At 49.9% G+C, this 71,632-nt stretch overlaps 2 protein-coding genes across 2 annotated transcripts; one reads left to right on the top strand and one right to left on the bottom strand.

Moving 5' to 3' along the window:
* The first annotated feature begins 27,680 nt into the window (after nt 1-27,680).
* On the top strand, nt 27,681-39,214 carry LOC140192291 (izumo sperm-egg fusion protein 1-like). Its single transcript, XM_072249952.1, has 6 exons — nt 27,681-27,694; nt 29,811-29,891; nt 35,537-35,646; nt 37,316-37,472; nt 38,668-38,851; nt 39,128-39,214. Exons 2-6 carry the CDS (start codon nt 29,873-29,875, stop codon nt 39,198-39,200), a joined length of 543 nt encoding a protein of 180 aa, XP_072106053.1. The 5' UTR covers nt 27,681-27,694; nt 29,811-29,872; the 3' UTR covers nt 39,201-39,214.
* A 1,489-nt stretch (nt 39,215-40,703) lies between these two features.
* On the bottom strand, nt 40,704-69,646 carry LOC140192290 (uncharacterized; the record flags this gene model as incomplete). The annotated part of the gene is made up of 7 exons (XM_072249950.1): nt 40,704-41,898; nt 46,482-46,536; nt 52,271-52,387; nt 57,681-57,824; nt 58,656-59,054; nt 68,236-68,389; nt 69,414-69,646. Coding segments are annotated over 7 exons (1,461 nt in total), but the record flags the coding sequence as incomplete, so codon positions are not given.
* Between the last annotated feature and the right edge of the window lie 1,986 nt (nt 69,647-71,632).

Here is a 71,632-nt window from a genome sequence, read left to right as displayed (position 1 = left end):
TGTGAGTGAGAGTGTTAATGAGGAACGGTATGAGAGTGTTAATGGGGAACGCTGTGTGACAGTGTTAATGAGGAACGGTGTGTGAGAGTATTAATGGGGAACAGTGTGTGAGAGTGTTTATGGGGAACTGTGTGTGAGAGTATTAATGAGGAACGGTGTGAGAGTGTTAATGGGGAACGGTGTGTGACAGTGTTAATGGGGAACAGTGTGTGAGAGTGTTAACGGGGAACGGTGTGTGACAGTGTTAATGGGGAACAGTGTGTGACAGTGTTAACGGGGAACGGTGTGAGAGTGTTAATGAGGAACGGTGTGTGAGAGTGTTAATGAGGAACGGTGTGTGAGAGTGTTAATGGGGAACAGTATGTGAGAGTGTAAATGAGGAACTGTGTGTGAGAGTGTTAATGGGGAAGGGTGTGTGAGAGTGTTAATGAGGAACGGTGTGTGAGAGTGTTAATTAGAAACAGTGTGTGAGAGTGTTAATGGGGAACGGTGTGTGATAGTGTTAATGGGGAACGGTGTGTGAGAGTGTTAATGGGGAACGGTGTGTGAGAGTGTTAATGGAGAACGGTGTGTGAGAGTGTTAATGGGGAACGGTGTGTGAGAGTGTTAATGGGGAACGGTGTGTGAGAGTGTAAATGGGGAACAGTGTTTGATAGTGTTAATGGGGAACGGTGTGTGAGAGTGTTACCGGGGAAAGGTGTGTGAGAGTGTTAATGGGGAACGGTGTGTAAGTGTATTGATGGGGAACGGTGTGTGAGAGTGTTAATGGGGAACGGTGTGTGACAGTGTTAATGAGGAACGGTGTGTGAGAGTGTTAATGGAGAACGGTGGGTGAGAGTGTTAATGGGGAACGGTGTGTGAGAGTGTTAATGGGGAACAGTGTGTGAGAGTGATAATGGGGAACGGTGTGTGAGAGTATTAATGGGGAATTGTGTGTGAGAGTGTTAACGGGGAACGGTGTGTGAGAGTGTTAATGAGGAACGGTGTGAGAGTGTATTCATGGGTAACGGTGTGTGAGAGTGTTAATGGGGAACGGTGTGTGAGAGTGTTAATGAGGAACGGTGTGTGAGAGTGTTAACGGGGAACGGCGTGTGAGCATGTTAATGAGGAACGGTGTGTGAGAGTGTTAATGAGGAACGGTGTGAGAGTGTTAATGGGGAACGGTGTGTGACAGTGTTAATGAGGAACGGTGTGTGAGAGTGTTAATGGGGAACGGTGTGTGAGAGTGTTAATGGGGAACTCTGTGTGAGAGTGTTAATGAGGAACGGTGTGAGAGTGTTAATGGGGAACGCTGTGTGACAGTGTTAATGAGGAACGGTGTGTGAGAGTATTAATGGGGAACAGTGTGTGAGAGTGTTAACGGGGAACGGTGTGTGACAGTGTTAATGAGGAACGGTGTGTGAGAGTGTTAATGGGGAACGGTGTGTGAGAGTGTTAAAGGAGAACGGTGTGTGAGAGTGTTAATGGGGAACGGTGTGTGAGAGTGTTAATGGGGAACGGTGTGTGAGAGTATTAATGTGGAATGCTGTGTGTCAGTGTTAATGAGGAACGGTGTGTGAGAGTGTTAATGGGGAACGGTGTGTGAGAGTGTTAACCGGGAACGGTTTGTGACAGTGTTAATGAGGAACGGTGTGTGAGAGTGTTAAAGGGGAACGGTGTGTGAGTGTATTCATGGGGAACGGTGCCTGAGAGTGTTAACGGGGAACGGTGTGTGATAGTGTTAACGGGCAACGGTGTGTGAGAGTGTTAATGAGGAACGGTGTGTGAGAGTGGTAATGGGGAACGGTGTGTGACAGTGTTAATGGGGAACGGTGTGTGACAGTGTTAATGAGGAACGGTGTGTGAGAGTGTTAACGTGGAACGGTGTGTGAGCATGTTAATGAGGATCGGTGTGTGAGAGTGTTAATGGGGAACGGTGTGTCAGAGTGTTAATGGGGAACGTTGTGTGACAGTGTTAATGAGGAACGGTGTGTGAGAGTGTTAAAGGGGAACGGTGTGTGAGTGCATTCATGGGTAACGGTGTGTGAGAGTGTTAATGGGGAGCTGTGAGTGAGAGTGTTAATGGGGAACGGTGTGTGAGAGTGTTAATGGGGAGCTGTGTGTGAGTGTATTTATGGGGAACGGTGTGTGAGAGTGTTAATGAGGAACGGTGTGTGAGAGTGTTAATGGAGAACGGTGGGTGAGAGTGTTAATGGGGAACAGTGTGTGAGAGTGATAATGGGGAACGGTGTGTGAGAGTATTAATGGGGAATTGTGTGTGAGAGTGTTAACGGGGAACGGTGTGTGACAGTGTTAATGAGGAACGGTGTGAGAGTGTATTCATGGGTAACGGTGTGTGAGAGTGTTAATGAGGAACGGTGTGTGAGAGTGTTAATGAGGAACGGTGTGTGAGAGTGTTAACGGGGAACGGTGTGTGAGCATGTTAATGAGGAATGGTGTGTGAGAGTGTTAATGAGGAACGGTGTGAGAGTGTTAATGGGGAACGGTGTGTGACAGTGTTAATGAGGAACGGTGTGTGAGAGTGTTAATGGGGAACGGTGTGTGAGAGTGTTAATGGGGAACTGTGTGTGAGAGTGTTAATGAGGAACGGTGTGAGAGTGTTAATGGGGAACGCTGTGTGACAGTGTTAATGAGGAACGGTGTGTGAGAGTATTAATGGGGAACAGTGTGTGAGAGTGTTAATGGGGAACTGTGTGTGAGAGTGTTAATGAGGAACGGTGTGAGAGTGTTAATGGGGAACGGTGTGTGTCAGTGTTAATGCGGAACAGTGTGTGAGAGTGTTAACGGGGAACGGTGTGTGACAGTGTTAATGGGGAACAGTGTGTGACAGTGCTAACGGGGAACGGTGTGTGAGAGTGTTAATGAGGAACGGTGTGTGAGAGTGTTAATGAGGAACGGTGTGTGAGAGTGTTAATGGGGAACAGTATGTGAGAGTGTAAATGAGGAACTGTGTGTGAGAGTGTTAACGGGGAACAGTATGTGAGAGTGTAAATGAGGAACGGTGTGTGAGAGTGTTAATGAGAAACAGTGTGTGAGAGTGTTAATGGGGAACGGTGTGTGACAGTGTTAATGGGGAACGGTGTGTGACAGTGTTAATGAGGAACGGTGTGTGACAGTGTTAATGGGGAACGCTGTGTGAGAGTGTAAATGGAGAACGGTGTGTGAGAGTGTTAATGGGGAACGGTGTGTGAGAGTGTTAATGGGGAACGGTGTGTGAGAGTATTAATGGGGAATGCTGTGTGACAGTGTTAATGAGGAACGGTGTGTGAGAGTGTTAATGGGGAACGGTGTGTGACAGTGTTAATGAAGAATGGTGTGACAGTGTATTCATGGGTAACGGTGTGTGACAGTGTTAATGAGGAACGGTGTGTGAGAGAGTTAATGCGGAACGGTGTGTGAGTGTATTCATGGGGAACGGTGCGTGAGAGAGTTAACGGGGAACGGTGTGTGATAGTGTTAACGAGTAACGGTGTGTGAGAGTGTTAATGAGGAACGGTGTGTGAGAGTGTTAATGGGGAACGGTGTGTGAGAGTGTTAATGGGGAACGTTGTGTGACAGTGTTAATGGTGAACGGTGTGTGAGAGTGTTAATGGGGAACGGTGTGTGAGTGCATTTATGGGTAACGGTGTGTGAGAGTGTTAATGGAGAACGGTGTGTGAGTGTGTTACCGGGGAAAGGTGTGTGAGAGTGTTAATGGGGAACGGTGTGTAAGTGTATTGATGGGGAACGGTGTGTGAGAGTGTCAATGGGGAATGGTGTGTGACAGTGTTAATGAGGAACGGTGTGTGAGAGTGTTAATGGAGAACGGTGGGTGAGAGTGTTAATGGGGAACGGTGTGTGACAGTGTTAATGAGGAACGGTGTGTGAGAGTGTTAACGTGGAACGGTGTGTGAGCATGTTAATGAGGATCGGTGTGTGAGAGTGTTAATGGGGAACGGTGTGTCAGAGTGTTAATGGGGAACGTTGTGTGACAGTGTTAATGATGAACGGTGTGTGAGAGTGTTAATGAGGAACGGTGTGTGAGTGCATTCATGGGTAACGGTGTGTGAGAGTGTTAATGGGGAGCTGTGTGTGAGAGTGTTAACGGGGAACGGTGTGTGAGAGTGTTAATGGGGAGCTGTGTGTGAGTGTATTTATGGGGAATGGTGTGTGAGAGTTTTAATGAGGAACGGTGTGTGAGAGTGTTAATGGAGAACGGTGGGTGAGAGTGTTAATGGGGAACGGTGTGTGAGAGTGTTAACGGGGAACAGTGTGTGAGAGTGATAATGGGGAACGGTGTGTGAGAATATTAATGGGGAATTGTGTGTGAGAGTGTTAACGGGGAACGGTGTGTGACAGTGTTAATGAGGAACGGTGTGAGAGTGTATTCATGGGTAACGGTGTGTGAGAGTGTTAATGGGGAACGGTGTGTGAGAGTGTTAATGAGGAACGGTGTGTGACAGTGTTAATGAGGAACGGTGTGTGAGAGTGTTAATGGAGAACGGTGGGTGAGAGTGTTAATGGGGAACGGTGTGTGAGAGTGTTCGCGGGGAACAGTGTGTGAGAGTGATAATGGGGAACGGTGTGTGAGAGTATTAATGGGGAATTGTGTGTGAGAGTGTTAACGGGGAACGGTGTGTGAGCATGTTAATGAGGAACGGTGTGTGAGAGTGTTAATGAGGAACGGTGTGAGAGTGTTAATGGGGAACGGTGTGTGACAGTGTTAATGAGGAACGGTGTGTGAGAGTATTAATGGGGAACTGTGTGTGAGAGTGTTAATGGGGAACTGTGTGTGAGAGTGTTAATGAGGAACGGTGTGAGAGTGTTAATGGGGAACGGTGTGTGACAGTGTTAATGGGGAACAGTGTGTGAGAGTGTTAACGGGGAACGGTGTGTGACAGTGTTAATGGGGAACAGTGTGTGACAGTGTTAATGGGGAACGGTGTGTGAGAGTGTTAATTGGGAACGGTGTGTGAGAGTGTTAATGGGGAACAGTATGTGAGAGTGTAAATGAGGAACTGTGTGTGAGAGTGTTAATGGGGAAGGGTGTGTAAGAGTGTTAATGAGGAACGGTGTGTGAGAGTGTTAATGAGAAACAGTGTGTGAGAGTGTTAATGGGGAACGGTGTGTGACAGTGTTAATGGGGAACGGTGTGTGAGAGTGTTAATGGGGAACGGTGTGTGAGAGTGTTAACGGGGAACAGTGTGTGAGAGTGATAATGGGGAACGGTGTGTGAGAGTATTAATAGGGAATTGTGTGTGAGAGTGTTAACGGGGAACGGTGTGTGACAGTGTTAATGAGGAACGGTGTGAGAGTGTATTCATGGGTAACGGTGTGTGAGAGTGTTAATGGGGAACTGTGTGTGAGAGTGTTAATGAGGAACGGTGTGTGAGAGTGTTAACGGGGAACGGTGTGTGAGCATGTTAATGAGGAACGGTGTGTGAGAGTGTTAATGAGGAACGGTGTGAGAGTGTTAATGGGGAACGGTGTGTGACAGTGTTAATGAGGAACGGTGTGTGAGAGTGTTAATGGGGAACGGTGTGTGAGAGTGTTAATGGGGAACTGTGTGTGAGAGTGTTAATGAGGAACGGTGTGAGAGTGTTAATGGGGAACGCTGTGTGACAGTGTTAATGAGGAACGGTGTGTGAGAGTATTAATGGGGAACAGTGTGTGAGAGTGTTAATGGGGAACTGTGTGTGAGAGTGTTAATGAGGAACGGTGTGAGAGTGTTAATGGGGAACGGTGTGTGACAGTGTTAATGGGGAACAGTGTGTGAAAGTGTTAACGGGGAACGGTGTGTGACAGTGTTAATGGGGAACAGTGTGTGACAGTGTTAATGGGGAACGGTGTGTGAGAGTGTTAATGGGGAAAGGTGTGTGAGAGTGTTAATGGGGAACGGTGTATAAGTGTATTGATGGGGAACGGTGTGTGAGAGTGTTAATGGGGAACGGTGTGTGACAGTGTTAATGAGGAACGGTGTGTGAGAGTGTTAATGGGGAACGGTGTGTGAGAGTGTTAATGGGGAACAGTGTGTGAGAGTGATAATGGGGAACGGTGTGTGAGAGTATTAATGGGGAATTGTGTGTGATAGTGTTAACGGGGAACGGTGTGTGAGAGTGTTAATGAGGAACGGTGTGAGAGTGTATTCATGGGTAACGGTGTGTGAGAGTGTTAATGGGTAACGGTGTGTGAGAGTGTTAATGAGGAACGGTGTGTGAGAGTGTTAACGGGGAACGGTGTGTGAGCATGTTAATGAGGAACGGTGTGTGAGAGTGTTAATGAGGAACGGTGTGTGAGAGTGTTAATGGGGAACGGTGTGTGAGAGTGTTAATGGGGAACTCTGTGTGAGAGTGTTAATGAGGAACGGTGTGAGAGTGTTAATGGGGAACGCTGTGTGACAGTGTTAATGAGGAACGGTGTGTGAGAGTATTAATGGGGAACAGTGTGTGAGAGTGTTAACGGGGAACGGTGTGTGACAGTGTTAATGGGGAACAGTGTGTGACAGTGTTAACGGGGAACGGTGTATGAGCGTGTTAACGAGGAACGGTGTGTCAGAGTGTTAATGGGGAACGCTGTGTGACAGTGTTAATGGGGAACGGTGTGTGAGAGTGTTAATGGGGAACGGTGTGTGAGACTGTTAATGAGGAACGGTGTGTGACAGTGTTAATGAGGAACGGTGTGTGAGAGTGTTAATGGGGAACGGTGTGTGAGAGTGTTAATGGGGAACGGTGTGTGAGAGTGTTAATGGGGAACGGTGTGTGAGAGTATTAATGTGGAATGCTGTGTGTCAGTGTTAATGAGGAACGGTGTGTGAGAGTGTTAATGGGGAACGGTGTGTGAGAGTGTTAACGGGGAACGGTGTGTGACAGTGTTAATGAGGAACGGTGTGTGAGAGTGTTAAAGGGGAACGGTGTGTGAGTGTATTCATGGGGAACGGTGCCTGAGAGTGTTAACGGGGAACGGTGTGTGATAGTGTTAACGGGCAACGGTGTGTGAGAGTGTTAATGAGGAACGGTGTGTGACAGTGGTAATGGGGAACGGTGTGTGACAATGTTAATGGGGAACGGTGTGTGACAGTGTTAATGAGGAACGGTGTGTGAGAGTGTTAACGTGGAACGGTGTGTGAGCATGTTAATGAGGATCGGTGTGTGAGAGTGTTAATGGGGAACGGTGTGTCAGAGTGTTAATGGGGAACGTTGTGTGACAGTGTTAATGATGAATGGTGTGTGAGAGTGTTAATGAGGAACGGTGTGTGAGTGCATTCATGGGTAACGGTGTGTGAGAGTGTTAATGGGGAGCTGTGTGTGAGAGTGTTAACGGGGAACGGTGTGTGAGAGTGTTAATGGGGAGCTGTGTGTGAGTGTATTTATGGGGAATGGTGTGTGAGAGTTTTAATGAGGAACGGTGTGTGAGAGTGTTAATGGAGAACGGTGGGTGAGAGTGTTAATGGAGAACGGTGTGTGAGAGTGTTAACGGGGAACAGTGTGTGAGAGTGATAATGGGGAACGGTGTGTGAGAATATTAATGGGGAATTGTGTGTGAGAGTGTTAACGGGGAACGGTGTGTGACAGTGTTAATGAGGAACGGTGTGAGAGTGTATTCATGGGTAACGGTGTGTGAGAGTGTTAATGGGGAACGGTGTGTGAGAGTGTTAATGAGGAACGGTGTGTGACAGTGTTAATGAGGAACGGTGTGTGAGAGTGTTAATGGAGAACGGTGGGTGAGAGTGTTAATGGGGAACGGTGTGTGAGAGTGTTAGCGGGGAACAGTGTGTGAGAGTGATAATGGGGAACGGTGTGTGAGAGTATTAATGGGGAATTGTGTGTGAGAGTGTTAACGGGGAACGGTGTGTGAGCATGTTAATGAGGAACGGTGTGTGAGAGTGTTAATGAGGAACGGTGTGAGAGTGTTAATGGGGAACGGTGTGTGACAGTGTTAATGAGGAACGGTGTGTGAGAGTGTTAATGGGGAACGGTGTGTGAGAGTGTTAATGGGGAACTGTGTGTGAGAGTGTTAATGGGGAACTGTGTGTGAGAGTGTTAATGAGGAACGGTGTGAGAGTGTTAATGGGGAACGGTGTGTGACAGTGTTAATGGTGAACAGTGTGTGAGAGTGCTAACGGGGAACGGTGTGTGACAGTGTTAATGGGGAACAGTGTGTGACAGTGTTAATGGGGAACGGTGTGTGAGAGTGTTAATGGGGAACGGTGTGTGAGAGTGTTAATGGGGAACAGTATGTGAGAGTGTAAATGAGGAACTGTGTGTGAGAGTGTTAATGGGGAAGGGTGTGTGAGAGTGTTAATGAGGAACGGTGTGTGAGAGTGTTAATGAGAAACAGTGTGTGAGAGTGTTAATGGGGAACGGTGTGTGACAGTGTTAATGGGGAACGGTGTGTGAGAGTGTTAATGGGGAACGGTGTGTGAGAGTGTTAATGGAGAACGGTGTGTGAGAGTGTTAATGGGGAACGGTGTGTGAGAGTGTTAATGGGGAACGGTGTGTGAGAGTATTAATGGGGAATGCTGTGTGACAGTGTTAATGAGGAACGGTGTGTGAGAGTGTTAATGGGGAACGGTGTGTGACAGTGTTAATGAAGAATTGTGTGACACTGTATTCATGGGTAACGGTGTGTGACAGTGTTAATGAGGAACGGTGTGTGAGAGTGTTAATGGGGAACGGTGTGTGAGTGTATTCATGGGGAACGGTGCGTGAGAGTGTTAACGGGGAACGGTGTGTGATAGTGTTAACGAGTAACGGTGTGTGAGAGTGTTAATGAGGAACGGTGTGTGACAGTGATAATGGGGAACGGTGTGTGACAGTGTTAATGAGGAACGGTGTGTGAGAGTGTTAACGTGGAACGGTGTGTGAGCATTTTAATGAGGAACGATGTATGAGAGAGTTAATGGCGAACGGTGTGTGAGAGTGTTAATGGGGAACGTTGTGTGACAGTGTTAATGGTGAACGGTGTGTGAGAGTGTTAATGGAGAACGGTGTGTGAGAGTGTTAATGAGGAACAGTGTGTGACAGTGTTAATGGGGAACGGTGTGTGAGTGTATTCATGGGGAACGGTGTGTGACACTGTTAATGAGGAACGGTGTGTGAGAGTGTTAATGGGGAACGGTGTGTAAGAGTGTTAATGAGGAACGGTGTGTGAGAGTGTAAATGGGGAACAGTGTTTGATAGTGTTAATGGGGAACGGTGTGTGAGAGTGTTACCGGGGAAAGGTGTGTGAGAGTGTTAATGGGGAACGGTGTATAAGTGTATTGATGGGGAACGGTGTGTGAGAGTGTTAATGGGGAACGGTGTGTGACAGTGTTAATGAGGAACGGTGTGTGAGAGTGTTAATGGAGAACGGTGGGTGAGAGTGTTAATGGGGAACGGTGTGTGAGAGTGTTAATGGGGAACAGTGTGTGAGAGTGATAATGGGGAACGGTGTGTGAGAGTATTAATGGGGAATTGTGTGTGAGAGTGTTAACGGGGAACGGTGTGTGAGAGTGTTAATGAGGAACGGTGTGAGAGTGTATTCATGGGTAACGGTGTGTGAGAGTGTTAATGGGGAGTTGTGTGTGAGAGTGTTAACGGGGAACGGTGTGTGAGAGTGTTAATGGGGAGCTGTGTGTGAGTGTATTTATGGGGAATGGTGTGTGAGAGTTTTAATGAGGAACGGTGTGTGAGAGTGTTAGTGGAGAACGGTGGGTGAGAGTGTTAATGGGGAACGGTGTGTGAGAGTGTTAACGGGGAACAGTGTGTGAGAGTGATAATGGGGAACGGTGTGTGAGAATATTAATGGGGAATTGTGTGTGAGAGTGTTAACGGGGAACGGTGTGTGACAGTGTTAATGAGGAACGGTGTGAGAGTGTATTCATGGGTAACGGTGTGTGAGAGTGTTAATGGGGAACGGTGTGTGAGAGTGTTAATGAGGAACGGTGTGTGACAGTGTTAATGAGGAACGGTGTGTGAGAGTGTTAATGGAGAACGGTGGGTGAGAGTGTTAATGGGGAACGGTGTGTGAGAGTGTTAGCGGGGAACAGTGTGTGAGAGTGATAATGGGGAACGGTGTGTGAGAGTATTAATGGGGAATTGTGTGTGAGAGTGTTAACGGGGAACGGTGTGTGACAGTGTTAATGAGGAACGGTGTGAGAGTGTATTCATGGGTAACGGTGTGTGAGAGTGTTAATGGGGAACGGTGTGTGAGAGTGTTAAGGAGGAACGGTGTGTGAGAGTGTTAACGGGGAACGGTGTGTGAGCATGTTAATGAGGAACGGTGTGTGAGAGTGTTAATGTGGAACGGTGTGAGAGTGTTAATGGGGAACGGTGTGTGACAGTGTTAATGAGGAACGGTGTGTGAGAGTGTTAATGGGGAACGGTGTGTGAGAGTGTTAATGGGGAACTGTGTGTGAGAGTGTTAATGAGGAACGGTGTGAGAGTGTTAATGGGGAACGCTGTGTGACAGTGTTTATGAGGAACGGTGTGTGAGAGTATTAATGGGGAACAGTGTGTGAGAGTGTTAATGGGGAACTGTGTGTGAGACTGTTAATGAGGAACGGTGTGAGAGTGTTAATGGGGAACGGTGTGTGACAGTGTTAATGGGGAACAGTGTGTGAGAGTGTTAACGGGGAACGGTGTGTGACAGTGTTAATGGGGAACAGTGTGTGACAGTGTTAACGGGGAACGGTGTGTGAGAGTGTTAATGAGGAACGGTGTGTGAGAGTGTTAATGAGGAATGGTGTGTGAGAGTGTTAATGGGGAACAGTATGTGAGAGTGTAAATGAGGAACTGTGTGTGAGAGTGTTAATGGGGAACGGTGTGTGAGAGTGTTAATGAGGAACGGTGTGTGAGAGTGTTAATGAGAAACAGTGTGTGAGAGTGTTAATGGGGAATGGTGTGTGACAGTGTTAATGGGGAACGGTGTGTGAGAGTGTTAATGGGGAACGGTGTGTGAGAGTGTTAATGGAGAACGGTGTGTGAGAGTGTTAATGGGGAACGGTGTGTGAGAGTGTTAATGGGGAACGGTGTGTGAGAGTGTAAATGGGGAACAGTGTTTGATAGTGTTAATGGGGAACGGTGTGTGAGAGTGTTACCGGGGAAAGGTGTGTGAGAGTGTTAATGGGGAACGGTGTGTGAGAGTGTTAATGAGGAACGGTGTGTGACAGTGTTAATGAGGAACGGTGTGTGAGAGTGTTAATGGGGAACGGTGTGTGAGAGTGTTAATGGAGAACGGTGTGTGAGAGTGTTAATGGGGAACGGTGTGTGAGAGTGTTAATGGGGAACGGTGTGTGAGAGTATTAATGTGGAATGCTGTGTGTCAGTGTTAATGAGGAACGGTGTGTGAGAGTGTTAATGGGGAACGGTGTGTGAGAGTGTTAACGGGGAACGCTGTGTGACAGTGTTAATGAGGAACGGTGTGTGAGAGTGTTAAAGGGGAACGGTGTGTGAGTGTATTCATGGGGAACGGTGCCTGAGAGTGTTAACGGGGAACGGTGTGTGATAGTGTTAACGGGCAACGGTGTGTGAGAGTGTTAATGAGGAACGGTGTGTGACAGTGGTAATGGGGAACGGTGTGTGACAGTGTTAATGGGGAACGGTGTGTGACAGTGTTAATGAGGAACGGTGTGTGAGAGTGTTAACGTGGAACGGTGTGTGAGCATGTTAATGACGATCGGTGTGTGAGAGTGTTAATGGGGAACGGTGTGTCAGAGTGTTAATGGGGAACGTTGTGTGACAGTGTTAATGGTGAACGGTGTGTGAGAGTGTTAAAGGGGAACGGTGTGTGAGTGCATTCATGGGTAACGGTGTGTGAGAGTGTTAATGGGGAGCTGTGTGTGAGAGTGTTAACGGGGAACGGTGTGTGAGAGTGTTAATGGGGAGCTGTGTGTGAGTGTATTTATGGGGAACGGTGTGTGAGAGTGTTAATGAGGAACGGTGTGTGAGAGTGTTAATGGAGAACGGTGGGTGAGAGTGTTAATGGGGAACGGTGTGTGAGAGTATTAATGGGGAATTGTGTGTGAGAGTGTTAATGGGGAACGGTGTGTGAGAGTGTTAATGGGGAACTGTGTGTGAGAGTGTTAATGAGGAACGGTGTGAGAGTGTTAATGGGGAACGCTGTGTGACAGTGTTAATGAGGAACGGTGTGTGAGAGTATTAATGGGGAACAGTGTGTGAGAGTGTTAACGGGGAACGGTGTGTGACAGTGTTAATGGGAAACAGTGTGTGAGAGTGTTAACGGGGAACGGTGTGTGAGCGTGTTAATGAGGAACGGTGTGTGAGAGTGTTAATGAGGAACGCTGTGTGACAGTGTTAATGGGGAACGGTGTGTGAGAGTGTTAATGGGGAACGTTGTGTGAGAGTGTTAATGAGGAACGGTGTGTGACAGTGTTAATGAGGAACGGTGTGTGAGAGTGTTAATGGGGAACGGTGTGTCAGAGTGTTAATGGAGAACGGTGTGTGAGAGTGTTAATGGGGAACGGTGTGTGAGAGTGTTAATGGGGAACGGTGTGTGAGAGTATTAATGTGGAATGCTGTGTGTCAGTGTTAATGAGGAACGGTGTGTGAGAGTGTTAATGGGGAACGGTGTGTGAGAGTGTTAACGGGGAACGGTGTGTGACAGTGTTAATGAGGAACGGTGTGTGAGAGTGTTAAAGGGGAACGGTGTGTGAGTGTATTCATGGGGAACGGTGCCTGAGAGTGTTAACGGGGAACGGTGTGTGATTGTGTTAACGGGCAACGGTGTGTGAGAGTGTTAATGAGGAACTGTGTGTGAGAGTGTTAATGGGGAACGGTGTGTGAGTGCTTTCATGGGTAACGGTGTGTGAGAGTGTTAATGGAGAACGGTGTGTGAGAGTGTTAATGAGGAACGGTGTGTGACAGTGTTAATGGGGAACGGTGTGTGAGTGTATTCATGGGGAACGGTGTGTGGCAGTGTTAATGAGGAACGGTGTGTGACAGTGTTAATGAGGAACGGTGTGTGACAGTGTTAATGGGGAACGGTGTGTGAGTGTATTCATGGGGAACGGTGTGTGACAGTGTTAATGGGGAACGGTGTGTGACAGTGTTAATGGGGAACGCTGTGTGAGAGTGTAAATGGAGAACGGTGTGTGAGAGTGTTAATGGGGAACGGTGTGTGAGAGTGTTAATGGGGAACGGTGTGTGAGAGTATTAATGTGGAATGCTGTGTGTCAGTGTTAATGAGGAACGGTGTGTGAGAGTGTTAATGGGGAACGGTGTGTGAGAGAGTTAATGGGGAACGGTGTGTGACAGTGTTAATGAGGAACGGTGTGTGAGAGTGTTAAAGGGGAACGGTGTGTGAGTGTATTCATGGGGAACGGTGCCTGAGAGTGTTAACGGGGAACGGTGTGTGATAGTGTTAACGGGCAACGGTGTGTGAGAGTGTTAATGAGGAACGGTGTGTGAGAGTGTTAATGGGGAACGGTGTGTGAGTGCATTCATGGGTAACTGTGTGTGAGAGTGTTAATGGGGAGCTGTGTGTGAGAGTGTTAACGGGGAACGGTGTGTGAGAGTGTTAATGGGGAGCTGTGTGTGAGTGTATTTATGGGGAACGGTGTGTGAGAGTGTTAATGGAGAACGGTGTGTGAGAGTGTTAATGAGGAACGGTGTGTGACAGTGTTAATGGGGAACGGTGTGTGAGTGTATTCATGGGGAACTGTGTGTGACAGTGTTAATGAGGAACGGTGTGTGACAGTGTTAATGAGGAACGGTGTGTGACAGTGTTAATGGGGAACGCTGTGTGAGAGTGTAAATGGGGAACAGTGTTTGATAGTGTTAATGGGGAACGGTGTTTGAGAGTGTTACCGGGGAACGGTGTGTGAGAGTGTTAATGGGGAACGGTGTGTAAGTGTATTGATGGGGAACGGTGTGTGAGAGTGTTAATGGGCAACGGTGTGTGACAGTGTTAATGAGGAACGGTGTGTGAGAGTGTCAATGGGGAACAGTCTGTGAGAGTGTTATTGTGGAACGGTGTGAGAGTGTATTCATGGGTAACGGTGTGTGAGAGTGTTAATGGGGAACGGTGTGTGAGAGTGTTAATGAGGAACGGTGTGTGAGAGTGTTAACGGGGAACGGTGTGTGAGAGTGTTAATGGGGAACGGTGTGTGAGAGTCTTAATGGGGAACGGTGTGTGAGAGTATTAATGTGGAATGCTGTGTGACAGTGTTAATGAGGAACGGTGTGTGAGAGTGTTAATGGGGAACGGCGTGTGAGAGTGTTAACGGGGAACGGTGTGTGAGAGTGTTAATGGGGAACGGTGTGTGACAGTGTTAATGAAGAACGGTGTGAGAGTGTATTCATGGGTAACGGTGTGTGAGAGTGTTAATGGGGAACGGTGTGTGAGAGTGTTAATGAGGAACGGTGTGTGACAGTGGTAATGGGGAACGGTGTGTGACAGTGTTAATGGGGAACGGTGTGTGACAGTGTTAATGAGGAACGGTGTGTGAGAGTGTTAACGTGGAACGGTGTGTGAGCATGTTAATGAGGAACGGTGTGTGAGAGTGTTAATGGGGAACGGTGTGTGAGAGTGTTAATGGGGAACGTTGTGTGACAGTGTTAATATTGAACGGTGTGTGAGAGTGTTAATGGGGAACGGTGTGTGAGTGCATTCATGGGTAACGGTGGGTGAGAGTGTTAATGGGGAGCTGTGTGTGAGAGTGTTAACGGGGAACGGTGTGTGAGAGTGTTAATGGGGAGCTGTGTGTGAGTGTATTTATGGGTAACGGTGTGTGAGAGTGTTAATGAGGAACAGTGTGCGACAGTGTTAATGAGGAACGGTGTGTGAGAGTGTTAATGGGGAACGGTGTGTAAGAGTGTTAATGGAGAACGGTGTGTGAGAGTGTTAATGGGGAACGGTGTGTGAGTGTATTCATGGGGAACGGTGTGTGACAGTGTTAATGAGGAACGGTGTGTGACAGTGTTAATGGGGAACGGTGTGTGACAGTGTTAATGGGGAACTGTGTGTGAGAGTGTTAATGAGGAACGGTGTGAGAGTGTTAATGGGGAACGGTGTGTGACAGTGTTAATGAGGAACGGTGTGTGAGAGTATTAATGGGGAACTGTGTGTGAGAGTGTTAACGGGGAACGGTGTGTGACAGTGTTAATGGGGAACAGTGTGTGAGAGTGTTAACGGGGAACAGTGTGTGACAGTGTTAATGGGGAAGGGTGTGTGAGAGTGTTAATGGGGAACGGTATGTGAGAGTGTAAATGAGGAACTGTGTGTGAGAGTGTTAATGGGGAACGGTGTGTGACAGTGTTAATGGGGAATGGTGTGTGAGAGTGTTAATGGGGAACGGTGTGTGAGAGTGTTAATGGAGAATGGTGTGTGAGAGTGTTAATGGGGAACGGTGTGTGAGAGTGTTAATGGGGAACGGTGTGTGACAGTGTTAATGAAGAACGGTGTGAGAGTGTATTCATGGGTAACGGTGTGTGACAGTGTTAATGAGGAACGGTGCGTGACAGTGTTAACGGGGAACGGTGTGTGATAGTGTTAACGGGCAACGGTGTGTGAGAGTGTTAATGAGGAACGGTGTGTGACAGTGGTAATGGGGAACGGTGTGTGACAGTGTTAATGGTGAACGGTGTGTGAGAGTGTTAATGGGGAACGGTGTGTGAGTGCATTCATGGGTAACGGTGTGTGAGAGTGTTAATGGGGAGCTGTGTGTGAGAGTGTTAACGGGGAACGGTGTGTGAGAGTGTTAATGAGGAACGGTGTGTGACAGTGTTATTGGGGAACGGTGTGTGAGAGTGTTAATGGGGAACGGTGTGTGAGAGTGTTAATGGGGAACGGTGTGTGAGAGTGTTAATGAGGAACGGTGTGTGAGAGTGTTAATGGGGAGCTGTGTGTGAGAGTGTTAACGGGGAACGGTGTGTGAGAGTGTTAATGAGGAACGGTGTGTGACAGTGTTATTGGGGAACGGTGTGTGAGAGTGTTAATGGGGAACGGTGTGTGAGAGTGTTAATGGGTAACGGTGTGTGACAGTGTTAATGGGGAACGGTGTGTGAGAGTGTAAATGGGGAACAGTGTTTGATAGTGTTAATGGGGAACGGTGTGTGAGAGTGTTACCGGGGAACGGTGTGTGACAGTGTTAATGGGGAACGGTGTGTGAGTGTATTCATGGGGAACGGTGTGTGACAGTGTTAATGAGGAACGGTGTGTGACAGTGTTAATGGGGAACGGTGTGTGAGTGTATTCATGGGGAACGGTGTGTGACAGTGTTAATGGGGAACAGTGTTTGATAGTGTTAATGGGGAACGGTGTTTGAGAGTGTTACCGGGGAACGGTGTGTGAGAGTGTTAATGGGGAACGGTGTGTAAGTGTATTGATGGGGAACGGTGTGTGACAGTGTTAATGAGGAACGGTGTGTGAGAGTGTTAATGGAGAACGGTGTGTTAGAGTGTTAATGGGGAACGGTGTGTGAGAGTGTTAATGGGGAACGGTGTGTGAGAGTGTTAATGGGGAACTGTGTGTGAGAGTGTTAACGGGGAACGGTGCGTGAGCATGTTAATGAGGAACTGTGTGTGAGAATGTTAATGAGGAACGGTGTGAGAGTGTTAATGGGGAACGGTGTGTGAGAGTGTTAATGGGGAACTGTGTGTGAGAGTGTTAATGAGGAACGGTGTGTGAGAGTATTAATGGGGAACAGTGTGTGAGAGTGTTAACGGGGAACGGTGTGTGAGCGTGTTAATGAGGAATGGTGTGTGAGAGTGTTAATGGGGAACAGTGTGTGAGAGTGTTAATGGAGAACGGTGTGTTAGAGTGTTAATGGGGAACGGTGTGTGAGAGTGTTAATGGGGAACGGTGTGTGAGAGTGTTAATGGGGAACTGTGTGTGAGAGTGTTAACGGGGAACGGTGCGTGAGCATGTTAATGAGGAACTGTGTGTGAGAATGTTAATGAGGAACGGTGTGAGAGTGTTAATGGGGAACGGTGTGTGAGAGTGTTAATGGGGAACGGTGTGTGAGAGTGTTAATGGGGAACTGTGTGTGAGATTGTTAATGAGGAACGGTGTGTGAGAGTATTAATGGGGAACAGTGTGTGAGAGTGTTAACGGGGAACGGTGTGTGAGCGTGTTAATGAGGAATGGTGTGTGAGAGTGTTAATGGGGAACAGTGTGTGAGAGTGTTAATGAGGAACGGTGTGTGAGAGTGTTAACGGGGAACGGTGTGTGACAGTGTTAATGAGGAACGGTGTGTGACAGTGTTAATGGGGAACGGTGTGTGAGAGTGTTAATGAGGAACGGTGTGAAAGTGTATTCATGGGTAACGGTGTGTGAGAGTGTTAATGGGGAACGGTGTGTGAGAGTGTTAATGAGGAACGGTGTGTGACAGTGTTAATGAGGAACGGTGTGTGAGAGTGTTAATGGGGAACGGTGTGTGACAGTGTTAATGGGGAACGGTGTGTGAGAGTGTTAATGGGGAACGGTGTGTGAGAGTGTTAATGGGGAACGGTGTGTGCGTGTATTCATGGGGAACGGTGTGTGATAGTGTTAACGGGCAGCGGAGTGTGAGAGTGTTAATGAGGGACGGTGTGTGAGTGTGTTAACGGGGAACGGTGTGTGAGAGTGTTAATGGGGAACGGTGTGTGAGAGTGTTAATGGGAACGGTGTGTGAGTGTGTTAATGGGGAACGGTGTGTGAGAGTGTTAATGAGGAACCGTGTGTGAGAGTGTTAATGGGGAACGGTGTGTGAGAGTGTTAATGAGGAACGGTGTGTGAGAGTGTTAATGGGGAACGGTGTGTGAGAGTGTTAATGGGGAACGGTGTGTGAGTGTATTCATGGGGAACGGTGTGTGAGAGTGTTAACGGGGCACGGTGTGTGATAGTGTTAACGGGCCACGGTGTGTGAGAGTGTTAATGGGGAACGGTGTGTGAGTGTATTCATGGGGAACGGTGTGTGAGAGTGTTAACGGGCAACAGTGTGTGAGAGTGTTAATGAGGGACGGTGTGTGAGTGTGTTAATGGGGAATGGTGTGTGAGAGTGTTAATGGGGAACGGTGTGTGAGAGTGTTAATGGGGAACGGTGTGTGAGAGAGTTAATGGGGAACGGTGTGTGACATTGTTAATGAGGAGCGGTGTGTGAGAGTGTTAATGGGGAATGGTGTGTGAGTGTGTTAATGGGGAACGGTGTGTGAGAGTGTTAATGAGGAACCGTGTGTGAGAGTGTTAACGGGCAACGGTGTGTGATAGTATTAATGGGGAACGGTGTGTGAGTGTATTCATGGGGAACGGTGTGTGAGAGTGTTAACGGGGCACGGTGTGTGATAGTGTTAACGGGCCACGGTGTGTGAGAGTGTTAATGAGGGACGGTGTGTGAGTGTGTTAACGGGTAACGGTGTGTGAGCGTGTTAATGGGGAACGGTGTGTGAGTGTATTCATGGGGAACGGTGTGTGAGAGTGTTAACGGGCAACAGTGTGTGAGAGTGTTAATGAGGGACGGTGTGTGAGTGTGTTAATGGGGAATGGTGTGTGAGAGTGTTAATGGGGAACAGTGTGTGAGAGAGTTAATGGGGAACGGTGTGTGACATTGTTAATGAGGAGCGGTGTGTGAGAGTGTTAATGGGGAACGGTGTGTGAGAGTGTTAATGGGGAATGGTGTGTGAGAGTGTTAATGGGGAATGGTGTGTGAGTGTGTTAATGGGGAACGGTGTGTGAGAGTGTTAATAAGGAACCGTGTGTGAGAGTGTTAACGGGCAACGGTGTGTGAGTGTTACTGGGGAACGGTGTGTGAGAGTGTTAACGGGCAACAGTGTGTGAGAGTGTTAATGGGGAACGGTGTGTGCGAGTGTTATCGTGGAACCGTGTGTGAGTGTATTCATGGGGAACGGTGTGTGAGTGTTAAACCTGTCTAACAGGATCAGACTGTGTGTGTGTTTGTTAGTCTCTCTCTCTCTCTCTCTACACCTCTGTCTCCTTTCCACTCACCTTTTCTCCCCCATTCCCTCTCGTTCTTTCTCTCCCTCCCCCCCCCCACTTGAGCCCCTCTATGCCCGCACCCCTGCCCCGTATTCCATGAAAGGGCAGAGTGTGGGCCGGTCCTTGGAAGCTGTCTGGTTGAGGAGCTGGTGACTCTGCCTTTGTGACATGGCCAGTTGTGTCTCTGTGATCTCAGCAGGCAGTCGAGTGGTGGCGGGTTGTCCCTCTGCACAGCAATGTCCAAGTGGGGCCGCAGGCTGCGAGGCCTTGTGTTGTGTCTTGTGGCCGGCCTGTTGCCGGGCTCGTCCGCCTGCTTCCGCTGTGTGCCTCAGCTCGCGGAGGTCTTTGATGACCTTCTGGACAGGGTGGAGCACTCCGAATGGGCGGTGCGTATGATGAAGAATCTGGAGAAGACTTACATGAAGTACAGCTTTATGGGTGCGACCTCCCTCTCTTCTGCCTTCGCCTCCCACTCCCCTTTCCTCTTCACTCCCTCCGTCCATCTGTCCTCTCATTCTAAACAGACCGTGGGAGTACATCACCCAAACTCAACGATTGTGTTTCATTTTCAGCTCAGTATGTTCTCGACAGGCTGACAATCTATTTACATAGAGAGATCACATTCATCATCAAACAGAAGCTAAAAGGTACATCTCCTCGTGTCGGCGGCAACAGATGCCCGTGAGTGTGTTACAACAGATCCCCGTGAGTGTGTTGCAATAGATCCCCATGAGTGTGTTGCAATAGATCCTCGTGAGTGAGCTACAGTAGATCTCCGTGAGTGTGTTACAACAGATCCCCGTGAGTGCATGACAACAGATCCCCATGTGTGCGTTGCAGTAGATCGCTGTGAGACCGTTACAGCAGATCCCCTGGGAGTGGGTTACAGGCTGGAATCTAATCCAGGGGTTCAGGGGGTTTCTATTTTGAACAACAGATCCCTGTGAGTGGGCTACAGGCTTGGACCTATCCAGCAGTTCATTGGTTTGGATATAGAATAACAGATTCCTGGAAAAGGGTTACAGGCTGGGATCCAATCCAGGGATTTGGAGGTGTTTATATGTAGAATAAATGATCCCAGACTGGCTGGGACCTAATCAATGGGTTTGTGGGGTTTATATATAAAATAACAGAGCCCTGGAGGGGGATATATTCTTTGATCTAATCCAGGGTTTCAGCGAGTTTATATATAGATAGAATAAGAGATGCCTGGGAATGAGTTACAGGCTGGGATCTGAACCTGGGTTTCAAGGGTAAAAGGACCCTGATGGCGGTTAAATACAGGTCTCCCAACGGTAGCTGGGAGGTGGACCACAGGCTACACCAGGACATACAAAACCCATGTTAAAAGGACAATGTTATAGTAGTCATTGGAGATTTTAACATGCAGGTCGATTGGGAAAATCAAGTTGGTAATGGATCTCAAGAGAGTGAGTTTGTTGGATGCCTAAGAGATGGCTTTTTAGAGCAGTTTGTCATTGACCCTACTAGGGGATCAGCTAGACTGGACTGGGTGTTATGTAATGAACTAGAGGTGATTAGGGAGTTTAAGGTAAAAGAACCCTTAGGAGGCAGTGATCAGAATATGATTGAGTTCAACTTGAAATTGGATAGGGAGAAAGTAAAGTCTGACACAGCAGTATTTCAGTGGAGTGAAGGAAATTACAGTGGCACGAGAGGAAGGAAATCGGAAGGAGATGCTGGCAGGGATGACAGCAGAGTAGCAATGGCCTGAGTTTCTCGGGGAATTCCAAAAACAAAGAAATACTCAAATGGCCGACAAGGGAAGTCAAAGCTAATGTAAAAGCAAAAGAGAGGGCATACAACAAAACAAAATTTAGTGGGAAGACAGAGGATTGGGAAGTTTTTAAAACCCCACAGAGAGCAACTAAAAGAATCATAAGGAGGGAAAAGATGAAATATGAAAGCAAGCTAGCAAGTAATATCAAAGTGGATAGTAAAAGCTTTTTCAAGTACGTGAAACATAAAAGAGAAATGAGAGTGGATATAGGACTGCAAGCAAACGAGGCTGCAGAAATAATAACGGGGGCCAAGGAGATGGCAGATGAACTAAATGAGTATTTTGCATCAGTCTTCACTGTGGAAGACACCAGCAGTGTGCCAGATGTTGCAGTGTGTGAGGGAAGAGAATTGAGAATTAATATTACGAGGGAGAAGGTGCTCAAAAAGCTGAAAGACCTAAGGGTACACGAGTCACCCGAGCCAGGTGAACTGCACCCTCATGTTCCAAAAGAGATTATGGTGGCATTAGAAATGATCTTTCAAAAAATCACTGGACTCTGGCATGGTGCCAGATGATTGGAAAATTGCAAATGTCACTCCACTCTTTAAGAAAGGAGGAAGGCAGCAGAAAGGAAATTTTAGACCAGTTAGCCTGACCTCAGTGTTTGGGAAGATGTTGGAGTCCATTGTTAAAGGATGAGGTTATGGAGTACTTGGTGACACAGGACAGGATAGGACAAAGCATATTTTCCTTCAGGGAAAATCTTGCCTGACAAACCTGCTCGAATTCTTTGAAGAGAGTACACATAGTATAAAGGGGATGTTGTATATTTGGACTTTCAGAAGGCCTTTGACAAGGTGCCACATATGAAGCTGCTTACCAAGTTAAGAGCCAACGGCATTACAGGAAAGTTACTTGCACGGTGAGAGCATTGGCTGATTGGCAGGAGGCAGCGAGTGGGAATAAAAGGATCCTTTTCTGGTTGGCTGCCAGTGACCAGTGGTGTTCTGCAGGGGTCGGTGTTGGGATCACTTCTTTATATGCTGTTTATCAATGATTTAGATAATGCAATAGATAGAACCATAGAAAACCTACAGCACAGTACAGGCCCTTCGACCCACAAAGTTGCGCTGAACATGTCCCTACCTTAGAAATTACTAGGCTTCCTCATAGCCCTTTATTTTTCTAAGCTCCATGTACCTATCCAAAAGTCTCTTAAAAGACCCTATCGTATCCACCTCCACCACCGTTGCTGGCAGCCCATTCCAAGCGCTCAACACTGTCTGAGTAAAAAACTTACCCTTGACATCTCCTCTGTACCTACTCCCCAGCACCTTAAACTTGTGTCCTCTTTTGGCAACCATTTCAGCCCTGGGAAAAAGCCTCTGACTATCCACACGATCAATGCCTCTCATCAAAGATGGCTTTGCTGCCAAGTTTTCAGATGATATGAAGATTGGTGGAGGGGCAGGTAGTGTTAAGGAAACAGATAGGGTGTAGAAGGACTTGTTCAAGTTAGGAGAATGGGAAATAAGTGGCAAATGAAATATAATGTTGGAAAATAATCGTCATGCACTTTGGTAGTAGAAATAAATGTGCAGACCATTTTTTAAATGGGGAGAAAATCCAAAAATTTGAGGTGCAGAGGGACTTGGGAGTCCTTGTGCAGAACACCCTAAATGTTAACTTGCAGGTTGAGTCAGTGGTGAGGAAGGCAAATGCTATGTTAGCGTTCATTTCAAGAGGTCTGGAATACAAGAGCAGGGATGAGATGCTGAGGCTTTATAAGGCTCTGGTGAGGCCTCACCTTGAGTATCGATATGGGTAGAGCTGCGTAACACTAAGGGGCAGAGAACGCTGGTGGGAGTTGTGTACAGGCCACCTAACAGTAGTAGTGAGGTTGGGGATGGTGTTAAACAGGAAATTAGAAATGTGTGCAATAAGGGAACAGCAGTTATAATGGGTGACTTCAATCTACATATAGATTGGGTGAACCAAATTGGTAAAGGTGCTGAGGAAGAGGATTTCTTGGAATGTATGCGGGATGGTTTTTTGAACCAACATGTCGAGGAACCAACTAGAGAGCAGGCTATTCTGGACTGGGTTTTAAGCAATGAGGAAGGGTTAATTAGCAATCTTGTCGTGAGAGGCCCCTTGGGTAAGAGTGACCATAATATGGTGGAATTCATTAAGATGGAGAGTGACATAGTTAATTCAGAAACAAAGGTTCTGAACTTAAAGAGGGGTAACTTTGAAGGTATGAGACGTGAATTAGCTAAGATAGACTGGCAAATGACACTTAAAGGATTGACGGTGGGTATGCAATGGCAAGCATTTAAAGATCGCATGGATGAACTACAACAATTGTTCATCCCAGTTTGGCAAAAGAATAAATCAGAAACAGGTGAATTGATTATGGGGAGCAAGGACATGGCAGACCAATTGAATAACTACTTTGGTTCTGTCTTCACTAAGGAGGACATGAATAATCTTCCAGAAATAGTAGGGGACAGAGGGTCCAGTGAGATGGAGGAACTGAGCGAAATACATGTTAGTAGGGAAGTGGTGTTAGGTAAATTGAAGGGATTGAAGGCAGATAAATCCCCAGGGCCAGATGGTCTGCATCCTAGAGTGCTTAAGGAAGTAACCCAAGAAATAGTGGATGCATTAGTGATAATTTTTCAAAACTCGTTAGATTCTGGACTAGTTCCTGAGGATTGGAGGGTGGCTAATGTAACCCCACTTTTTAAAAAAGGAGGGAGAGAGAAACCAGGGAATTATAGACCGGTTAGCCTAACGTCGGTGGTGGGGAAACTGCTGGAGTCAGTTACCAAAGATGTGATAACAGCACATTTGGAAAGCGGTGAAATCATCAGACAAAGTCAGCATGGATTTGTGAAAGGAAAATCATGTCTGACGAATCTCATAGAATTTTTTGAGAATGTAACTAGTAGAGTGGATAGGGGAGAACCAGTGGATGTGGTATATTTGGATTTTCAAAAGGCTTTTGACAAGGTCCCACACAGGAGATTAGTGTGCAAACTTAAAGCACATGGTATTGGGGGTAAGGTATTGATGTGGATAGAGAATTGGTTGGCAGACAGGAAGCAAAGAGTGGGAATAGCAACACTCACAACACGCTGGAGGAACTCAGCAGGTCGGACTGGTCCTGATGAAGGGTTCCGGCCCGAAACGTTGACTGATCATTTCCACGGATGCTGCCCGACCTGCTGAGTTCCTCTAGCGTGTTGTGCGTGTTGCTTTGACCCCAGCATCTGCAGATTATTTTGTGTTAAAGAGTGGGAATAAACGGGACCTTTTCAGAATGGCAGGCAGTGACTAGTGGGGTACCGCAAGGCTCAGTGCTGGGACCCCAGTTGTTTACAATATATATTAATGACTTGGGTGAGGGAATTAAATGCAGCATCTCCAAGTTTGCGGATGACACGAAGCTGGGGGGCAGTGTTAGCTGTGAGGAGGATGCTAAGAGGATGCAGGGTGACTTGGATAGGTTGGGTGAGTAGGTAAATTCATGGCAGATGCAATTTAATGTGGATAAATGTGAGGTTATCCACTTCAGTGGCAAGAACAGGAAAACAGATTATTAGCTGAACGGTGGCCGATTAGGAAAAGGGGAGGTGCAACGAGACCTGGGTGTCATTATACACCAGTCATTGAAAGTGGGCATGCAGGTACAGCAGGCGGTGAAAAAGGCGAATGGTATGCTGGCATTTATAGTGAGAGGATTCGAGTACAGGAGCAGGGAGGTACTACTGCAGTTGTACAAGGCCTTGGTGAGACCACACCTGGAGTATTGTGTACAGTTTTGGTCCCCTAATCTGAGGAAAGACAGCCTTGCCATAGAGGGAGTACAAAGAAGGTTCACCAGATTGATTCCTGGGATGGCAGGACTTTCATATGAAGAAAGACTGGATGAACTGGGCTTGTACTCGTTGGAATTTAGAAGATTGAGGGGGGATCTTATTGAAACGTATAAAATCTTAAAGGGATTGGACAGGCTAGATGCAGGAAGATTGCTCCCGATGTTGGGGAAGTCCAGAACGAGGGGTCACAGTTTAAGGATAAAGTGGAAGCCTTTTAGGACCGAGATTAGGAAAAACTTCTTCACAGAGAGTGGTGAATCTGTGGAATTCTCTGCCACGGGAAACAGTTGAGGCCAGTTCATTGGCTATATTTAAGAGGGAGTTAGATATGGCCCTTGTGGCTAAAGGGATCAGGGGGTATGGAGAGAAGGCAGGTACAGGGTTCTGAGTTGGATGATCAGCCATGATCATACTGAATGGCGGTGCAGGCTCAAAGGGCCGAATGGCCTACTCCTGCACCTATTTTCTATGTATCTATGTTTCTATGTATCGTGAACAGCTTGGGTCTCCTCATCAAAGAGAAGATGTGCTGGCATTGGAGAGGGTCCAGAGGAGGTTCACAAGGATGATTCCAGGAATTGAAGGGTTATCATATGAGGAACGTTTGATGGCTCTGGGTCTGTACTCACTGGGGTTTAGAAGAATGAAGGGAATCTCATTGAAACCTTTTGAATTTTGAAAGGTCGAGACTGAGTGGATATGGAAAGGACGTTTCCCGTGGTGGGGGAGTCGAGGACAAGAGGGCACAGCCTCAGGGTAGAGGGGTGCCCATTTAAAACAGATGCGGGAAAATTTCTTTAGCCAGAGCGTGGTGAATTTGTGGAACTCTTTACCACAGGCAGCTATGGAGACCAGGTTGTTGCATGCATTTAAGGCAGAGATTAATCGGTTCCTGATTGGATGTGGCATCAAAGGTTATGGGGAGTTGGGCTGAGGAGGAGAAGAAAGGATCAGCCACGACTGAATGGTGTAGCAGACTCGATGGGCCAAATGGCCTAATTCTGCTCCTATGTCTAATGGTTTGTGGGTTCGTATAGAACATGACATTCCAGGAGTGGGTGACAGACTGGGATCTGACCCAGGCGTTCAAGAGATCAGATATAGTGTAGCAGATCCCCAGGAGTGGGTGACAGTCAGATCTGATGCAGGGGTTCAGGGGATTTGATGTAGCATAACAGATCCCCAGGAGTGGGTGATAGACTGGGATCTGATCCAGGGGTTCGGGAGTTTAGATATCGAAAGTTCAGGGGGTGGGGGTTTAGATATCGAAAGTTCCGGGGGGGGGGCGCGGTTTATTAAACTGTAAGACCGTTAGGCCATTTGGCCTATCTCACCATTTCATCTTGGCTGATGCATTTTCACTCTCATCCCCAATCGCCTGCCATCTCCCGGTATCCCTTCGTGCCCTGACAAAGCAAGAATCTATCAGCCTCTGCCTTAAACATACAGGAAGACTTGGCCTCCACAGCCATCTATGGCAATGAATTGCACAGATTCACCACCCTCTGGCTAAAGAAATTCCTCCTCATCTCTGTTCTAAAAGGACGCCCCTCTATTCTGAGGCTGTGTCCTTGAAGCACCTTCAATAATCCCAAAAGACTGAAGTAGGGTAAATACTGAAAGGCTTTTATTCGCAGCAAAACGTGACCTCCATGCTGAATGTCTGCCTGAGGGGGAGGAGCAGGGCGCAATCGCCTTTATTTGGGGGTCTGAGGGGGGAGTCAGCAGAGGGGCGTGTCCAGACAGGTAACCCAGTTACAACCTATATATATATGGTTTACCACAGTCCTCTGGTCTTAACTCCCCCACCACAGGAGGCATCCTCCCCACATCCACTCTATCAAGGCCTTTCAACATTCGATCAGGTCACCCCTCATGACAGGCTGGAGTCTAATCCAGGGTTTCAGCAGGTGAGTATAGAGTCGGAGGTCAATCCGAGAATTTGTGGGGTTTATACAGATTCCCGGGAGTGGGTTCCAATCCAAATGTTCAGGGGGCTTATGTACAGAATAACACATCTCTGGATGGAGTCTAATCTACAGGTTCAGGGGGAGTTTTATATATATATACACACCAGATATTTTCCCGGAATGGGTCACAGACTGTGATCTAATCCAGGAGTTCGGTGGGAGGGGGAGGATTATATATATATATATATACCAGATTCCGGGACTGGGTCACAGACTGTGATCTGATCCAGGAGTTCAGTGGGAGGGGAGTGTTTATATATATATGAGATTCCGAGAATGGGTCACAGACTGGAATGTGATACTGGAGACGGGGAGTGAATGATCTGAAATGTCTTTTGCTTTCCCCAGGCAATAATCTCTCAAAGGCCATAGAGAGGTTTGTGTATCTGACAGGGAAGACAATTAAAAGGGAGCAGTCGTATTTCCATAAGTATGGTACGGTCAGGTTCTTTTTCATGGGCCTCACCGTCAACTGTCGGGGTGGGGTCGCGTGGTGTGAAATCTACCTGAGCTCATCATCTCTCTCCCTCTCTGCCCCCCCACTGCCTCACCCCTCCTCCTCATTCCTTCCCTCCCTCCCTTCCCCTCCCCTCTCTTCCCCTCCCCCTCTCCCCCTCCCCCTCCCTCCCTGCCCCTCCCCTCACTCCCTCCCTCTCTACTCACTCCCTCTACCCCTCACTCCCTCCCCCCTGCCCCTCCCCCTCACTCCCTCCCTCCCCTCACTCCCTCCCTCTCTACTCACTCCCTCTCCCCCTCACTCCTTCCCTCTCTCCTCACTCCCTCCCTCTCCCCCTCACTCCCTCGCTCTCCCCCTCACTCCCTCCCACTCCCCCTCACTCGCCCCCTCTCTTCCTGCCCCCCTCACTCCCCTGCCTTCTCGTTCCCTCCCTCCCCATCTCAACCCCCACTCTCCCTCTCTCCCTCTCTCCCCATCCTCCTCTCTCTAACCCCTCTCTACATGTCTTGCCTCTAACCCCCCCCACACGCCCCTCCTTCTCTTCCCTCTCCCTATCCCCCTCTCTTCCCTCTCCCCATCACCCTCTCTTCCCTCCCTCTACCGTTCGCTCCCTATCTCTCCCCATCTTCCGCCATTCCTCATCTCTCCCCTATCTCGCCCCTCTCCCCTACTTCTGCCTCACACTCCCACGCTCCCTCCCCTCGTCTACCTCTCTCGACCCGCACAGTCGAATGCAGCAATCACTGTGGTGAGTTTCCCAGTCTCTGGCTGTTTGAACTCTTCCCCCTCCCTCTTAACGAGAGATTCAACGGGAAGACAAGGATGTAGGGGTTACAGAGCTAGGGAGGGGTTTGAACAGGAGGGGGGAGTGTAGGGGTTACAGAGATAGGGAGGGGGTGAGGGAGGGATTTGAACAGGAGGGGGGAGTGTCGGGGTTACAGAGATAGGGAGGGGTTTGAACAGGAGGGGGGAGTGTAGGGGTTACAGAGATAGGTAGGGGGTGAGGGAGGGGTTTGAACAGGAGGGGGGGAGTGTAGGGGTTACAGAGATAGGGAGGGGGTGAGGGAGGGGTTTGAACAGGAGGGGGGAGTTTAGGGGTTACAGAGATAGGGAGGGGGCGAGGGAGGGGTTTGAACAGGAGGGGGGAGTGTCAGGGTTACAGAGATAGGGAGGGGTTTGAACAAGAGGGGGGAGTGCAGTGGTTACAGAGATAGGGAGGGGGTGAGGGAGGGGTTTGTACAGGAGGAGCAAGTGTAGAGGTTACAGAGATAGGGAGGGGTTTGAACAGGAGGGGGAGTGTCGGGGTTACAGAGATAGGGAGGGGGTGAGGGAGGGGTTTGAACAGGAGGGGGAGTGTAGGGGTTACAGAGATAGGGAGGGGTTTGAACAGGAGGGGGGAGTGTAGGGGTTACAGAGATAGGTAGGGGGTGAGGGAGGGGTTTGAACAGGAGGGGGGAGTGTCGGGGTTACAGAGATAGGGAGGGGGTGAGGGAGGGGTTTGAACAGGAGGGGGGAGTGTAGGGGTTACAGAGATAGGGAGGGGGTGAGGGAGGGGTTTGAACAGGAGGGGGGAGTGTAGGGGTTACAGAGATAGGGAGGGGGTGAGGGAGGGGTTTGAACAGGAGGGGGGAGTGTCGGGGTTACAGAGATAGGGAGGGGGTGAGGGAGGGGTTTGAACAGGAGGGGGAGTGTAGGGGTTACAGAGATAGGGAGGGGTTTGAACAGGAGGGGGGAGTGTAGGGGTTACAGAGATAGGTAGGGGGTGAGGGAGGGGTTTGAACAGGAGGGGGGAGTGTCGGGGTTACAGAGATAGGGAGGGGTTTGAACAAGAGGGGGGAGTGCAGGGGTTACAGAGATAGGGAGGGGGTGAGGGAGGGATTTGAACAGGAGGGGGGAGTGTCGGGGTTACAGAGATAGGGAGGGGTTTGAACAGGAGGGGGGAGTGTAGGGGTTACAGAGATAGGTAGGGGGTGAGGGAGGGGTTTGAACAGGAGGGGGGAGTGTCGGGGTTACAGAGATAGGGAGGGGGTGAGGGAGGGGTTTGAACAGGAGGGGGGAGTGTAGGGGTTACAGAGATAGGGAGGGGGTGAGGGAGGGGTTTGAACAGGAGGGGGGAGTGTAGGGGTTACAGAGATAGGGAGGGGGTGAGGGAGGGGTTTGAACAGGAGGGGGGAGTGTCGGGGTTACAGAGATAGGGAGGGGGTGAGGGAGGGGTTTGAACAGGAGGGGGAGTGTAGGGGTTACAGAGATAGGGAGGGGTTTGAACAGGAGGGGGGAGTGTAGGGGTTACAGAGATAGGTAGGGGGTGAGGGAGGGGTTTGAACAGGAGGGGGGAGTGTCGGGGTTACAGAGATAGGGAGGGGTTTGAACAAGAGGGGGGAGTGCAGGGGTTACAGAGATAGGGAGGGGGTGAGGGAGGGGTTTGAACAGGAGGGGGGAGTGTAGGGGTTACAGAGATAGGGAGGGGTTTGAACAGGAGGGGGAGTGTCGGGGTTACAGAGATAGGGAGGGGTTTGAACAGGAGGGGGAGTGTCGGGGTTACAGAGATAGGGGGTGAGGGAGGGGTTTGAACAGGAGGGGGGTGTCAGGGTTACAGAGATAGGAGGGGGTGAGGGAGGGGTTTGAACAGGAGGGGGAGTGTCGGGGTTACAGAGATAGGGAGGGGTTTGAACAGGAGGGGGAGTGTAGGGTTACAGAGATAGGGAGGGGGTGATGGAGGGGTTTGAACAGGAGGGGGGAGTGTAGGGTTAACAGAGATAGGGAGGGGGTGAGGGAGGGTTTTGAAGAGGAGAATGGCTTCTTCTTTACCTAATTACAACTGAATATTCCTCCCGACTCTCCTCTTGCTCCCATCATCCCACCAGGTAACTTCACCCTGAAGTATGTAGAGTGCTCCAGCTGTTCTCTAAAGACTGAGGCCTGTGTCATGCGGATTAACTGTGGAGGTGAGTCGTGCGGAGGGGAGTGGATGATAGAGCTGAGTGTCGCCTGAAGACCCACACCAGTATTAATCATCTCCAGATATGTCGCAGCACCCCACCCGACCTCTCTGTCCCACTCTCTCCCCAGCTCTCTCTGTCCCACTCTCTCCCCGGCTCTCCGTCCCACTCTCTCCCCAGCTCTCTGTCCCACTCTCTCCCCAGCTCTGCATCCCACTCTCTCCCCAGCTCTCCGTCCCACTCTCTCCCCGGCTCTCTCTGTCCCACTCTCTCCCCGGCTCTCCGTCCCACTCTCTCCCCAGCTCTCTCTGTCCCACTCTCTCCCCAGCTCTCTGTCCCACTCTCTCCCCGGCTCTCTCTGTCCCACTCTCTCCCCGGCTCTCTCCGTCCCACTCTCTCCCCAGCTCTGCATCCCACTCTCTCCCCAGCTCTCCGTCCCACTCTCTCCCCGGCTCTCTCTGTCCCACTCTCTCCCCGGCTCTCCGTCCCACTCTCTCCCCAGCTCTCTCTGTCCCACTCTCTCCCCGGCTCTCCGTCCCACTCTCTCCCCAGCTCTCTCTGTCCCACTCTCTCCCCGGCTCTCTGTCCCACTCTCTCCCCAGCTCTGCATCCCACTCTCTCCCCAGCTCTCCGTCCCACTCTCTCCCCGGCTCTCTCTGTCCCACTCTCTCCCCGGCTCTCCGTCCCACTCTCTCCCCAGCTCTCTCTGTCCCACTCTCTCCCCAGCTCTCTGTCCCACTCTCTCCCCGGCTCTCTCCGTCCCACTCTCTCCCCAGCTCTCTCTGTCCCACTCTCTCCCCAGCTCTCTGTCCCACTCTCTCCCCGGCTCTCTCCGTCCCACTCTCTCCCCAGCTCTGCATCCCACTCTCTCCCCAGCTCTCCGTCCCACTCTCTCCCCGGCTCTCTGTCCCACTCTCTCCCCGGCTCTCCGTCCCACTCTCTCCCCGGCTCTCTCTGTCCCACTCTCTCCCCGGCTCTCAGTCCCACTCTCTCCCCGGCTCTCTCTGTCCCACCCTCTCTTCCCAGCTCTCGGGCCCACTCTCTCCCCAGCTCTCCGTCCCACTGTCTCCCCGGCTCTCTCTGTCCCACCCTCTCCCCAGCTCTCCGTCCCACTCTCTCCCCAGCTCTCCGTCCCACTCTCTCCCCGGCTCTCTCTGTCCCACTCTCTCCCCGGCTCTGCGTCCCACTCTCTCCCCAGCTCTCTCTGTCCCACCCTCTCCCCAGCTCTCCGTCCCACTCTCTCCCCGGCTCTCTCTGTCCCACCCTCTCCCCAGCTCTCTCTGTCCCACTCTCTCTTCCCAGCTCTCGGGCCCACTCTCTCCCCAGCTCTCCGTCCCACTGTCTCCCCGGCTCTCTCTGTCCCACCCTCTCCCCAGCTCTCCGTCCCACTCTCTCCCCAGCTCTCCGTCCCACTCTCTCCCCGGCTCTCTCTGTCCCACCCTCTCCCCAGCTCTCCGTCCCACTCTCTCCCCAGCTCTCCGTCCCACTCTCTCCCCGGCTCTCTCTGTCCCACTCTCTCCCCGGCTCTCAGTCCCACTCTCTCCCCGGCTCTCTCTGTCCCACCCTCTCTTCCCAGCTCTCGGGCCCACTCTCTCCCCAGCTCTCCGTCCCACTCTCTCCCCGGCTCTGCGTCCCACTCTCTCCCCAGCTCTCCGTCCCACTCTCTCCCCGGCTCTCTCTGTCCCACTCTCTCCCCAGCTCTCCGTCCCACTCTCTCCCCGGCTCTCTCTGTCCCACCCTCTCCCCAGCTCTCCGTCCCACTCTCTCCCCGGCTCTCTCTGTCCCACCCTCTCCCCAGCTCTGCGTCCCACTCTCTCCCCAGCTCTCCGTCCCACTCTCTCCCCAGCTCTCTGTCAAACTCTCTCCCCAGCTCTCTGTCAAACTCTCTCCCCAGCTCTCCGTCCCACTCTCTCCCCAGCTCTCCGTCCCACTCTCTCCCCAGCTCTCTGTCAAACTCTCTCCCCAGCTCTCTGTCAAACTCTCTCCCCAGCTCTCCGTCCCACTCTCTCTCCAGATTCCAGAGTGGGCTTGCTTGTGATAGACACCATCTGAATTCTCTCGATCAATTGAGTTAGAAGGATAACACTTGGTAAAACAGATCAGGGAGGCGCAGAGCAAATCTGTTTGTGTAGAGATCGAATGTATATGTGCAGAAAAGCACCTTCATTGTTCCAATGGATGAAGACATGTATTTACACAATTGAATACTGGTGTGCGTCCCAAGTTTCCCTGACTTTCCAAGGACAGGGAAAGATTAGTAATAATGGGTTTCTGCTGCTGGACAGATGTTCCTCGAAGACCTGTGTCGAATCTCCATCACATCACACCTGCAGTGTGTGTTCTCCTTCACGGTTACTGCTGCCATTCAGTACAAGAGTTAGCGAGTCAGACTGCAACTATACAGAACTCCAGTCAGAGCACGTCTGGGATATCAGTTGCATAAGAAATGGGAGCAGAAATACATAATTCGCCCATGAGTCTCTTCTACTATTCCATCATGACTGATTCATTATCCCTCTCAGCTCGATCCTCCTGTCTCTGCCTCATGTCCCTGCAATTAGTCAATCTCCACTTTAGATATACTGTAGCTGGGGAGGGGGCAGAAAACATTCATCAGACCAGAACCACACAGGCCGTCGTCGTTGTTCTGAACAGAGTGTAGAATAAGAATGATCCATTTTTTTCTAGTATGTCCATCCCCTTCCGTTACACTCACAATGTCCATCTCCCTCCATTCCCCGTACACAATGTCCATCTCCCTCCATTCCCCATACACAATGCCCATCTCCCTCCATTCCCCGTACACAATGTCCATCTCCCTCCGTTCCCTATACACAATGTCCATCTCCCTCCATTCCCCATACACAATGTCCATCTCCCTCCATTCCCCATACACAATGTCCATCTCCCTCCGTTCCCTATACACAATGTCCATCTCCCTCCATTCCCCGTTCACAATGTCCATCTCCCTCCATTCCCCATACACAATGCCCATCTCCCTCCATTCCCCATATACAATATCATTCTCCCTCCGTTCCCCGTACACAATGTCCATCTCCCTCCATTCCCCATACACAATGTCCATCTCCCTCCATTCCCCGTACACAATGTCCATCTCCCTCCATTCCCCGTACACAATGTCCATCTCCCTCCATTCCCCGTACACAATGTCCATCTCCCTCCATTCCCCGTACACAATGTCCATCTCTCTCCATTCCCCATACACAATGTCCATCTCCCTCCATTCACCGTACACAATGTCCATCTCCCTCCATTCACCGTACACAATGTCCATCTCCCTCCGTTCCCCGTACACAATGTCCATCTCCCTCCATTCCCCATACACCATGTCCATCTCCCTCCATTCCCCTTACACAATGTCCATCTCCCTCCGTTCCCCGTACACAATGTCCATCTCCCTCCGTTCCCCGTACACAATGTCCATCTCCCTCCATTCCCCGTACACAATGTCCATCTCCCTCCGTTCCCCGTACACAATGTCCATCTCCCTCCATTCCCCGTACGCAATGTCCATCTCCCTCCATTCCACATACACAATGTCCATCTCCCTCCATTCCCCATACACAATGTCCATCTCCCTCCGTTCCCTATACACAATGTCCATCTCCCTCCATTCCCCATACACAATGTCCATCTCCCTCCATTCCCCATACACAATGTCCATCTCCCTCCGTTCCCCATACACAATGTCCATCTCCCTCCATTCCCCATACACAATGTCCATCTCCCTCCGTTCCCCGTACACAATGTCCATCTCCCTCCATTCCCCATACACAATGTCCATCTCCCTCCGTTCCCCGTACACAATGTCCATCTCCCTCCATTCCCCATACACAATGTCCATCTCCCTCCGTTCCCTATACACAATGTCCATCTCCCTCCATTCCACATACACAATGTCCATCTCCCTCCGTTCCCCGTACACAATGTCCATCTCCCTCCGTTCCCCATACACAATGTCCATCTCCCTCCGTTCCCTGTACACAATGTCCATCTCCCTCCATTCCCCGTACACCATGTCCATCTCTCTCCATTCCCCATACACCATGTCCATCTCCCTCCATTCCCCATACACAATGTCCATCTCCCTCCGTTCCCCGTACACAATGTCCATCTCCCTCCGTTCCCCGTACACAATGTCCATCTCCCTCCATTCCCCGTACACAATGTCCATCTCCCTCCGTTCCCCGTACACAATGTCCATCTCCCTCCATTCCCCGTACGCAATGTCCATCTCCCTCCATTCCACATACACAATGTCCATCTCCCTCCATTCCCCATACACAATGTCCATCTCCCTCCGTTCCCTATACACAATGTCCATCTCCCTCCATTCCCCATACACAATGTCCATCTCCCTCCATTCCCCATACACAATGTCCATCTCCCTCCGTTCCCCATACACAATGTCCATCTCCCTCCATTCCCCATACACAATGTCCATCTCCCTCCGTTCCCCGTACACAATGTCCATCTCCCTCCATTCCCCATACACAATGTCCATCTCCCTCCGTTCCCCGTACACAATGTCCATCTCCCTCCATTCCCCATACACAATGTCCATCTCCCTCCGTTCCCTATACACAATGTCCATCTCCCTCCATTCCCCGTTCACAATGTCCATCTCCCTCCATTCCCCATACACAATGTCCATCTCCCTCCGTTCCCCGTACACAATGTCCATCTCCCTCCGTTCCCCATACACAATGTCCATCTCCCTCCGTTCCCTGTACACAATGTCCATCTCCCTCCATTCCCCGTACACAATGTCCATCTCTCTCCATTCCCCATACACAATGTCCATCTCCCTCCATTCCACATACACAATGTCCATCTCCCTCCGTTCCCCGTACACAATGTCCATCTCCCTCCATTCCCCGTACACAATGTCCATCTCCCTCCATTCCACATACACAATGTCCATCTCCCTCCATTCCCCGTACACAATGTCCATCTCCCTCCATTCCCCATACACAATGTCCATCTCCCTCCATTCCCCGTACACAATGTCCATCTCCCTCCATTCCCCGTACGCAATGTCCATCTCCCTCCGTTCCCCGTACACAATGTCCATCTCCCTCCATTCCCCGTACACAATGTCCATCTCCCTCCATTCCACATACACAATGTCCATCTCCCTCCATTCCCCATACACAATGTCCATTGCCCTCCAGGGTTCAAAGGAAGTTCGCGAAAATGATTCTAGATTAAAAGGCTTGTCATACAGGGAGGATTTGATGGCCTGAACTCATTGGAATTGAGAAGTATAAGGGGCCTTCATTGAAACCTATTGAATGGTGAAAGGCCTTGATAGAGTGGATGTTTCCTGTGGTGGGCCAGAAGACACAACCTAGAATAGAGAGATATCCATTTAGAATGGAGATGAGGAGGAATTTCTTTAGCCAGAGGGTGGTGAATTTGTGGAATTCATCACCACAGACGGCTGTGGAGGCCAGGTCATGGGGTATATTTAAAGCAGAGTTTGATAGGTTTTTGATTAGTCAGGGTGTCGAAGATTACGGGGCAAAGGCAGAATGGGGTTGAGAAAGATAATTAATCAGCCATGGGAATGGAAGAGTAGATTGAATGGGCTGAATGGCCTTATGGAGCTCTGTGTTTTTGCTTGGCAGTGATGGAGGTGACGGTGGGTGAGAACGATGAGCTGTTACTCGACTGTTTCCAGCCCTGGCACCAGCTCACCACCAACTTCAAATCCTACATCTTCGCCAAGGCCCCACTGGTAGGGAGGCATCCTCCAGACCCCCCTCCCTTACCATCTACTCCACTTCCCTACACTCTGTGCCTTTCCCCTCCCCTCATATACACTTGCCGCCCCTCATCTCCACTCCCTTCCCCTCCCCTTTGCTTCCCTACGCTCCCTGTCCCTCCCCTCCCTTCCTCTCCCCTCAGATCCATTCCCCTCCTCTCACCTCCAACCCTCATGTCTCCTCTCCACTCCCCTTCCTTCCCCTCCCTCATCTCTCCTCCATTCCCATTCCCTCTGTTCTCCTTTCCCCTCCACTCCCATTCCCTCTTCCCTCACCTCCCCTCTTCTTCACTCCCCTCCAGTCCCCTGTCCTCCTTCCACTCTCATCTACACACTTCCCCTCCCTTCGACACATTCCCACCCCCTCCACACACCTCCTCTCCCTCCATCCCTCCCCATTCAACTTTCACAAATAAACACAGAGATGATCGACAAATCGAATTTGCTGGTCAGTATCTGTTGTGCCCAGTTTTACCAGAAAGACCGGGCACATTTAAATCGGAGCACAATGTGATGACGGTGTTGCTGGACAGGTCTGCCATACCTTACTGATCTCCACATGCATCGCCTGACCATACCAGACCCTACCAGACTGTACCAGACCATACCAGCCCCTACCATACCGTACCAAACCCTACCAGACTGTACCTGACCATACCAGACCGTACCTGACCATACCAGACTGTACCTGACCGTACCAGACCGTACCTGACCATACCAGACCGTACCTGACCGTACCAGACCCTACCAGACTGTACCTGACCATACCAGACCGTACCTGACCATACCAGACTGTACCTGACCGTACCAGACCGTACCTGACCATACCAGCCCGTACCAGACCATACCAGCCCCTACCAGACCGTATCTGACCGTACCAGACCGTACCAGACCCTACCAGACTGTACCTGACCATACCAGCCCGTACCAGACCATACCAGCCCCTACCAGACCGTATCTGACTGTACCAGACCCTACTAGACCGTACCTGACCATACCAGACCCTACCATACCGTACCAAACCCTACCAGACTGTACCTGACCATACCAGACCGTACCTGACCATACCAGACTGTACCTGACCGTACCAGACCGTACCTGACCATACCAGACTGTACCTGACCGTACCAGACCCTACCAGACCGTACCTGACCATACCAGACCGTACCTGACCATACCAGACTGTACCTGACCGTACCAGACCGTACCTGACCATACCAGACTGTACCTGACCGTACCAGACCCTACCAGACCGTACCTGACCATACCAGACCGTACCTAACCATACCAGACCGTGATGGACCATACCAGACCCTACCTGACTGTACCAGATCCTACCAGACCATACCTGACCCTACCAGACCATACCTGACCATACCAGACTGTACCAGACCCTACCAGACCATACCTGACCATACCAGACCGTACCTGACCGTACCAGACTGTGACGGACCGTACCAGACCGTACCTGACCATACCAGACCCTACCAGACCGTGACGGACCGTACCTGACCCTACCAGACCGTACCAGACCCTACCTGACCATACCAGACTGTGACGGAACCAGTCAGCAGGACGTCTGTACAAGTGAATTACTCTGTGTGTTGTCAAAACGAACCCTGAGGTTGTCTGCTTTGAACAGGGAACCCGCAGTCACTGGCATTTTGAAACGATGGTGGAGACGCAGGAATCAAGTCTGGAGTTCCTCAGAGTTCAAAAAGAGCACGAGAAAACATACCATTGTGTGGTGATGGGGAATGAGGGAAAGAATATCGCCAGGACCCTCTATGATGTCCATGGTGGGTGTTGAGGGGGTGAGGGAGGGGTTTGAGCAGGTGGGTGGGGAGTGTAGGGGCAACAAAGATAGGGAGGGAGCGAGGGAGGGGTTTGAACAGGAGGACAGGGAGTGTAGGGATTACAGAGATAGGGAGGGGGTGAGGGAAGAGGATGGAGGGTCGGGGTTACAGAGATAGGGAGGGGTTGAGGGAGGAGGATGGAGGGTCGCTGTTACAGAGATAGGGAGGGGGTGAGGGAGGATGGAGGGTCGGGATTACAGAGATAGGGAGGGGTGAGGGAGGAGGATGGAGGGTTGGGGTTACAGAGATAGGGCGGGGGTGAGGGAGGATGGAGGGGTGAGGGAGGATGGAGGGTTAGGGTTACAGAGATAGGGAGGGGGTGAGGGAGGATGGAGGGTTTGGGTTACAGAGATAGGGAGGGTGTGAGGGAGAAGGATGGAGGGTTTGGGTTATAGAGATAGGGAGGGGGTGAGGGAGGATGGAGGGGGTGAGGGAGGATGGAGGGTTTGGGTTACAGAGCTAGGAAGGGGTGAGGGAGGATGGAGGGTCGGGGTTACAGAGATAGGGAGGGGTGAGGGAGGAGGATGGCGGGTTTAGGTTACAGAGATAGGGAGGGGGTGAGGGAGGAGGATGGCGGGTTTAGGTTACAGAGATAGGGAGGGGGTGAGGGAAGATGGAGGGTCGGGGTTACAGAGATAGGGAGGGGGTGAGGGAGGATGGAGGGTTTTGGTTACAGAGATAGGGAAGGGGTGAGGGAGGATGGAGGGTTTGGGTTACAGAGATAGGGAGGGGGTGAGGGAGGATGGAGGGTTTAGGTTACAGAGATAGGGAGGGGGTGAGGGAGGATGGAGGGTTTGGGTTACAGAGATAGGGAGGCGGTGAGGGAGGATGGAGGGTTTGAGTTACCGAGATAGGGAGGGGGTGAGGGAGGATGGAGTGTCAGGGTTACAGAGATAGGGAGAGGGTGAGGGAGGATGGAGGGTTTGGGTTACAGAGATAGGGAGGGGGTGAGGGGGGAGGATGGAGGGTTTGGGTTACAGAGATAGGGAGGGGGTGAGGGAGGATGGAGGGTTTGGGTTACAGAGATAGGGAGGGGGTGAGGGGATGTGCTGCAGAGGAGCAAGAAGCCAAGGACGGAGGGAAGGAGGAAGATGGGATTTTGGATGTAAGGAGTCACTCTGCTCCCTCCTACCTTCAGTTGGTGACCCGATTCCAGAGGCGACAGAACCCACCTTCACTCGTCCTTCCCTGGGCACAGAGCTCCTGCCCGCGACCACCAGGGCCCCTCTGCAGAGTGAGCGGCTGTCGGCCCTGAACCTGGGCTCCATCCTCGCCATTGTGGTGCTGAGTATCTCCGTGCTTGCCCTGGGAGGCCTCCTCTGGTGAGGGAGGGAGTGTGTCTGCGTCTGTGTGTGTGTGTGTGTGTGTGTGTATACACATCTGTACCTGTGTGTTCGTGTGAGGGAGGATCCCGGGTAGAGGGGATTCTGATAGATCAGCGTTTGTGTTAACAGCTGCTTTCTCACTCATCCTTTCTCTCTCCTCCTCCCTTCCTCTCCTCTCCCCATCTCTCCTCCCCCCATCTCTCCTCCCTCACCTTCCCCGTACACCCTCTCCCTCGTCTTCCTGCCCTCTCACCACTCCCTTGTTGCCCTCAGTTACTCCACTGTGGGGTGCCAGAAGAGGCCAGGTGTGGATCGGTCCAGGGAGTGGATGGAACTATTGAAGTGATGTCCTCAGTTCGGAGGAGGTGGCCGGGGGGGGGGTGGGGGGGGGGTTCTGAGGCAGCCTGGTCACTGTCCGAGCCCCTGAACTACTGCCCACGCCCAATGAGACCCTAAACCACCACCCACGCCCAACAAGATCCTGAACCACCCACCCACGCCCAACGAGACCCTGAATCACCACCCACCCTGAACGAGACCCTGAACCGCCCACCCACGCCCGAGACCCTGAACCGCCCACCCACATCCAATGAGACCCTGAACCGCCCACCCACACCCAACAAGACCCTGAACCGCCCACCCACGCCGAACAAGACCTTGAACCACCACCCACACCGAATGAGACCCTGAACCACCCATCCACACCGAACAAGACCTTGAACCACCACCCACGCCGAACGAGACCCTGAACCACCCACCCACACCGAATGAGACCCTGAACCGCCCACCCACTCTGAACGAGCCTGGCCACGGTATGACCCCCCCCAAAACCACTCCAAATAAACTGTCTTGTTGAAAGCTCAAGAATCAGCCAGCTCTACTTCCCCTGCATCGTGGGCGGAGGGCTGGGAGAGGGAGAAGAGGGGGAGAGAGCTTCAGCGAGGGAGAAGGACGTGTGTCTCTGCTGCCTTGGCTTGGGTATTAGAGAGATGAGTTGCACTCTCTGTCAGAGAGTCACCCAACAAAGTAACAAGTCGTTTAGATTCCCATCTGAACCAGTCCCATCGGCCACGTTTGCCCCATAACCTTTCCTGTTCACGTACCTGTTCAGTGCATTTTTAATGTACCTGTCCCAACCACTTGCCCTGGCACTTGTTCCACAGACAGATCACCCTCTGGGTGAAAAAGTTGCCCCTTAGGTCCCTATTAAATCTCTCTCCCCTCTCACCTTAAACCTGTGCCCTCTGGTTCTTGATTGCCCAGCCCTGGGGAAAACACTGTGCACATTCACCCTATCTGTGCCCCTGGTGGTTTTATACACCTCTGTAAGGTCACCTCTCAATCTCCTACACTCCGAGGAATAAAGTCCCAACCTGTCCAACCTCTCTCCGTAACTCAGTCCCTGAGCCCCGGAAACATCCTCGTAAATCTCCTCTGCACTCTCTCCAGCTCAATGGCATCTTACGTACGGCAGGGTGACCAGAGCTGAACACAATACCCAAGTGCGGCCTCTCCAACGTCTTGTAAAACTGTACCATAACGTCCCAACTCCTGTACTCAGTGCCCTGACTGATGAAGGCCAGTGTGTCAATCGCCTTCTTCACCGCCCTGTCTACCTGTGACTCCACTTTCAGGGAACCATGTCCTTGTAACCCTGGGACCGGCTGTGCTACAACACTCCCCAGGGTCCCTCTGATCTAGAACACTCCCCAGGGTCCCTGCCGGTCACTGGAATTCCAGCCCCGGACTGTCTTCCCGAAACACAATCCCTCACATGGGAGATGTCACCGCCCCTCAACGAGGAGACCAGAACTGGACACAAAACTCCAAGTGCTTCCTCACCAACATCTCGTAATTACATCCATACTTTATTGAGGTTCACCCAAGTGTTGACCACGAGTTGGGGGGTGGGGGCGAAGAAGGGAGGTGGGGAGCTGGAGGCGAAAGAGGCCGGGGGCCCTCAGAAAGTTGGGGACTTGAGGGACAGGACTTGTGGGGCAGTTATTGGGATGGGGGGATCTGGACTCGAACGTGCATCAGTCTGGATTCTGTCCCTCCCAATCCCCATCTTCCTGAGGTGAAGAGTTCCCCTCCCCTCCTTGCTCTGTTTTCCCAGGAGTGTGCTGGGGAAGACCGGGGAGGGTGCTCGTGACGAAGGAGACACGAAGGCAACGTGCGCGTGTGAGCAGATGGGTGGGGGTGCAGTTCCAGGATTTGCATCTGCCCATGAACTTCAGACGTGTTGTGGATTGGGTTCTGGGGTAGGGAGAGGTGGAGAGTGCTGCTCCCACTCACCCTGGGGTCCTGCTTTCCCTCAAGGAGGGGAGGGAGGGAAGGAGACAGTGCTTTTTTTCTCTCTATCTCTCTTCTTCATTCCTTGAGGGGAAGGGACAGCGTTTCCTCTCCACTGCACTCTGTTACCCTTGCCTCCTGCAGAGTAGAGGGAGGGAGAAAGGGAGGGGAGGAAGGAGAGTGTGTTCGTAGGTCTCTCTCACTCTCACACACTCTTCCCACCACCATTCCTATCTCTCAACCTCAGCCTGTTCCCGGTTCCTCAAGATGCGGAAGGGAGGGGCAGCAGATGGTTGTGATCTCGGTCCCCTGGGGTCCCTTCTCCCCATGTCCTTTGAGGAGTGGAGGGAGGGAGGGGAGGTGGTCCCTCACTCGTTCTTCCCCTCGCCCCTCTCACCACTGGTCCACCAGTAAGTCCACCATCCGGTTAATGCCGAGCTCGGGGGGCTCGAGCATATCGGCACAGAAAACACTAGCCAAAGATGGGCAAGTGGTGCTGGGTGAGGCATCCACCCAGTCAGCCGGATCGAGGGTGAGGGGGGAGTGGGGTGGGCTGGCCGTCGGGCGGCAGGGCCCAGGAGAAGATGGAGGGGAGAGGGGCTCGAAGGGTCGACAGTGGGACAGTTCAGGGAGGAGATCCAGGGAGGGTGGTGAGAGCAGAAGAGATGACCCCTCGTCCTCAGTAATGATGGGAGTGAGCCTGGTTGCTCCAGGAGAGAGAGGGGGGTCGGGCCCCAGCCTTGCACAGGGACCTGAGGAAAAGGAAGATTCCGTCAGTTACAGGAGCAAGACGTCACACCCACTTTGTCTCTCAGCCCTTCCCACAACCCATGGAAACCCTTGTTCCCGACTCTCTCCCTTCCCACAGGCAATGGACACTCCTCTATCACCGACTCTCCCCACATCCCACAGACACTCCCATCACTGACTCTCCCCACAGACTGAATCCACACATCCCACAGACACTCCCCTGTCACTGACTCTCCCCACAGACTGAACCCCACATCCCACAGACACTTACTCCCCTGTCACTGACTCTCCCCACAGACTGAACCCCACATCCTACAGACACTCCCCTGTCACTGACTCTCCCCACAGACTGAACCCCACATCCCAGACACTCCCCTGTCACTGACTCTCCTCACAGACTGAACCCCACATCCACACAGACACTCCCCTGTCACTGACTTTCCCCACAGACTGAATCCCCACTTAATTCCCAGACACTCCCCTGTCATGGACTGAATCCCCACCCACATCCCACGGACTCTCTCCCCCATCTCTGACAATTAGGCCATTCGTCCCATCGAGTCTACTCCACCATTCCATCATGGTTGATCCTGGATCCCGCTCAACCCCATACACCTGCCTTCTCGCCATATGCCTTGATACCCTGACCGATCAGGAAACGATCAACTTCTGCTTTAAATATACCCATGGATTTGGCCACCACAGTGTGTGGCAGAGCATTCCACAGATTCACTACTCTCTGGCTAAAAAATTCCTACTTACCTTTGTTCTAAAGCACCGCCTCTCAATTTTGAGGCTGCACCCTCTAGTTCTGGACACCCCCACCATAGGAAACATCCTCTCCACATCCTCCCTATCTAGTCCTTTCAATATTCAGTAGGTTTCAATGAGATCTCCATGCATTCTTCCGAATTCTAGTGAGAACAGATCCAAAGCTTCCAAATGCACCTCATATGTTAACCCCTTCATTCCCAGAATCATCCTTGTGAACCTCCTCTGAACTCTCTCCAATCACAACACATGCTGGAGGATTACAAATACCTGGGGATACGAATTGACAATAAACTGGACTGGTCTAAGAACACTGAGGCTGTCTACAAGAAGGGTCAGAGCCGTCTCTATTTCCTGAGGAGACTGAGGTCCTTTAACATCTGCCGGACGATGCTGAGGATGTTCTACGAGTCTGTGGTGGCCAGTGCTCTCATGTTTGCTGTTGTGTGCTGGGGCAGCGGGCTGAGGGTAGCAGACACCAACAGAGTCAACAAGCAACACACATCAAAGTTGCTGGTGAACGCAGCAGGCCAGGCAGCATCTCTAGGAAGAGGTACGGTCGACGTTTCAGGCCGAGACCCTTCGTCAACTAACTGAAGGAAGAGTTAGTAAGAGATTTGAAAGTGGGAGGGGGAGGGGAAGTTCCAAAATGACAGGAGAAGACAGGAGGGGGAGGGATGGAGCCAAGAGCTGGACAGGAGATAGGTAAAAGGGATATGAGAGGATCATGGGACAGGAGGTCCGGGGAGAAAGACAAGAGGGGGGGAACCCAGAGGATGGACAAGGGGTATAGTCAGAGGGACAGAGGGAGAAAAAGGACCCCTTGCCCATCCTCTGGGTTCCCCCCCCTTGTCTTTCTTCCCGGACCTCCTGTCCCATGATCCTCTCATATCCCCTTTGCCAATCACCTGTCCAGCTCTTGGCTCCATCCCTCCCCCTCCTGTCTTCTCCTATCATTTTGGATCTTCCCCTCCCCCTCCCACTTTCAAATCTCTTACTAGCTCTTCCTTCAGTTAATCCTGATGAAAGGTCTCGGCCTGAAACGTCCACTGTACCTCTTCCTAGAGATGCTGCCTGGCTAGCTGCGTTCACCAGCAACTTTGATGTGTGTTGTTTGAATTTCCAGCATGTGCAGAATTCCTGCTGTTAACAGAATCAACAAACTCATTCGTAAGGCCAGTGATGTTGTGGGGATGGAACTGGACTCTCTCACGGTGGTGTCTGAAAAGAGGATGCTGTCTAAGTTGCATGCCATCTTGGACAATGTCTCCCATCCACTACATAATGTACTGGGTGGGCACAGGAGTACATTCAACCAGAGACTTATTCCACTGAAACGTAGCACAGAGCGTCATAGGAAGTCATTCCTGCCTGTGGCCATCAAACTTTACAACTCCTCCCTTGGAGGGTCAGACACCCTGAGCCAATAGGCTGGTCCTGGACTTATTTCATAATTTACTGGCATAATTTACATATTACTATTTAACTATTTATGGTGCAACTGTAACGAAAACCAATTTCCCCCGGGATCAATAAAGTATGGCTGTGACTATCCTTTCTGAGATATGGGGCCCAAAACTGGTGACAATACTCCCAGTGCAGCCTGGGAGTGTCTTATGAAGGCTCTACATTATCTCCTTGCTTTTATATCCTTTTCCCCTTGAAATAAATGCCAACATTGAATTTGCCTTCTTTACCACAGACTCAACCTGTAAATTAACCATCTGGGAGTCGTGTACAAGGTCTCCCGAGTCTCTCTGCACCTCTGATGTTTGAATTTTCTCACCATTTAGACAATAGTCCACACTTTTGTTTCTTTTACCAAAAATGCATTATCATACATTTCCCAACACTGTATTCCATCTGCCCCTTTCTTGTCTATTCATCCAATTTCTCTGTCTTGCTGCCATCACATTGCTTCCTCAGCACTACCTACCCCTCCACCTATCTTTGTCACAAAGCCATCAATTCCATTATCCAAATCAATGACAAACAATGTGAAAAGCAGCGGTCCCAATACTGACCCCGAGGAACACCACTAGTCACTGGTAGACAACCAGAAAAGGCCCCTTTTATTCCCACTTGCTGCCTCCTGCCTGCCAGCCATTCCGCTCTCCATGCCAGTATCTTTCCTGTAACACCATAGCATTTTATCTAGTTTAGCAGCCTCATGCATGGCACCGTATCAAATGCCTTCTGAAAATTCAAGTCAATGACATCCACTGCCTCTCCTTTGTCCACCCTGCTTATTACTTCCTCGAAGAACTCTAATAGATTTGTCAGGCAAGATTTCCCTACACAGAAACCATGCTGACTTTTGATATATTTTATCATTCGCTCCTTAATAATGGACTCCAACACTTTCCCAACCACTGAGGTTTGGCTAACTGGCATATAATTTCCTTTTTTTTGGCCTTGGCATACTACTAGTCTCTGCCACGGTGAAGACAGATGCAAAGTACCCATTAAGTTCATTTGCCATTTCTTTGTCCCCATCACTACCTCACCAGCATCATTTTCCAGTGGTTCAATATCAACTCTCACCTCCTTTTACTCTTCATATAACCTGAAAAAAAAACTTCTGGTATCCTGCTAGTTTGCCCTCATATTTCATCTTTTCCCTTTTTATAGCTTTTTTAGTTGCCTTTTGTTGGATTTTAAAAGCTTCCCAATCATCCAACTTCCCACGCACTTTTGCTGCCTTATGTGTCCTTTGCTTGGCTTTTATACAGTCCTTAACTTCCCTTGTTAGCCAGAGCTGCCTACCCCTGCCATTTGAGAACAGCTTCCTCCGTGGGACAGATCTATTCTGCCCCTTGTGAACTTGTCCCAGAAACTTCAGCCATCTCTGCTCAGCTGTCATGCCTGCTAGTACCCACCTCTGACCCACCTGGGCAAGTTCCTCTCTCATGCCTCCGTAATTCCCTTTATTCCACTGTGATCCATCCGCTGAATTCCCTCCCACAGCCCACAGACTCTCCCCCATCACCGACTCTCCCCATTCAAAGTCCATGGACACCCTCCCTCAACACTGATTCTCCCCACCAACTGAATCTCCTCCCAGAGCATACAGACACTCTCCCCCATTATTGACCTTCTCCTCAGGCACTGAAACCCTCCCAGAGGCCACAGACTTTCTCCTCCATCACCATGTCTCCCCAGACAGCTGACTGACACTCTCCCCATCACCAACTCTCTACATCCTCCCCAGTCACTGACTCTCCCCACCAATAGAATCTCCTCCCACAGGCCACAGACACTCTTCCCCATCACTGACTCTCCCCACCCACTGAATCCCCTCCCAGACACTCTCCCCACCCACTGAATCCCCTCCCAGACACTCTTCCCCATCACTGACTCTCCCCACCCACTGAATCCCCTCCCAGACACTCTTCCCCATCACTGACTCTCCCCACCCACTGAATCCCCTCCCAGACACTCTCCCCACCCACTGAATCCCCTCCCAGTCACTCACTCTCCCCACCCACCCACTGAATCTCCTCCCACTCTCCCCACCCACTGAATCCCCTCCCAGACACTCTTCCCCATCACTGACTCTCCCCACCCACTGAATCCCCTCCCAGACACTCTCCCCACCCACTGAATCCCCTCCCAGACACTCTTCCCCATCACTGACTCTCCCCACCCACTGAATCCCCTCCCAGACACTCTCCCCACCAACTGAATCCCCTCCCAGACACTCTTCCCCATCACTGACTCTCTCCACCCACTGAATCCCCTCCCAGACACTATCCCCACCCACTGAATCCCCTCCCAGACACTCTCCCCACACTTTGCCCAAATGACTACACACCGGTAGTGCTGAGTGGCTCGTTAAGAATCTCCTCGATGGACGGGCTTTGGGAGAGCTGTGGGGAGAAGCAGGATCACCGTTAGCACTTGAACGTTTGTTAGTGGGGCTTGACCACATCCCCTGGGATGTCCCACTCTCTTCCCATTTCCCTGCCGCGTGATTCTTCGCTTTGTGCAAAGACCCTACACTCTGCCCCCACCCATTTCGCTCACCACCTCACATCCTACAATTGCCAATTCTCCCCTCGCTCATCTCAGTCTCTCAAAACTTCTCTCTCTCTAGCTCCTCACCACTCTCTTGTTCTCCCCACTCCTCCCATACTCTCCACTTGTCCCCCTCACCACCACCAGTCAGCCATATAATCATGTAACCATATAACAATTACAGCACGGAAACAGGCCATCTCGGCCCTTCTAGTCCGTGCTGAACTCTCACTCTCACCTAGTCCCACCGACCTGCACTCAGCCCATAACCCTCCATTCCCTTCCTGTCCATATATCTATCCAATTTAACTTTAAATGACAACATCGAACCTGCCTCAACAACTTCTGCTGGAAGCTCGTTCCACACAGCTACCACTCTCTGAGTAAAGAAGTTCCCCCTCATGTTACCCCTAAACTTTTGCTCTTTAACTCTCAACTCATGCTCTCTTGTTTGAATCTCCCCCACTCTCAATGGAAAAAGTCTATCCGCGTCAACTCTATCAATCCCCCTCATAATTTTAAATACCTCTATCAAGTCCCCCCTCAACCTTCTACACTCCAAAGAATAAAGACCCAACTTGTTCAACCTTTCTCTGTAACTTAGGAGATGAAACCCAGGCAACATTTTAGTAAACCTCCTCTGTACTCTCTCAATTTTATTGACACCTTTCCTATAGTTCGGTGACCAGAACTGTACACAATACTCCAAATTAGGCCTCACCAATGCCTTATACAAATTCAGCCTAACATCCCAACTCCTATACTCAATGCTCTGATTAATAAAGACCAGCATTCCAAAAGCTTTCTTCACCACCCTATCCACATGAGATACTCTTATCATTTAAGAGTTACTCTTACGTTACTCTTATCATGATAAGCCACTCTTATCATTTCTCCCACCCTCCCTTCATCCATCCATCACCCTCCCCTTCTCCTTCCATCTCAATCCTCTCTTCATGCTCTCCCATCTCACCCCCTCTCACTCCCATCTCACCCCCCCATCTCTTTCTCCCATCTCACTCCCACTCTCACCCATATCATTCCCCATCTCTCTCCCCCCTCACTCAACCCCCTCTCCCATCTCACTCCCCCCCTCTCCCATTTCAATTCCTCTCCCTTTCTCTCCCATCTCACTCTTTCCCCCCCCCAATCTCTCCACAAGACCAGAAGGCACAGGAGCAGAATTAGGCCATTCAGCCCATCGAGTCTGCTCTGCCATTCCATCGTAGCTGAACCCCAATATACCTGCTTCCTCGCCATATCCTTTGATGTCCTGATCAATCAGGAAATTATGAACTTGTGCCTTAAATATACCCATGGAACTGGCCTCCACTGCAGTCTGTGGCAGAGCGTTCCACGGGTTTACTACTCTCTGGCTAAAAGAATTTCTCCCTATTTCTGTTCTAAAAGGTCGCCCCTCATTTTTGTGTCTGTGCCCTCTCGTTCTGGATACCCCCACCATAGAGAACATCCTCTCCACATCCATCCTATCTAGTCCTTTCAATATTCAGTAGGTCTCAAAAGAGATCCCCACATTCTTCTCAATTCCAGTGAATACAGGCCCAAATCTTTAGAAACATATAAAATTATGAAAGGGATAGTAAGATAGAGGCAGCAAAGTTGTTTCCACTGGTAGGTGAGACTAGAACCAAGAGACATAGCCTCAGGATTCGGGGGGAGTAGATTTAGGACGGAGATGTGGAGGAACTGCTTTTCCTAAAGAGTGGTGAATCTGTGGAATTCTCTGCCCAATGAAGCAGTGGAGGCTACATCAGTAAATATATTTATGATGAGGTTGGACAGATTTTTGCATAGTAGGGGAATTAAGGGTTATGGGGAAAAGGCAGGTAGGTGGAGACGAGTCCATGGGCGTATCAGCCATGATCTTATTGAATGGTGGAACAGGCTCGACGGGCCAGATGGCCGACTCCTGCTCCTATTTCTGATGTTCTTATGTAAAGTTGGCAAATGCTCCTCATATGTTAATCCCTTCATTCACAGAATCATCCTCGTGAACCTCCTCTGGACTCTCTCCAATGACAACACATCCTTTCTGAGATATGGGGCCCAAAACTGTTGACAATACTCCAAGCGTGGCCTGACTAGACTCAGTATTATTTCCTTGCTTTTATATTCTATTCCCCTTGAAATAAAGCCAACATTGCATTTGCCTTCTTTACCAGACTTTACTTGTAACTGAACCTTCTGGAAGTCTTGCACGAGGACTCCTAAGTCTCTCTGCACCTCTGATGTTTAAACCTTCTCCCCATTTAGATAATAGTCTGCACTATTGTTCCTTTTACCAAAATGCATTATCATACTTTTCCCAACACTGTATTCATCTGACATTTTTTTGCCCATTCTTCCAATTTGTCTAAGTCCCGCTGCAATCACATTGCTTCCTCAGCACGACCTACCCCTCCACCTATCTTCATATCATTCACTATCTCTGCCACAAAGCCATCAATTCCATTATCCAAATCATTGACCTACAATGTGAAAAGTAACGGTCCCAATCTGACCCCTGAGGAACACCACTAGTCACTGGCAGCCAACCAGAAAAGTTCCCTTTTATTCAGGCGGTGACCAGTGGGGTACCGCAGGGTTCAGTGCTGGGACCGCAGCTGTTTACAATATATAATAATGATTTAGATGAAGAGATTAAAAGTAACATTAGCAAATTTGCCGATGACACAAAGCTGGGGGCAGTGTGAAATGTGAGGAGGATATTACGAGAATGCAGGGTGACTTGGACGGGCTGGGTGAGTGGGCAGATGCATGGCAGATGCAGTTTAATGTGAGGTTATCCACTTTGGTGGTAAGAGCAGGAAGGCAGATTATTATCTAAATGGAGTCAAGTTAGGAAAAGGGGAAGCACAACGAGATCTAGGTGTTCTTGTACATCAGTCACTGAAAGCAAGCATGCAAGTACAGCAGGCAGTGAAGAAAGCTAATGGCATGCTGGCCTTCATAACAAGGGGAGTTGAGTATAGGAGCAAAGAGGTCCTTCTGCCGCTGTACAGGGCCCTGGTGAGACCACACCTGGAGTATTGTGTGCAGTTTTGGTCTCCAAATTTGAGGAAGGACATTCTTGCTATTGAGGGAGTGCAGCGTAGGTTCACAAGGTTAATTCCCGGGATGGCGGGACTCTCATATGTTGAAAGATTGGAGCGACTGGGCTTGTATACACTGGAATTTAGAAGGATGAGAGGGGATCTGATTGGAACATGTAAGATTAAGGGATTGGACACGCTGGAGGCAGGAAGCATGTTCCCGCTGATGAGAGGCCACAGTTTAAGAATAAGGGGTAGGCCATTTAGAACGGAGTTGAGGAAAAACTTTTTCACCCAGAGAATGGTGGATATTTGGAATGCTCTGCCCCAGAAGGCTGTGGAGGCCAAGTCTCTGGATGCTTTCAAGAAAGAGATGGATAGAGCTCTTAAAGATAGCGGAATCAAAGGTTATGGGGATAAGGCAGGAACTGGATACTGATTGTGGATGATCAGCCATGATCACAGTGAATGGCGGTGCTGGCTCGAAGGGCTGAATGGCCTACTCCTGCTCCTATTGTCTATTGTCTATTCCCATTCACTGCCTCCTGCCTGTCAGCCATTCCTCTATCCGTGCCGGTATCTTTCCTGTATCGCCATGGGATTTTATCTTGTTAAACAGCCTCATGTCTGGCACCTTATCAAATGCCTTCCGAAAATCCAAGTAAATAACATCCACTGCCTCTCCTTTGTCCACCCTGCTTGTTACTCCCTTGAAGAACTCTCACAGATTTGTCAGGCAAGATTTCCCTTTACAGAAACCATGCTGACTTTGACTTACTTTATCATTAGCCTCCAAGTACCCCGAAACCTCATCCTTAATAATAGACTTCAATACTTTTCCAACAGAGGTTAGACTAACTGGCCTATAATTTTCTTTTTTTTCCCTTCTGCCCTTCTTAAGGTGTGGAGTGACATTTGCAATCTTCCAGTCTTCCGGGACCATGCCAGAATCAAGTAACTCTTGAAAGATCATGACTAATGCATCCATTATTTGTTGAGCAACCTCTCTCAAGACTCTGGGATGTAGTCCATCTTGTCTAGATGACATATCCACCTTAAGACCTTTAATTAGTATCCTGCTTTACATTACTGGCTAGTTTGCCCTCATATCTCATCTTTTCCCTTCTTACAGCTTTTTTAGTTGCCGTTTGTTGGATTTTAAAAGCTTCCCAATCATCCAACTTCCCACTCACTTTTGCTACCTTATATTCCCTTTCCTTGGCTTTGACACAGTCCTTAAATTCCCATGTCTGCCACGGTTACCTACCACTGCCATTTGAGAACAACTTCTTCTGAGGGACATATCTATCCTGCGCCTTGTGAACTATTCCCAGAAACTTCAGCCATCTCTGTTCTGCCGTCATCCCCGCCAGTATCCTCCTCCAATCCACCTGGGCAAGCTCCTCTCTCATGCCTCTGTAATTCCCTTTATTCCATTGTCATACTGACACATGTGAGTTATGCTTCTCCCTCTCAAATTGCAGTATGAATTCAATCATATTATCATCACTGTCTCCTCAGTGTTCCTTTACATTAAGCTCCCATCTCACTGCCAACCTCTCTCTCCCATCTCCTAGCTCTCTCTTCCTCCCATCTTACTCCCCTCTCTCTTCCACCTCACTTTCTCTCTCTTTCTCTCTCTCAGATAATATCCCCAGCCCCCCATGAGTGATATCTCATCTCACTCCCACTTCTCTCTTCCTCTTTCCAATCTTTCTCTCTCCAATCTCCCCTCTTTCTCTCTTTCCCATTTAACTACCCCCCTCTCACTCCCTCTCTCTCCCATCTCAGGCCCTCACGCTCTCGTCCATCTCACTTCCAATCTCTCTCTCCGCCTCTCTCTCATCTCACTCGCACTCGCTCTATCCCATTTCATTCCCCACTCTATCTCCTATCTTCCTCCCCCTCTTTTTCTCCCATCTCACTCCCCCTCTCTTCCATCACACTGACCTTCTCTCCCTCTCTCCCATCTCACTCATCCCTCTCTCTCCCATCTCACTCACCCTCTCTCTCCCATCTCACTCCCCCCTCTCTTCCATCACACTCCCCCCTCTCTTCCATCACACTGGCCTTCTCTCACTCTCTCCCATCTCACTCCATCTCTCTCACTCTATCGTATCTCACACCCCTCTCTCTTTCTCCCATCTCACTCATTCTCCCTCCCATCTCACTGACCTTCTCTCCCTCTCCCTCCCATCTCACTGACCTTCTCTCCCTCTCTGATCTGGCTCTGTCTATTTCTCTCCATCTCAGTTCCCCCCCTCTGTCCTCTCTCCCATCTTACTTCTCTCCCCTACCTCCCTCCCTCTCTCATTCTCCTCTTTCCTCTTCGTCTTTCCCCCACCCCTCCGCTCCCCACTCTCCCTATCCCCCTCCCTCCCCATCTCTCCCTCAACCCTCTCCCCATTCCATTCTCCCTCTCCCCCTCCCCGTTCCACTCTCCCTCTCCCTCTCATCCCCGTTTCCTCTCTCTCTCTCTTTCCCACTCTTCCCCCTACTGCCATACACAGACTATCAACACCCCCAGCCCTACCTCTGCGCTCCGGATAGCCTGTGTCAGTTCCTCCTCCAGAGTCTGGAATTTCCTCGTCTCCGTGCTCTTTGGGTCTCCCAGGCAGCCAGGCTCTCTGCTGTCGGATGACAGGAAGGCCTGCAGGCAGGAGCAGAGAGAGGGGGTGACCTCAGTACAGGGAGCAGAGAGAGGGGGTGACCTCAGTACAGGGAGCAGAGAGAGGGGGTGTCCTCAGTACAGGGAGCAGAGAGAGGGGGTGTCCTCAGAACAGGGAGCAGAGAGAGGGGGTGTCCTCAGTACAGGGAGCAGAGAGAGGGGGTGTCCTCAGTACAGAGAGCAGGGAGAGGGGGTGTCCTCAGTAAAGGGAGAGGGGGTGACCTCAGTACAGGGAGAGGGGGTGTCCTCAGTACAGGGAGCAGAGAGAGGGGGTGTCCTCAGTACTGAGAGAGGGGGTGACCTCAGTACCGGGAGCACAGAGAGGGGGTGTCCTCAGTACTGAGAGAGGGGGTGACCTCAGTACAGGGAGCAGAGAGAGGGGGTGACCTCAGTACAGGGAGCAGAGAGAGGGGGTGACCTCAGTACAGGGAGCAGAGAGAGGGGGTGTCCTCAGAACAGGGAGTGGAGTCACAGGTAGACAGGGACCCTGGGGAGTGTTGTAGAACAGAGTGACCCAGGGGTACAGGGACATGGTTCCTTGAAAGTAGAGTCACAGTTAGACAGGGACCCTGGGGAGTGTTGTAGATCAGAGGGACCCGGGGGTACGGGGACATGGTTCCCTGAAAGTGGAGTCACGGGTAGACAGGGCAGTGAAGAAGACGTTTGCCACGCTGCCCTTCATCAGTCAGGGCACTGAGTACAGGAGTTGGGACGTTATGTTACAGTTGTACAAGACGTTGGTGAGATCGCACTTGGAGTATTGTGTTCAGCTCTGGTCACCCTACTGCAGGAAAGATGCCGTTGAGCTGAAGAGGGTGCAGAGGAGATTTACGAGGATAAATTTATGAGGACTGAGTTATGGAGAGAGGTTGGACAGGTTGGGACTTTATTCCTTGGAGTGTAGGAGACTGAGGGGTGACCTTACAGAGATGTATAAAACCACCAGGGGCACAGATAGGGTGAATGTGCACAGACTTTTTCCCCCAGGGCTGGGCAATCAAGAACCAGAGGGAACAGGTTCATGGTGAGGAGGAGGGAGATTTAATAGGGACCTGAGGGGCAACTGTTTCACCCAGAGGGAGATCTGTCTATGGAAGGAGCTGCCAGGGGAAGTGGTTGAGGCTAGAACATTAACGACATTTAAAAGATATCTGGACAGGTACACAGAAAGAAAAGGATTAGGGCATGGGGCAAAAGCTGGAAGATGGGAATGTGGAAGCTTTTGAGTGAGTACAGAATAGATTTACTGGAATGCTGCCTGATTTAGAGAGGGTGCAGAGGAGATTTACCAGAACGATGTCTGGATTAGAGAGGGTGCAGAGGAGATTTACCAGAATGATGTCTGGATTAGAGAGGGTGCAGAGGAGATTTACCAGAACGATGTCTGGATTAGAGAGGGTGCAGAGGAGATTTACCAGAACGATGTCTGGATTAGAGAGGGTGCAGAGGAGATTTACCAGAACGATGTCTGGATTAGAGAGGGTGCAGAGGAGATTTACCAGAACGATGTCTGGATTAGAGAGGGTGCAGAGGAGATTTACCAGAACGATGTCTGGATTAGAGAGGGTGCAGAGGAGATTTCCAGAATGATGTCTGGATTAGAGAGGGTGCAGAGGAGATTTCCAGAATGATGTCTGGATTAGAGAGGGTGCAGAGGAGATTTCCAGAATGATGTCTGGATTAGAGAGGGTGCAGAGGAGATGCACCAAATGCTGTCAGTATTAGCGAGGGAGCAGTGGAGATTATCACGATGCTGATTGGATTAGAGAGAACGCACCTCTCTTATTTTTATTATTATTATGGATTAGAGAGGAGACTCACTGGAGTGCTGCCTGGGTTAGAGAGGGTGCAGAGGAGATTTGACAAAATGCTGTCTGTATTAGAGAGACAACAGAGGAGATTTACCAGGATGCTGTCTTTTTAGAGTGGGTGCAGAGAAGGTTCACAGGAATGCTGCCTGGATTACAGAGGGTGCAGTGGAGATTTACTGGAATGCTGCCTGGATTAGAGAGGGTGCAGAGCAGATTTACCAGAATGATGTCTGTATTAGAGAGGGTGCAGAGGAGATTTACCAGACTGCTGTTCATATTTGAGAGGGTGCAGAACAGATTTATCGGAATGCTGTTTACCGGAATACTGTCTGCATTAGAGGGGGTGCAGAGGACATTTACCAGGATGTTGCGTGTATTACAGAGGGTGCAGGGGAGATGCACTAGGATGCTGTCTATATTAGAGAGGGTGCAGAGGAGACTTGTCAAAATGCTGCCTGTATTAGAGAGGGTGGAGTGGAGATTTACCAGGATGCTACCTGTATTAGATAGAGTGCAGAGCAGATTTACAAGCATGTTGTCTGTATTAAAGAGAGTGCAGAGGAGATTTACCAGGAGAGGGTGCAGGGGAGATTCACAAGTATACTGTTTGAATCTGGGAGGGTGCAGAGAAAATTTACCAGAATGCTGCCTGGATTAGTGAGGGTGCAGAGGAGATTTACCAGGATGCTGCATGTATTAGAGAGGGTGTAAAGGAGATCTATCAGGATGCTTTCTGTATTAGAGAGGGTGCAGAGGAGATCTACCAGGATGCTGCCTGGATTAGAGAGGGTGCAGGGGAGATCTACCAGGATGCTGCCTGGATTAGAGAGGGTGCAGAAGAGATTTACTGGAAAACTGTCTGTATTAGAGAGGGTGCAGGGGAGATTTATCGGAATGCTGACTGGTTTGAAGACGGTGCAGAAGAGATATACCAGAATGCTCTCTGTAATACAGAGGGTGCAGAGGGGATTGACCAGACTGCTGTTTGTCTTAGAGAGGGTGCAGAGAAGATTTACCAGAATACTGCTGGATTAGAGAGGGTGCAGAGGAGATTCACCAAGACAATGTCTGTATTAGAGAGGGTGCAGAGGAGATTCAGCAGGATGCTGTCTGTATTAGAGGGGGTTCAGAGGAGATTCGACAGAATGCTGTCTGTACTATAGAGGGTTCAGTGAAGATTTACCAGGATGTTGCCTAGATTAGAGAGGACGCAGAGGAGATGCTGACTGTATTAGAGAGGTTGCAGGGGAGATCTACCAGGATACTGTCTGGATTAGAGAATGTGCAGAGGATATTTACCGGAAAGCTGCCAAGATTATAGAGGGTGCAGAGGAGTTTCACCGGAATGCTGTCTGTATTAGGGAGCATGCAGCAGAGATTTACCAGAATGAAGTCTGTATTAGAGAGGGTGCAGAGGAGTTTTACCGGAATGCGTGTCTGTACTACAGAGGGTGCAGAGGGGATTCACCAGAATACTGTCTGGATTAGAGAGGGTGCAGAGGAGGTTCACCGGGATGCTGTTTGGATTAGAGAGGGTACAGAGGAGATTCACTGGGATGCTGTCTGGATTAGAGAGGGTGCAGAAGAAATCTACTGGAATGCTTTCCATATTAGAGATGGTGCAGAGGAGATTTACCGGAATGCTGCCAGGATTATAGAGGGTGCAGAGTAGTTTGACCCAAATGCTGTCTGTATTACAAAGTTTGTAGATAGCGTGCAGCGGAGATTTACCAGAATGCCGTGCGTATTAGAGGGGATGCAGGGGAGGTTTATTGGAATGCTGTCTGTATTAGAGAGGGTGCAGGGGAGATTTATCAGAATGCTTACTGGTTTGAAGATGGTGCAGAAGAGATATACCAGGACGTTCTCTGTATTACAGAGGGTGCAGAGGGGATTGAGCAGACTGCTGTTTGTTTTAGAGAGGGTGCAGAGGAGATTCACCAGGATGCTGTCTGGATTAGAGAGGGTGCAGAGGAGATTCACCAGGATGCTGTCTGGATTAGAGAGGGTGCAGAGGAGATTCACCAGGATGCTGTCTGTATTAGAGATGGTGCAGAGGAGATTCACCAGGATGCTGTCTGGATTAGAGAGGGTGCAGAGGAGATTCACCAGGATGCTGTCTGGATTAGAGAGGGTGCAGAGGAGATTCACCAGGATGCTGTTTGTTTTAGAGAGGGTGCAGAGGAGATTCACCAGGATGCTGTCCGGATTAGAGAGGGTGCAGAGGAGATTCACCAGGATGCTGTCTGTATTAGAGATGGTGCAGAGGAGATTCACCAGGATGCTGTCCGGATTAGAGAGGGTGCAGAGGAGTCTAAGCAGACTGCTCTTTGTATTAGAGAGAGTGCAGATGAGATTTACCAGAATACTGCCTGGATTATAGCATTGTTTTATGAGGAAAGGTTGAGTGAGCTGAGGCTTTTCTCTTCGGACTGAGGGAGGATGAGAGGTGACGACAGAGGTGTACAAGATGCTAAGAGTTTGCAATAAGCTGAACAGCCAGAGCATCAGAGCATTTCCCAACTTGGAAATGGTTGATATGAGGGGACCTAATTTTTAAGGTGATTGCAGGAAAGTACGGCGGGGGTGGGGGGGGGTTTTCGGAGGGAAGTTTTATACACAGAGAGTAGAGGGTGTGTGGGACACCCCGCCAGAGACAGATGCATTCGCGTCATTTCAGAGATTCTTAGTTCCGTACAGGTGCATGATATGAAAACGGAGGGAGAAGGGTCGGGAGGTCAGCAGAAAGGCCTGTACTGTGCTGTTCTATCAGGGGACCCTGAGTCTTTCTAGAGGACTGGCGTGTGTTCCCCTCACTTCCCCTTTCTGGTCCACAATTAATCCCTTGGTCTCTCTGACGTTCGGTGAAAGTTTGTTCTTGTGACACCACTCAATCAGCTCACCTTTCTCACTCCTGTCAGCCTCCTCCTCACTCTCTGAGATTGTGAGATGTGGGGATGACAATCTTTACACCGTCCTTTCGTTTTGCGGTTGTTGCTGCAATACTGTACTCCAGTTAGAAGGAAAGGCGATCTCATTGCAAGGTACCGAAGGGCCAGATCGAGTGAAGGGGGTGGCGATGTTTCCTATCGTTGGGGAATCAAGAACCAGAGGGCACAGCCTCAGAGTAGAGGGACATCCTTCTCGAACAGAGATGAGGAGGACTTTCTTCAGTCGGATCTATGGAATTCATAGCCAGGAAGGGTTATTGGATATATTTAAGGCAGAGATTGATAGTTTCTTTTTTGTCAGGTCATCAAAGGTTACGGAGAGAAGCAGGGGAATGGGGTTGAGAGGGTTAATAAATTGGCCATGATGGAATAGTGGGATAGACTAAATGAGCCAAATGGTCTAATTCTGTTCCTATCTCTCATGGTCTCTTGGCTTCTGACAGTGAGATTCAGGTAACGAAGGGATTTGATTGCATCCTGTACAAGGGGCAGCTGAAACTCGTTCACACTCACCTCTCGATCAAAGTTCCCCTGGAACTCAGACTCGAAATCCAGCTCTTCCATGGGGAAGAATAGGTGCAGACTGGCTGGAGAGAGGGGGAAATCCGGACAGGCTTTCTGCATCTCTGATGGAGGACATAGGCTGCTGTCCTGTGGCTTCAGGAAGGGGATGGGTTAGGATGTTGGTAGTCAGAGATTCAGAGGTCAGAATAATGGCCAATACAGAGACAAGACAAAACCCTGTTACTGGAGTGAAACTCCCTCCACACTGTCCCATCACCCACTCCCGGGGTCAGACACAGAGTGAAACTCCCTCCACACTGTCCCATCACCCACTCCCGGGGTCAGACACAGAGTGAAACTCCCTCCACACCGTCCCATCACCCACTCCGAGGGTCAGACACAGAGTGAAACTCCCTCCACACCGTACCATCACCCACTCCCGGGGTCAGACACAGAGTGAATCTCCCTCCACACGTCCCATCCCACACTCCCGGGGTCAGACACAGAGTGAATCTCCCTCCACACGTCCCATCCCACACTCCCGGGGTCAGACACAGAGTGAAACTCCCTCCACACCGTCCCATCACCCACTCCCAGGGTCAGACACAGAGTGAAACTCCCTCCACACCGTACCATCACCCACTCCCGGGGTCAGACACAGAGTGAATCTCCCTCCACACGTCCCATCACACACTTCCGGGGTCAGACACAGAGTGAAGCTCCCTCCACACGTCCCATCACACACTCCTTGGGTCAGACACAGAATGAAGATTCCTCCACATCGTCCCATCACACTCTCCTGGGGTCAGACACAGAGTAAATCTCCTGCCACATCGTTCCATCACACACTCCCAGGGTCAGACACAGAGTGAAGCTCCCTCCACACCATCGCATCACACACTCCCGGGGTCAGACGCAGAGTGAAGCTCCCTCACACCAGCCCGTCACACACTCCCAGGGTCAGACAGCATGGAGAACCCTGACCTGTAGTGGGCTTCCTTCCTGTGGCTGTGGCTGGGGAGATAAGAGACTGGCATCAGTGATGGAGGGGAGAAGAAAGTTGTTTCTGGGGGAAGGGAGACTCTCCGTCTGTCCTTCCATCAACGCCGGGCCAGGAAAGGGTGCGGCTGAGATGGGTGGGTGGGGAGCCAGTGTTGGTGGCTGCTCCTGCCTCAGTTTCCACGTTAGCCTCTCGATCACCTTCTGTTTCTCGAGAAGGGCGGGCCGGACTGTGGACGGAGGCGATCGTGGCCGGGACACCAAGGGCGAGGGTGCCATCTTGGGCCCCGAAAGCTGGTAGGGCTTCAGACGTTCAAGCAGGGCAGGTTTTGTGCCAGAGACAGGCAGGCCACGTTTCCTCAGTTGCTGCCGTAGCTCGGACACCTGTTGGATGGTTGATGAGAAGTGTTAGTGCTTAGACATACAGAGCAAAAACTTCCTGAAGGCGAGCTCAGTAGCAGACAGAAACTGAAACACAGAAACAGACAGAAACTCAAACACAGACACGATACACAGACACAGACAGAAACTGAAACACAGACACAGACAGAAACTCAAACACAGACACGATACACAGACAGAAACTGAAACACAGACACAGACAGAAACTCAAACACTGATACAATACACAGAAAACATACAGAAACTCAAACATGGAGACGATACACAAAGACAGAAACCCAAACAAGGCCATGAGACACAGACACAGACAGAAACTTAATCACTGTCACGATACACAGACACAGACACAGATGGAAATTCAAACACAGACACAAAACACAGACACAGATGGACCTCAAATACATACATAAAACACATACACAGACACATACAGAAACTCAAACACAGACACGATACACATTCAGACACAGACTGAAACTCAAACATTGACACGATACACAAACACAGACAGAAACTCAAACATTGACACGATACACAGACACAGATGGAAACTCAAAAACAGACACGATAAACAGACACAGACAGAAACTCAAACACGGACACGAAACACAGACACAAATGGAACTCAAACACAAACATGAAACACATACACAGACATAGACAGAAACTCAAACACAGACATGATACACAGACAACAAACAGAAACTCAAACACAGACACGATACACAGACACAGACAGAAACTCAAACATGAATCCTAGACACAGACAAAAACTCAAACACGGACATGATACACAGACAACATACAGAAACTCAAACACAGACACGATACACAGACAACATACAGAAACTCAAAAACAGACATGATACACAGACACAGACAAAAACTCAAACACAGACACGATACCCAGATACAGACGGAAACTCAAACACAGACACGATACCCAGACACAAACGGAAACTCAAACACGAATACTGGACACAGACAAAAACTCAAACACGGACATGATACACAGACAATATACAGAAACTTAAACACAGGCACGATACATATACACAGACACAAATGGAAACTCAAACACAGACACAAAACACAGACTCAAAACACAGACTCAGATGGAAACTCAAAAACAGACACGATACTCAGACCCAGACGGCACTCAAAAACAGACTTGAAACACATACACAGACGGAAACTCCAACATGGACTCGAGACACAGACAACACACAGAAACTTAAACATGGACATGATTAAACATGGACAACGGCGTTCTGAGTGGCGGGACTGCGCAGGCGTGTGACGTCGGGCTGTGCAGCGCGGCAGATTTAAAAGGAACAGAGCCTCATAGAGCAGGCAGCGTAGTTTGCGGGCTGCGGAGTGAGCCGGGAACAGAGTGAAGACTTAAGGGCTTCGGCTCAACGGGCTCAGGCGGAAACAGGCGAGGCGAGGGAGGTTTGGCATTCATTTTCTGTTGTTATTTGAGGAGAGGGGCAGTATGAGTGTGAGGGCAGTTTGTTGTTCTCGGTGTTGGATGTGGGAGGCCCTGGAGTCTCCAAGTCTCCCAGACGTCTACATCTGCGCCAAGTGCATTGAGATGCAGCTCCTAAGGGACCGCGTTACGGAACTGGAGCTACAGCTCGATGACCTTCGTCTGGTCAGGAAGAGTGAGGAGGTGATAGAGAGGAGTTACAGGCAGGTGGTCACGCCGGGGCCACGGGAGGCAGACAAGTGGGTCACGGTTAGGAGGGGGAAGGGGAAGAGTCAGGTAATAGGGAGTTCCCCGGTGGCTGTGCCCCTTAACAACAGGTACTCCTGTTTGAGTACTGCTGGGGGGGACAGCTTACCTGGGGGAAGCGACAGAGGCCGTGCCTCCGGCACAGAGTCCGGCCCTGTAGCTCAGAAGGGTAGGGAAAGGAAGAGGAGGGCAGTTGTGATAGGGGATAGTAAGGGGGTCAGATAGGCGATTCTGTGGACGCAGTCCAGAGACCCGGATGGTAGTTTGCCTCCCTGGTGCCAGGGTCCGGGATATTTCTGATCGTGTCCAAGATATCCTGAAGTGGGAGGGTGAGGAGCCAGAGGTCGTGGTACATATAGGTACCAATGACATAGGTAGGAAAAGGGAAGAGGTCCTGAAAGGAGAATATAAGGAGTTAGGAAGGGAGTTGAGAAAAAGGACCGCAAAGGTAGTAATCTCGGGATTACTGCCTGTGCCACGCGACAGTGAGAGTAGGAATGCGATGAGGTGGAGGATAAATGCATGGCTGAGGGATTGGAGTAGGGGGCAGGGATTCAAGTTTTTGGATCATTGGGACCTCTTTTGGCGCAGGCGTGACCTGTACAAAAAGGACGGGTTGCACTTGAATCCTAGGGGGACCAATATCCTGGCAGGGAGATTAGCGAGGGCTACTGAGGTGACTTTAAACTAGAATGGTTGGGGGGTGGGAATCAAATTAAAGCGGCTAGGCGAGAGGAGGTTAGTTCACTACAGGGGGATGGGAACCAGTGCAGAGAGGCAGAGGGGTGTAAAGTGAGGGTAGAAACAAGAAGTACTATGGAGAAAAGTAAAAGTGGCAGGCCGACAAATCCAGGGCAAGCATTAAAAAGGGCCACTTTTCAGCATAATTGTATAAGGGCTAAGAGAGTTGTAAAAGAGCGCCTGAAGGCTTTGTGTGTCAATGCAAGGAGCATTCGTAATAGGGTGGATGAATTGAAAGTGCAGATTGTTATTAATGATTACGATATAGTTGGGATCACAGAGACATGGCTCCAGGGTGACCAGGGATGGGAGCTCAACGTTCAGGGATATTCAATATTCAGGAGGGATAGACATGAAGGAAGGGGAGGTGGGGTGGCGTTGCTGGTTAAAGATGAGATTAACGCAATAGAAAGGAAGGACATAAGCCGGGAAGATGTGGAATCGATATGGGTAGAGCTGCGTAACACTAAGGGGCAGAAGACGCTGGTGGGAGTTGTGTACAGGCCACCTAACAGTAGTAGTGAGGTCGGAGATGGTATTAAACAGGAAATTAGAAATGTGTGCAATAAGGGAACAGCAGTTATAATGGGTGACTTCAATCTACATGTAGATTGGGTGAACCAAATTGGTAAAGGTGCTGAGGAAGAGGATTTCTTGGAATGTATGCGGGATGGTTTTTTGAACCAACATGTCGAGGAACCAACTAGAGAGCAGGCTATTCTGGACTGGGTATTGAGCAATGAGGAAGGGTTAATTAGCGATCTTGTCGTGAGAGGCCCCTTGGGTAAGAGTGACCATAATATGGTGGAATTCTTCATTAAGATGGAGAGTGACATAGTTAATTCAGAAACAAAGGTTCTGAACTTAAAGAGGGGTAACTTTGAAGGTATGAGACGTGAATTAGCTAAGATAGACTGGCAAATGACACTTAAAGGATTGACGGTGGATATGCAATGGCAAGCATTTAAAGGTTGCATGGATGAACTACAACAATTGTTCATCCCAGTTTGGGAAAAGAATAAATCAAGGAAGGTAGTGCACCCGTGGCTGACAAGAGAAATTAGGGATAGTATCAATTCCAAAGAAGAAGCATACAAATTAGACAGAAAAAGTGGCTCACCTGAGGACTGGGAGAAATTCAGAGTTCAGCAGAGGAGGACAAAGGGCTTAATTAGGAAGGGGAAAAAAGATTATGAGAGAAAACTGGCAGGGAACATAAAAACGGACTGTAAAAGCTTTTATAGATATGTAAAAAGGAAAAGACTGGTAAAGACAAATGTAGGTCCCCTGCAGACAGAAACAGGTGAATTGATTATGGGGAGCAAGGACATGGCAGACCAATTGAATAATTACTTTGGTTCTGTCTTCACTAAGGAGGACATGAATAATCTTCCAGAAATAGTAGGGGACAGAGGGTCCAGTGAGATGGAGGAACTGAGCGAAATACATGTTAGTAGGGAAGTGGTGTTAGGTAAATTGAAGGGATTAAAGGCAGATAAATCCCCAGAGTCAGATGGTCTGCATCCCAGAGTGCTTAAGGAAGTAGCCCAAGAAATAGTGGATGCATTAGTGATAATTTTTCAAAACTCGTTAGATTCTGGACTAGTTCCTGAGGATTGGAGGGTGGCTAATGTAACTCCACTTTTTAAAAAACGAGGGAGAGAGAAACCGGGGAATTATAGACCGGTTAGCCTAACGTCGGTGGTGGGGAAACTGCTGGAGTCAGTTATCAAGGATGTGATAACAGCACATTTGGAAAGCGGTGAAATGATCGGACAAAGTCAGCATGGATTTGTGAAAGGAAAATCATGTCTGACGAATCTCATAGAATTTTTTGAGGATGTAACTAGTAGAGTGGATAGGGGAGAACCTGTGGATGTGGTATATTTGGATTTTCAGAAGGCTTTTGACAAGGTCCCACACAGGAGATTAGTGTGCAAACTTAAAGCACACTGTATTGGGGGTAAGGTATTGGTGTGGGTGGAGAGTTGGTTAGCAGACAGGAAGCAAAGAGTGGGGATAAACGGGACCTTTTCAGAATAGCAGGCGGTGACTAGTGGGGTACCGCAAGGCTCAGTGCTGGGACCTCAGTTGTTTACAATATATATTAATGACTTGGATGAGGGAATTAAATGCAGCATCTCCAAGTTTGCGGATGACACGAAGCTGGGGGGCAGTGTTAGCTGTGAGGAGGATGCTAAGAGGATGCAGGGTGACTTGGATAGGTTGGGTGAGTGGGCAAATTCATGGCAGATGCAATTTAATGTGGATAAATGTGAAGTTATCCACTTTAGTGGCAAAAATAGGAAAACAGATTATTATCTGAATGGTGGCCGATTAGGAAAAGGGGAGGTGCAACGAGACCTGGGTGTCATTATACACCAGTCATTGAAAGTGGGCATGCAGGTACAGCAGGCGGTGAAAAAGGCGAATGGTATGCTGGCATTTATAGCGAGAGGATTCGAGTACAGGAGCAGGGAGGTACTACTGCAGTTGTACAAGGCCTTGGTGAGACCACACCTGGAGTATTGTGTGCAGTTTTGGTCCCCTAATCTGAGGAAAGACATCCTTGCCATAGAGGGAGTACAAAGAAGGTTCACCAGATTGATTCCTGGGATGGCAGGACTTTCATATGAAGAAAGACTAGATGAACTGGGCTTGTACTCGTTGGAATTTAGAAGATTGAGGGGGGATCTGATTGAAACGTATAAGATCCTAAAGGGATTGGACAGGCTAGATGCAGGAAGATTGTTCCCGATGTTGGGGAAGTCCAGAACGAGGGGCCACAGTTTGAGGATAGAGGGGAAGCCTTTTAGGACCGAGATTAGGAAAAACTTCTTCACACAGAGAGTGGTGAATCTGTGGAATTCTCTGCCACAGGAAACAGTTGAGGCCAGTTCATTGGCTATATTTAAGAGGGAGTTAGATATGGCCCTTGTGGCTACGGGGGTCAGGGGGTATGGAGGGAAGGCTGGGGCGGGGTTCTGAGTTGGATGATCAGCCATGATCATAATAAATGGCGGTGCAGGCTCGAAGGGCCGAATGGCCTACTCCTGCACCTATTTTCTATGTTTCTATGTTTCTATGATACACAGACACAGATGGAAACTCAGACATGGACATGATACACAGACACAGATACAGACAGAAGCTCAAACATGAAACACATACACAGACACAGACAGAAACTCAAACACAGACACGAGACAGACACAGATGGAAACTCAATCACGGACATGATACACAGACACAGATGTAAACTCAAACACGGACATGATACACAGACACAGACGGAAATTCAAACACAGACATGATACACAGATACAACACAGATGGAAACGCAAACACAGACACAGACTGAAACTCAAACACAAACATAGACACAGTACACAGACACAGATGGAAACACAAACACGGACACGATACACATACACAGACAGAAACTCAAACATGGACATGAGACACAGACAACTTAGAGAAACTCAAACATGGAATCCATACACAGACAACATACAGAAACTCAAACACAGACATGATACATACACATAGACATAGACGGAAACTCATAGACATGGATGGAAACTCAAACACAGACATGATACACATACACAGACACAGATGGAAACTCAAAAACAGACACAATACACAGACACAGTTGGAACTCAAACATAGACATGAAACACAGACACAGACGGAAACTCAAACATGGACACGAGACACAGACAACATACAGAAATTCAAATATGGACACGATACACAGACACAGACGGAAACTCAAAAACAGACATGATACACATACAGAAACACAGACACAGACAGAAGCACAAGCGCAGGCATGATACACAGACTCAGACTGAAACTCAAACATGGACAAGAAATGCAGACCCAGATAGACACTCAAACATGGACAAGATACACGGATAAAGACAGAAACACAACTATGGACAACAATGTAGTCACAGTCAGAAACTCAAACACAGATGAAAACACAAAATCAGTCAAAAATGCAGACACAGATGGAAACACAAACAAGGACAAAAACACAGACAATACATAAACATGGACAAAAACACAACTACAGACAGAAATTCAAACATAGTCAAGAAATGCAGAAACAGATGGAATCTCAAACACAGACAAGAAACACAAACCAGAGAGAAATACATTCACGGATAAAAAACCCAGTCACAGACAGATACTCAAACATGAACAAGAAACACAAACATTGATGGAAACTCAAACACGGACAAGAAACCAGACACAGACAGATAATCAGTCACATTCCAGAAACCAGACTCAGACAGAAACTCAAACACATTCCACAAAACCAGACACAGGCAGAAACTCAAACACAGAAAAGAAACACAGACACAGATGGAAACAAAAACATGGTACAGAACTGCAGACACTGACAGAAACACAAACATGGACAAGACATGCAGACAAAAATAGAAATATACACATGAACAAGAAACACAGACACAAACAGATTCTCAGACACCGATAAGATCACTGACACAGGCGGAAGTGCAAACATGAACAGTAAATGTAGACACAGATGGAAACAAAAACATGAACAAGAAATGCAGAGACAGACAGAAACAAAAACATAGACAAGAAATACAGACACAGACATAAACTCAGATAGAAGGGAAATGCAGAGAGAGACAGAAATGTAGGCACAGACAGAAACACAATATAGACAATGAACACGGAGACAGACAGAAACACAATATAGACAATGAACACGGAGACAGACAGAAACTCAAACATGGACAAGATATCCAGACACAGACGGAAACTCAAAGACCAACAAGAGATGCAGACACAGATAGAAACACAAACACAGACAAGAAACACTTACACATATGAAAAACAGAATCACGAACCCAAAATGCAGACATAAAGAGAAATACAAACACAAAACAGAAGCACTGACACAGACAGAAACTCAAACATGGACACAATACACAGACTCAGACAGAAACTCAAACACAAACAAGAAACACAGGCACAGATGGAAACACATACATAGACAAGAAACTCAGACATAGACAGAAAGCAAAAGAAAGAAAGAAAAAAAAGGCAGAATCTCAAACATGGCATGGACAAAAACGGAGACACAGACTTAAACGCAAACACAGACACACAAAAGAAACACAGAGATGGACGAAACTGAAACATGGCCAAAAACGCAGACACAGACTGAGACACAAACACAGACACAGACAGAAACTCAAACACGGACAAGAAACGGAGATGTAAATGGAAGCACAAATAGACAAGAAATGCAGACAGGGTAAACTCAAACAGGTTAACACAAGCTGCAACACAAACCATGGAAAAGAAACGCAGACACAGATGGAAACTCAAATATGGACAAGAAATGCAGAAACAAAAACACACGGACAAGAAACAGGGACACAGAGAGAAACACAAACAAGGACAAAATATTAAGAAACAGGTGGAAACACAAACATGGACAAAATATGCAAAAACATAAACACCTGAAAGAAATGCAGTCACAGACAGAAACTCAAACACAGACAAGAAATGCAGACGCAGATGAGAAACAGCAGCAAGGACAAGAAATGCTGAAACAAACAAAAATATGAACACAGACAAGAAATACAGACACATATGAAAAACAGAAACAGACAAGAAATGGAGAGGAAACTCAAAAATAGACAAGAAATGCAGACACAGGCTGAAAATCAAATAGGACAGGAAACGCAGAGACAGACAGAAACTCCAAGATGGACATGATATCCAGACTCAGACGAAAACTCAAACACGTACAGAAACACAGACACAGAGAGAAACTCAAAGACCAACAAGAGATGCAGAAACAGATGGAAACTCAAACATGGACAAGAAGTGCAGAAACAGACAGAAACACAAACACAGATAAGAAACACAGCAACAAATGGAAACTCAAACATGGCAAGAAATGCCGACACAGAGGGAAGTGCAAGCATGGTCAGTAAATACAGACACAAATAGAAACAAAAACACAGACAACAAATGCAGACACAAACAGAAATAGAAACACAGACAAGAAATGCTGTGACAGGCAGAAACACAGACATAGATGAAAACACTAACATAGACAAGAAACACAGACACAGATGGAAACAACAATGCAGACAAGAAACGTAGACACAAACATGGACAAGAAACGCAGACACCGGCAGAACTCAAACACGAACAAGCAATGCAGACACAGACGGAAACTCAAACACTGACAAGAAACCAGACACAGACAAAAGCACACAGAGAAGAAACCAGACACAGACAGAAACACAAATACAGACAAGAAACCAGACGCAGACAGAAACACAAACACAGAGAAGAAACCAGACACAGACAGAAACACAAACAAGAAATACAGACACAGACAGAAATCCAAACACAATCAAGATACACAGACAGAAACACAAACACGGAAAAGAAACCAGACACAAAACACAAACAAGAAATACAGACACAGACAGAAATCCAAACACAGACAGAAGAAAACACAGACACAAATGTAAACTTTGTGACAGAAGAGAGTAGGCTGGAGATGACAGAAGGCAGGGAACAGGTCTCCTTGCCAGTGGGACAGAAACACGGACTCCACAGATGCAAACAGCCCTCCTTGTGCTAACATCACACCATCCCACATGACTCAGAAAACCCTCTCACCGTCAGGTCGTCCAGGTTGGCAGGCAGGAGTTCAGACCGGGGACAGCAGGGCACCGGGACGGCTGTCGGGCTCTTGGGCACTGCTGACAGGGGGACAAACGGCAGCTGAGGGGGGAGTGCTCTGGCAAAACCCACAATGCCATCGGGAACCAGGCTAGGGTCAGATGGGAGGGTGGGGGAGAGGAGAGACATAATTACATCACAACAGTACAATTGGGAACAATAACCCATTACCCAGCTTCCTAGTGTCCTGTCTGTAGAGAAGTATTCTAAAGCATTAAACACCAGGCACACAGTCGAGAGAGGGAGAGAGGGAGGGAAAGAGAGAGAGAGAGGGAGGGAGGGAGAGGGAGAGAGGGGAAGGGAGAGGGGAGAGGGGGGAGGGGGGAGAGAGAGATGGAAAGGGGAGAGAGAGGGGGAAGAGGGGAGAGGGAGGAGGTGGGGGAGAGAGGAGGAGGAGGTGGGGGAGAGAGAGGGAGGAGAGGGGGCAGAGAGAGGGGAGGAGAGAGAGGGCAGAGAGAGGGGGAGAGGGGAGAGAGAGGGAGGAGAGAGGGGAGAGAGAGGGAAGAAAGAGGGAAGAGAGAGGGAGGAGAGAGGGGAGAGAGGGGGAGAGAGGGGAGAGAGAGGGAGGAGAGAGGGGAGAGAGAGGGAGGAGAGAGGGGAGAGGGGGAGAGAGAGGGAGGAGAAAGGGGGCGGAGAGGGGAGAAAGCGGAGAGAGAGGGGGAGAGAGAGAGAGAGGGAGGAGAGAGGGGAGAGAGAGGGAGGAGATGGGGAGAGAGAGGGAGGAGAGAGAGGTGGAGAGAGAGGGAGGAGAGAGAGGTGGGGAGAGAGAGGGAGGAGAGAGGGGGGCAGAGAGAGGGGAGAGAGAGGGAGGAGAGAGAGGTGGAGAGAGGGGGGGCAGAGAGAGGGGGAGAGGGGAGAGAGAGGGGAGAGAGAGGAAGGAGAGAGGGGGAGAGAGGGGGAGAGGGGAGAGAGAGAGGGGAAGAGAGAGAGAGACGAGTAGAGAAGGCAGAAGAGGAGTGGTTGGTAGGGGGAGGAGGAAGTGCAACACTATGATGAGGAGAAAGGGAGGACAGTAAGGATCTCCCCCTCCTTCTGTCCACTCCTCCTCCTTGCACACATTCACCCTGCGGCGAGGCAGCGAAGGACTGAGAGGACATCATTCCCCCCCAACTCACCCCGCGGCTTGGATGACCGGTGTCTGCTGCTGGCTGAGTATCTGCAGCTGCAGGCAGAGTTGTTGCTGACGGAGGAGGCGCAAGTACGCAGCGTCCATCGCCACTGGACCCTCGCACGCCTTCTGGTCTGGCGGCACGTACTGATGGTACTTCAGCTTCCGCATCTTCGGCTTGCCATCCTTCGCTTTCTTTGGCCGCTGGGGGCGGTAGGTATCTGGCCCGCTGTGGGGGGCCTGTAGATGGAGAGGAACACGTGGTGTGAGAGAGAGGGAGGATGAGAGGGGGGGTGAGAGAGGGGGGATGAGAGAGGGGGCGATAGAGAGGGAATAAGAGAGGGGAATGAGAGAGGGGGTGAGAGAGGGAATGAGAGAGGGGGTGAGAGAGGGGGGTGAGAGAGGGGAATGAGAGAGGGGGTGATAGAGAGGGAATGAGAGAGGGAAATGAGAGAGAGGGATGAGAGAGGGGGTGATAGGGAATAAGAGGGGAATGAGAGAGGGGGTGAGAGAGGGGAATGAGAGAGGGAAATGAGAGAGGGGGTGAGAGAGGGGTGAGAGAGAGGGGGGATGAGAGAGGGGTTGATAGGGAATAAGAGGGGAATGAGAGAGGGGGTGAGAGAGGGAAATGAGAGAGGGGGTGAGAGAGGGGGTGAGAGAGAGGGGGGATGAGAGAGGGGTTGATAGGGAATAAGAGGGGGAATGAGAGAGGGAAATGAGAGAGGGGTGAGAGAGGGGGTGAGAGAGGGGAATGAGAGAGGGGTGAGAGAGAGGGGGGATGAGAGAGGGGGTGAGAGAGGGGAATGAGAGAGGGGATGAGAGAGGGGGTGAGAGAGAGGGAGGATGAGAGAGGGGGTGAGAGAGAGGGGGGATGAGAGAGGGGGGTGATAGGGAATAAGAGGGGAATGAGAGAGGGGGTGAGAGAGGGAAATGAGAGAGGGGGTGAGAGAGGGGGTGAGAGAGAGGGGGATGAGAGAGGGGTTGATAGGGAATAAGAGGGGAATGAGAGAGGAAATGAGAGAGGGGGTGAGAGAGGGGAATAAGAGAGGGGGTGAGAGAGAGGGGGGATGAGAGAGGGGGTGAGAGGGGGGGATGAGAGAGGGGTGAGAGAGGGGGTGAGAGAGGGGAATGAGAGAGGGGAATAAGAGGGGAATGAGAGAGGGGGTGAGAGAGCGGAATGAGAGAGGGGATGAGAGGGGGTGAGAGAGAGGGGGGATGAGAGAGGGGGTGATAGGGAATAAGAGGGGAATGAGAGAGGGGAATGAGAGAGGGGGTGAGAGAGGGGGTGAGAGAGGGGAATGAGAGAGGGGTGAGAGAGAGGGGGAATGAGAGAGGAATGAGAGAGGGGGTGATAGAGAGGGGAATGAGAGAGGGGGGATGAGAGAGGGGTGAGAGAGGGGGTGAGAAAGGGGAATGAGAGAGGGGGAATAAGAGGGGAATGAGAGAGGGGGGAATGAGAGGGGGGTGATAGAGAGGGGAATGAGAGAGGGGAATGAGAGAGGGGGTGAGAGAGGGGGATGAGAGGGGGAATGAGAGAGGGGAATGAGAGAGGGGGTGAGAGAGGGGGTGAGAGAGGGGGTGAGAGAGGGAATGAGAGAGGGGTGAGGGAGGGGGTGAGAGGGGGTGAGAGAGAGGGGGGAATGAGAGAGGGGGATGAGAGGGGGGAATGAGTGAGGGGAATGAGAGAGAGGGGGAATGAGAGAGAGGGTGAGAGAGGGGGGCATGAGAGAGGGGGTGAGAGAGGGGGATGAGAGAGGGTGATAGAGAGGGAATAAGAGAGAGGAATGAGAGAAGGGGTGATAAAGAGGGAATAAGAGAGGAGAATAAGAGAGAGGAATGAGAGAAGGGGTGATAAAGAGGGAATAAGACAGGAGAATGAGAGAGGGGAATAAGAGAGGGAATGAGAGTAGGGGGAGAGAGAGGGAAATGAGAGAGGGGGTGAGAGAGGGGGATGAGAGAGGGGATGAGAGAGGGGGAATGAGAGAGGGGTGAGAGAGGGGCTGAGAGAGGGGGAATGAGAGAGGGGGTGAGAGAGAGAGGGGGAATCGAGAGAGGGGGTAATAGAGAGGGATAAGAGAGGGGAATGAGAGAGGAGGTGAGAGAGTGGGTGAGAGAGAGGGGGATGAGAGGGGGTAATGAGAGAGGGGGAATGAGAGAGGGGAATGAGAGAGGGGTGAGAGAGAGGGTGAGAGAGAGGGGGTGAGAGAGAGGGGGGATGTGAGGGGG

This window comes from Mobula birostris, unplaced genomic scaffold (assembly GCF_030028105.1).
Source record: "Mobula birostris isolate sMobBir1 unplaced genomic scaffold, sMobBir1.hap1 scaffold_1073, whole genome shotgun sequence".
NCBI classification, from domain to species: Eukaryota; Metazoa; Chordata; class Chondrichthyes; order Myliobatiformes; family Myliobatidae; genus Mobula; species Mobula birostris.
The sequence above is the reverse complement of the archived record's forward strand: the minus strand, read 5'-3'. Positions and strand labels throughout refer to the sequence as shown.

Excerpts from the sequence above, each read along its gene's own strand:
- LOC140192291 (XM_072249952.1), top strand. Across the intron at positions 37,473-38,667 it reads GACCCTCTATGATGTCCATG|TTGGTGACCCGATTCCAGAG; the intron begins GTGGGTGTTGAG and ends TCCTACCTTCAG. Across the intron at positions 38,852-39,127 it reads GCCCTGGGAGGCCTCCTCTG|TTACTCCACTGTGGGGTGCC; the intron begins GTGAGGGAGGGA and ends TGTTGCCCTCAG.